Source organism: Notothenia rossii, assembly GCF_949606895.1.
Source record: "Notothenia rossii genome assembly, chromosome: 1".
In the NCBI taxonomy this organism is placed as follows: Eukaryota; Metazoa; Chordata; class Actinopteri; order Perciformes; family Nototheniidae; genus Notothenia; species Notothenia rossii.
Window position 1 is genome coordinate 58,477,218 of NC_136912.1, and position 72,089 is coordinate 58,549,306.

The following is a 72,089-nucleotide window of genomic DNA, read 5'->3' on the forward strand; positions in this document are numbered from 1 at the left end:
GTGTAAAGCTGAGTGTGATGGTGACGAAAGTGAGAATGTAGATTATTTCTACAGAGTAGCTTATGGTGTACCTAATACACTTAAAGAGGCAATGGACTCTAAGAAGTCAAAAATGTGGGCTGATGCGATGAAAGAGGAGATTAATTCTTTGACCGAGAATGAAACTTTCACTCTGACTCCACTGCCAAGAGGCAAACAAGCAGTGGGAGGTCGCTGGGTATATGCAGTGAAAGAGAGCCCAGATGGATCTGAGATTTGTAAAGCCAGATATGTTGCAAAGGGGTATAGTCAAGTTGAAGGGATTGATTATAAAGAGACCTTTTCACCAACAGCCAACATGACCTCTGTACGAGCATTAATGCAGGTGGCTGTACAGGAGGATCTTACTTTACACCAAATGGATGTGAAGACTGCTTACCTCCATGCTCCAATCGACTGTGAGGTATATATGGAGCAGCCGGAAGGTTTTGAAATCAAATCAAAAACAGGGGAACACTTAGTGTGTAAACTAAACAAGTCATTGTATGGTTTAAAACAGTCCGGACGTAACTGGAACATGTTACTGCATGATCACCTTACAGAGAACGGTTTTGTGCAAAATGATGCTGATCATTGTGTCTACAGCAGAAATACTGAGAATGAGAAAGTGATTCTGTTAGTATGGGTGGATGACTTAATCATAGCAGCGAGTGACAACACCTTACTCACTGATGTCAAAGAAATGTTGAACAAAAGTTTTAAGATGAAGGATATGGGTCCACTTAAACACTTCCTGGGTATCGATTTCAGACAGAGTGATGGAGAGATCAAAATGACTCAAAAGAGACATATAGAGAAGATGTTAGCAAAATTTGGAATGTCTGAATGCAAACCGAGATCCACCCCATGTGAGCAAAAGTTAAATTTTGACAGTGAGGGTGAAGTGATTGATTCAACAGGATACCGAGAGATAGTAGGTAGCTTGATATACATTATGACATGTACTAGACCTGACCTGAGCTGGGTGGTTAGTAAACTATCTCAATACCTAGCAGAACCAAAGCAGCAGCATTGGGCTACAGCCAAACACCTACTGAGGTACTTAAAGGGTACTATAGATCAAGAGCTACACTACCAGAAATGTGAGGAAAGCGTTCTAAAGCTGGAGGGGTACAGTGATGCTGATTGGGCAGCCGATAGGGATGATAGGAGGAGCACAACTGGATACTGTTTCAGCTTAACTGAGAATGGTCCAGTTATATCGTGGAAGAGCAGGAAACAGCCAACGGTGGCATTATCCACCTGCGAAGCTGAGTATATGGCACTAGCAGCCACTACTCAAGAGAGTATGTACCTTGTACAACTACTAAGAGGAATAGATAGTTGTAACCAGCATGTACCAGTCAAGATATATGAGGACAACCAGGGGGCGATAGCTTTATCTAAGAACCCAGTATGCAGACAGAGAAGCAAACATATTGACATAAAGTATCACTTTGTACGGTCTGCACACACAGAAGGGAAAATATGTATAGAATACTGTCCTACTGCAAACATGGTAGCGGATGTCTTTACCAAGCCAGTGACAAAGGCTAAGTTTGAGAGTTTCAAGGGATATTTGTTTGGAGAGTAATGTGAACTGGCAGATGTAAATGTTTTGAAGTCTTAAGAACACTGCCAGTATGCCAAATGTTTTATTTTTTTTTGAGTTTTGTATTTTTGGTTTTATTTACCATTATAGAGAGCTATACACATGTCTTTGAGTGGGAGTGTTGAGCATATTTAGTTATATGACAAAGCCATGTTAAGCCAATCACATTAGTTACATTTGGAACATGTGTTGCCTGCGTGCACACTGGGCACACTGGGATGCTGTTGCGAGCATGCGCACAATAAACGGTCTTGTGAACTCCGACCAAAGAGATGATGGTTGTGTGTGATTTCTCTCCGTGAATATAGCTAGCTAACCACATTGGTGACTGATATAACGTGCTGCAGAAATGTCTCACGCTACACCGTTCAACAAAAGGATACCCAAAATCTAAATATTGGATTGTTCTTTCTTAGTAAGATCCCATTTTCATTACAATTGTGGTCTTACCTTGATTTGAAGATTAAGTCCATGCTATCCTTCTGGACAACAATCTCTATTCGTTTTTTGTAAAAGTCCTCCTTATCTTCGTGTAGTTTCAAAAGTCTAGTTTGTTGTTTGTGTCTACCGTCTCTGTGTAGAATAACAGTAGCAACAAGAACCTGTGGGCTAACGTGCGCCCCCTTCAGTGCGGCAGAGGTTATGGCCGCCTCTCCTGCTGCTTTTTTCATTGCCGTTATATGATGAGACCAGCGAGCCTAAATATCATATATACGTTAAATAAGTTATTTAGAGACTATGGATGGCGAGGATACATTTAATAAAGGGGTCTAAAAACATTACATTGGTGACCTACAGTGAGATGGTAATAGGCATGAGCTTAGGGCCTGCTTTCCAGCCAGTTTCTGTGGGGTGACACATTCTGAGGTGAGGCAGAGCTCATCTGTGCCTCACCTCACCCCACAGTAACTGGCTTGAGCGCTCTCACAAAATAAGTGCCCGCGCTAAATTAGTGCCCGCGCTCCAGCAAGTTTACTGTGGGTTTACGAGAGGCAGAGCTCGTCCCTGCCTCACTTCTCATCGCTACCCATAGTTGTAGCGGAGCTCGGCAAATTTGCTGATTTTGACTTTCAAAAGCGATTGGAATCATACATTAATCACACTTACATCATATTAGTTTTTCTTTATTTGTTTTTCCGTTACATTGGAGTATGACAGGTGAGGCTCTGCCTCCCCTGCCTCCACTGACTGCACGTCGCTGGTGTGCTGTGTGCTCTGCATGTGTGCATTCCGCACATGCATTCGGGGTATTTTTCCACTGGTTAAGGTTAACAATACCGTGTAACTGTCCGTTTGAAGGGACGAAATCGTGACATCTTCACGTCTCCCAGCATGGTAAATCGTCACATGTTCACGTCTTGCCGTGATACCTGAGGCCTGTACTACGAAGCTGGTTCAACCTAACCTGGATATGTTTGAGTTAGCCGGTTGGCCTAATCCAAAACATACGCGCTCTCGCTAAACGGTACTACGACGCGGGTTATCAAGTGGATCGCTCAAGCCAGCCGTGTCCTATCTAGTTAGGTGCGCGTTCACATGAAAGGGGTGGTATTTGGAGCATTCGACCAATCAAAAACATGGAGAAGCGTACTGACAGCGCAGCGTCATACTTCCTGAATGAAAAGTCAACTTTAATATTAGTCAAATAAGAAGAAGTTAAACTTTAAACATCCATGACTTAAACACTTTATCCAGGATAAAAGCCACATAGCTGCACCTGCAAGGTGAATACAGCTGGTAAAAGAAAAAGTGTTTGAATGCGTACATTAACGGGTTTATGATATCACTGCCCCGTTTAAGACACGATCTGACTTTAATTACATTTGACTCTAGTGTTTCGTCAACTTAATGTGTTGCTTAAAATAATACTTCTGCTTACAGTAGCCTATGGGACACTGTGAGTGTTGCACAGCCAGATATGGCTCAAGAAGCTGACTCAGAAAAAGAAATATATGATACATTATGATGTGATATGCTGCGGACTGTACTTAATGTTACTTTGATCCGGTTACTTATGTTGTGGAAGATATTTAAGTAAGCTTTCTTAACGCTAATGTTATAATAGTCAGATTGCTCTGAAGATGGGAGGTGATAATCTATTAATGTTCACGTTCACACAGTCAGTTGATTTTTGCCGGCCGTCTTTCCTGCAACGGCAGTTTTTCTGTATTTCCTTTCTCCTGTAATATGACTTGATCGCTTTAAACTCCGCACACTGAGCTCTGATTGGTCAGCAGGCAGTTTTTTCACTGAGTTGAGCTCTTAGCCTGCAACCTAACCTGGTCCCGACCAGGTTAGCCGCACAGCATAAGTTACCATGACCTAGCCTGCTAAAAAGAGAACGAGCTTCTTAGGACCGAAAACCCCGAGTTTTCCCTGAAGTTAGCCGGCTAAGCAAAAATCCTGCTTCGTAGTATACCCCCCAGGCCTCGGGTTGTATTATTATTATTATTATTAAAAAAGAGATCCCTCCCTCCCGTGTCCTAACTAAAAGCCCCATATTGCTTTCTATGGTTCTAACCAGCAAGAGCTTCATTACAACTACAAAGACATAGTTAAAGAGATATATATAAAAGAGAGTATCATCAACAAAGAACAGTTCCAAAAATAATAATTGTTGTTGTCTCAATATTTTGTGTATGATTCAAAACTTTAAAGTTTGAGTAAGCCTCAACTCATTAAAAGCAAATTGCCTTTTTATGTTTAATATTATTTTTAACATAACTTTTTTTTTTTTTTTTACAGTGATGGTCCTTGTGACATTGTACTGCATATTATCCCCTCACACTATGTTCTGCCTTCCTCTATAAACTAAGACTCCACGAAGATAATCTTTTTAAACAGATGATGCTTCACTTCAAAGTTCTCCTCAAGCACCCCGAAGATAGCTTTGTGCTGAACCATCAACAGTTTCAATAAATATCACATAAGAGGAAAGGTGCAGCTTCTATTTAAGATTTTATTTAAGATTTTTCATTCATCAGGAACTGGCTTTGTTTTTCTATTACTGAATAATCATTGTAGACATACCAGATAAGCAGGCCATGGAGTAAAACTAAGTAGCAGAGGCATCGGTGGTTAGCACTGTTCAGCAAAACCTGCCAAAACAGAAGTGTGGATGCTGTGATCAGCTAATTTAACACTTCAGAACTTATGGTTTCATTCACCAAATTATTTCTGTGCTTTTAGCCACATAAACATTTAACTAAATGTTCTTCCTGTGTACAAAATCCAATTTTGAAATACCTTTTGTCTGATAAGTCCTATTTGAGGTGTGAGAGATGAGGGGGGAAACAAAGCTTGAGTCTGTAAGGTCAAATCTTTGGGTTCATAGACCCAGAGGAGGTAAATTGATTGTAGAGTGTTAGGGGAGGGGTGGGAGGTAAGCATTTAACTGCTGGCAGACTAACTCTGGCCCTGCAGGGGAGAGCAGGCAGCACATTGCTTGACATCATTTCCACGGGCCTGTGTTCCACAAGCCTCTCCTGTTCAATGGGGCAAGACCCTGTGCTTTTGTTACAATTAATCTATTAGGAGAAGTCTTTCATTCGCAGGTGATTCCATAATCCCTTGCGTGCCTCAATAACATTATTTTGATCTGAGGGAATACGGCCTACGGACATTTGCCGGATAAATTCTGTTGAAAGTGGAAGATGTTTCATCAAAAGCGATCAGCACTGGCGAGGTCCTATCAAAAGTTAACAGCATTTTTGTTGGAATAAACAATATTAAGCACACTTTATGTCCCTTGTTGTCTTGAATAAATGTGTTGTTTCTGCACCGTGTATAGTATATAGCCTGCAATAAAAACAAATGACTCTTACCCTTGGTGAAAAACATAAAAGTATTTAAAGATTGACCCCAAGGGTCTGCTTTGTCCGTGGCTGGAGGCATTATTATACCCTGGTTGTCACAAAGTACCCCCTCAGGTCATTACTCCCGGGCAGCCACGGACCCTTTGGCAGACAGAAGCTGAGCTCCATTATCTGGGACGCAGAGAGGGGCTGAACGTAGCAGAGAGAAAGGAGGGGGACGGACTGGCCGTGGATCTGAGGAAACGGAGGTGCAGCGGGAGATGGCACCGTTCTGATGTGATGTTTTCTGGGGCCTCGCCCAGGCCTGGAAGCCACCCATTTGGGACAGGTTCTAGTGGGAGCTGGCATGAGCTGGCATGAGCTGGCAAGAGCTGGCAGAGAAATACTTAACCCAATCAGGAACATAATTGCATATTTTTTCATCTGCTTTTCATTTGATGCATATATTCTCTTTAGTTAAACTGTTTCTTTCTCGCCAGTTCCAGCCCATTGGAGTGCAGCTGAGAGTGCTTTTGTTCATTATATCAAAGCAAAAGCACATTGTTAAATGCATCAGGCCAAACAAAGAAATATGTGTCAGGCCATACAGCCATCACAATGCTCACTGCATAACGTATACTAAAAACAACACATTTAGCCTTTAACATCAAAAGGATAGGGAGCGCTGTCCATTCAGAAGTACTGTGTTGGTGTTGCACTCCAGCTCATTTATTTGAAAGAAAACAATGACTTTAAAGTGTGGTTTGAAGGTGTTCATGTCCATAGGAGGCCAGTCGGACTCCCGATTGAACCACACTGACAAAGCACAATCTTTTTTAGGATATTTTATTTCCTGATAATGCATTTCACTGCTTAAGTAGCTTCCGTGCAGATATGTCACAGCCCTACATGAGGAAACACCATGTTTCTGCTTGTGCACAATAGCATTTTTTAAAGCACTTTGTAACAAAACATTAAATATAATACCTTGAATTGAATGTGTGTTAAGTTAATCTCAGTTGAACTGAGATGAAGAACATTGTAATCATGTCCTGTTAGCTGCTACATATTGTTACTGCTAGAAAGCACGCTAACATTAGCATTTAGCTGAGGACAGATCCATACACATGTTAAGCCTCTTAAGGCCCGGACACACCAAGCCGATTTTGGCCGTCGATGGGCGTAAGGCCGACGATGAGCGTTGACACGCTCTACTCAGATTGGTGCATCCCGCACCGTCGTGTCTTTTCAGCCCTGCCGAAACCTTGGCCATGTTTCGCACTGGAACACACCGCAAAGACTTCAGCCGACGGTCAAGTAGCACGCACGAACTGTGCACGTGTGAGTGGCAATAACTCTCCTTACCAGCAGGCGGCGGGAGTGTGTATTCGTCATTCAAAAGAGGCAACAACCGGAAGACAGACTGCGTGATACACCGAGAGAAGTAGAACAGACTGCGTGATATAAACAAACAACAAATAGCGTGTGCGTTCCATTTTCAGTCTACAGCGAAAAGCTCATGGGGCTTTCCCGAACCTGTGTCGAGAGCTGGAGTTAAATGAAATCTCAGTTTTGCCTTCTTAATAGTTTGTTTGGGTCCCTCACTTCCGTTTCGCTTCTCATGCACTGATTCGTTAAGCTGAACAGCCAATCAGATTGATTCCTTTGGCCGATGGCCTTTGGCCGACAGCCTACCAATTCAACATGTCGAATCGGCGACGGAAGGTGTCGGCACGGACGAAAAGACACGACGGTGCGGATCTATCGACGCCAAAAATCGGCTCGTGTGTAAGGACCTTTAGGCCTAACAGAGCTGTTAGCATGGCCTTAGACTAACACAGTAATAAGTATCTGATTGAGAATATATTTCCCCTTCCGGAAATTGATATTAACCCTAACCCTAACCCTACCCTATGATATTGTATTGATTCCCAAAAACCTAATATTATAATATGCAATGAATGTATGAACCTGCATTGCATTCTATGCAGAAGTTGAAGGCTTCAGTTTTGTAATGATTCTGCTAACAAACCAACAAGAGGGGCATTGAGGGTGCAGACCCATGCTTCACCCAAGTTTCATGGCAATCGTGTTATCACTTTGTCCACAAACCTGCTGACAAAAAGACAAACCAAAATTATAACCTCCTTGGCTGGGGTGAACATGGTCTGTCTACAGATTTCATATCACAGTTCGTAATTGTGATGTGTAACTTTAAGCTTCAGCACTAGCCGCGGGAAGTACGGGTGCTGGGGGTGCTGCAGCACCCCCTGTTGGCGAGTGGTGTACATTTGAAAAACTGAGTGACCACCTACATAAAAATGTATAAACTCCATAAAATAGTTATGATTTTACTTAAAATAAAATGTGCTGTACACATTAGCATATAATAGTCATAGTATATATTTGTATCAGTCAGTTGGCTTGAATTTATTTTCCAAATAAATAAAATCAGAGTCATCTAGGTCGTAGGTCGTGGGATAGTGACGTAATTGACGCGACACACACACTGCAGAGTGACAACTTTCTAGAATGGCGCAAAAAAGGATTTTGGATTTTTTTCTCCAACAAACAACCCAATAAAAAGAGTGGACCACCAGCTACTCCTCAGCCCACCACCTCTACAACTAGAGTAATATGACACAGAAGAGACTGACACATCTGACTTTGATGCATGTCCATAGTAACATTTTGGACAATGTGGATGTATCTGCTCTAATGAGGGTCTTCATTAGTGCCACCCCAGAGGAAGGCTACATTTAGAGTTTTGTGGAGCCCCAACACAAGGTAAGACGATATTTTCCTTTAATGCTGCTGCCGCTGTGCAGTGTTTTGCCTTGTCAATAAGTTAAAATTGAATTCATAGTTTTATTAATATTGTAAATAATATGTTCTGACTATTTGTAATGTTATGTAAGTTTGTAAGACCCATAGTTAGCATGTGGGCATGTGCAGCTTTTGCTAAGTGATGTAGGTCTGTAATGGTTTATTAAGCCTAACAGTTAAGGCGAGACAGGTGAATAGGTTTTTTTTTTTTAACTTAAAAATATCAGCTAGACATTTCTCCAGTTAATTACCTACAATAAGGCAATTGTTTCTTGTATTACAAGTTTTTCTGAATATGCAAATGAGCCAATCATTAATTAAATATGCGCATATTTTTAACACATTTCAGGAACCGAAATCTGAACTTTGGATAAAGCCAGGTTCAAAATTCTTGTTTCATTTCGTAGGGATATTAGCATCTAAGGCGTTTACAGAAGGGCTTTTGGAGATCTCTTTTGATCACTCCATAAATCAGAAAATACTGTCAACAGTCCTAAAACATCAATTTTCACCATGTTTTTAGGTATAAAATCTTATATGATACAGGCTATGAGTGACATATGAACAAACCCTTCTGTAAAAGCCTTCATAATATTGATAGGAATATAACTGGAAGGTTTGGTGTATGTAAGTGCAACTGAAGTGGAAATTTCGGACTCAGTAGGAGAAAAAACTCATTTTGAGAAAACGACCTTTAAAGATTGCAGTGTCGCGCTAGCGAAACCCTCCTGTTCTTTGAATGACAGCTTGCGCCTCGACGCACTCCGTGAAGGTATTTCATGTTCGGGGTCATTTGTTTTTTGTATAATCTTGCTTCGTGCAAGTGACAATTGTTGTTGTCTTCTCTGTGAACTTTTTTTTTGCCGTTCTTTTGCCATTTTGAGATTTACATTTTTAGCGGAAAGCTAACCAGGAAGTGTTTTAGTACACCACGTGACGCATCTGAACGAATCACGTTGTCAGAAGTTGACACCAGCCAATGAGATTTCGTTTCTTGGTTTAAAGACCCTTTTGTACTTTCACCATTGGTTGCTGATACAAAGGAAATGACCATATTTGGATTCGATGAGATTGAGTTTTGGAGCTTTCCAAAGATACTTCTGATGACATGGTGCTAACAGCGGTCGTGATACTTTATGTTACGTTAGAATGCTAACTTTTGGTGAATTTAGGAGAAATATACAGACGCAAATAGACAAACTATAGTACAAATAAACACTTAAATGTGTATGTTGTACGTTTTTCTTCCAAAAGCATGAAAGAAAACATATTATGGAATCAAAATAGCACAAGATCTCAACATTTACCAGTGCATGAAAAACGATGTTTTTGCCTGCCGTGTCTCGCCTTTAACAAACAATTTATGCGGCTCCTATCTCTGACAGGGCACCGCCTTTTTTTTTTTTTTTTTTTTAAGCGGCGCCCCTCCCCACTTTTGGCAGCACCCCCTGAGCAAAATTACTTCCCGCGGCTATGTCACTCCCTGGCTCTTCAGGCTACTACAGCAGCAGTGATTGGTTGATTGTAATTCAGAAAGAAAGTAACCACATGGAGCCAGTTCTTAAAATCATTGCTAAAACAAGTTGTTAAGCCAACAAGGTGGATCCAGTCGTGTACAGTATAGCTGTTATGGAATGTATGCAAATGTCACTGCATAAAATCTTATCTGAGGAAAAGTAGAACACTGTTGGTTTTTGTGTATTAACTCATTCATTACGTCTTTGGTTTGAAGACAGGAAGACCTTCATGTAAAGTGTTCTCCTGAATCTCTTCCCCCTCGTGCTGGGCATCACGGTGTGCGTCAATCAAACATGACAGCTATTTACACTCACCGGCTGAGATGAAAGGTTCTGGCTCCATCGCTCAGGCCCCGCTCACCTAAGAGAATGGGAAAGAAGACAGACAAAGCAGGAAAAAGGCCTGTACATTTTTATATTCTGAGCTGTCTCAGATGCTTTCCTACAGCAGGCACACCGATGTGCACGCAAACTCACAGCAGCTATGTGTGTGTGTGCAGAGTCAGAGCAGAAACACACACACACTGCTGCTAATACTGCGGCGGGCCTTTGATGTTCAAGGTGCTGTATCTGTTGTGCATGTCTGTCCTCTCAAATCATCCCCAGCACCGGGAGTAAAACATGGAAACAAAGGCAAACAACATATTCAAAAAGTGTCAAACGACACATCTGCTGTTTCATGTTAGCGGGATTACGGTGACATGGAAGAGCTTCTCTCAGCGAAGTTGCAGGACGGGCTAATTGACAGAGGCTGCCGCAGGAGGCAGAGGTTAGAGAGGCAGCGAGTCTCCATCTCTGTCCGCAACTGTCCTCCAGCCAAACTCACTTTTATTAGGCAGCGGATAAATACTTAAAGGCTTCACATTTACATTTACATTTATATATCGTCGTGACTGAATACCTTTGGTTTAAGTCCGAAGTACCAAGGAAGCAGGCCGCTTAAACAATTAAAGGGGCCATATTTGCTTACTTCAGAAAGCTCTTTATTGTTCTCATACTGCCTGTGCTGCAGCACCTCTTTTCACCCTCTGTCTGAAACCAGAGCCTAGTCTGCTCTGATTGGTTAGCTGGCCGACTCTGCTGAGATTGGACAACTGCTTTGAGATATCCCGCCCCTTAGCCCGTCACATTCAATGTGTTGGAGCGATAGCCACCAGAAGCGTGAGTGTTACGTGATGTCATTATGTAAATAAACAAAGGAGTCCAATGGAGGCGTTTCAGGTATGCCATAGTCAGTGCCATAGTCTACATTATTGGCCTGCTTGAGCTCATCACATACATTGGTATTGGCATATGTCTTCCAATGAGTAACAATAAATTGCAGCAACCATTTTTACAATAACATGGCTTTGACACCAGAAAGCAAGAGAGAAGTTGATTTTATATATATTATATATGTCTCACTACAAATCTGGGCCTAAAATTAAATAAGAGAATCACTATCTCAAATAATGATGTTCCCATCAAACACAATCCAATATCTGTCAGAGTATTATTGACATGTAATAAACCCTGAGTGTGGAATTCTTAATTTCAAGGTTACAAGTCTCTCTGTAATGCTTTACAGAAAATAATGGGATTACAAGGTTATATACACAGTAACAAATATATTTCTTAACTTATTATTTGGGGCTGGGAAGCACGTCGAGTTTCCTGCTGCAGAAATACAAATTATAATGTTGTACTTTTAAAGCCTAAAGTATAATCCGTTTTATTTATGTGATTTGGAAAGCCTGTCACTTGTGGTGGAGACTGATCCCAATGTAGGATTGAAAATATTACCACAACTTTGGGAAATGGTCAGCCAAAAATGTTCAGTGTAGATGATTTGTAGTAATCACCATGAGCATGGTCCTGTGATGGGACATGGACATTAGCACTGAGCTCTCCAGCTGTCCTGTCATCCTTACATTTACATGTCTCATTGACTTTAGAATACTTTATTTAAGAGGGCTTTCTCTGTCAGAATAAATCAATAAATAAATGTCATTTAAAAAAGAATTTTCTATCCTTTTTTGAGTTAGTATTCTCTCTGCAGCTCAGGTAGATAAAGGGCCTGGCTAGTATTGAGAAGTGGAAATGTATTAATAGTGACACTCACCTGCATGCATCGATATTACTTTTCTTCAAATAAATGCTGTTGGTTTAAAAACAATTACAATTAGTTCCCTGGTTCTAATAGCATACCCACTGACTCCACCAGTCATTCACATGGGATGGAGCTGATCACTGAGTCCCTGCTAAAGGACAGCTGTGACTTTCAGCTCCACTGATAACTGCTCAGTTCTGTGTGAAAACAACACACAGCATCCCTCTCACTGCGTGCCAGCACTGGCTTCAGAAATGATAATGTAATGTCTCTGAAAGGCGTGGAGGAAAACAACTCTGCCGGTTTCATAAATCACTTCAGAAAAATGATAATAGATGCTGAAATAAATTTGACAATTATTGGCTGAGGGGAAACTTCTCAAATAAACAGCTTTATGGTAAGTCATATCACTTGGCAGTTGATCATCATGATCACGCCTGGATTGTCCCAGAAGGTGGCATATTTATTAGTATGCAACAGATGGGGAGCATGCGTTTTTCCTTGCTATGGCTTGTGAAATTGGTCTTTTGGTAGCAGTATAAATATGATGAACTGGAGCCTATAACAGGCACTGGATGCCACACAAGGACAAAATGTCCAAATGAGCAGCAAAAGTCATGTTGTGTCTGCTTTACAACAGTGCCATCAATGATTGATCTACACCCCGCTGAGCCACTACAGGAAACAAAGTATAGAGCCTATAATTTAGTTGGAAAACAATGCATGAGACCGTGGGCTCGTGCATCCATTTCAGCACAAGCATTCCCCGGTGCAGATAGATCATTAAACTACCAGGCGCTTTGCAATATGGTGTAGTCAATGTCACTGAAAAGATGGGACAATAAAGTGAGGTAGGGGGTTGCAACAGCAGGGAGAGAGCATGGAGATGTATTAATGTCACACAGGCTTTAGCCTGCCTCCTTAAGCCCTGCAAAGAGTCACCAAAGCCAATTTCCATTATCATATTGATTGAAATAGTTCATCATAGTGTAATTTTAGGTTTATCGCCGCCCGGTTGGGAATAAGACCAAAGCATTATCCAACAAAAGCTATTGTTCCAGGGGACGTTTCGCTGTTCCGGTTCATTGATGGAGTTGATTAAGTTTAAATGAAGCAGACACTGGATAAAAGTGAGGGTATTGACCAGCGAGCGGTGCGCCACGCTTGAGAAAGCCTGATACACGCGGAAAAGCAAGATTTGCTAAATGCTCTAATCTTCAATCAAATCTAACATCAATACGGACAAAGTTTGGTAATGAGAGATTCAATGAAGCATGCAGCAGAGAGAATTAATCCCCCTCGCCTAAACTGAGTTCAACTTTGAAGCTTGCTCCTCAGGATAGATAGTTATCTAAATGCTAAATAAGAAACGTATTGTACTTTTCACAGCATACTAATCATTTGTTCATTTTGTCTCCATTATTTGTTCGCTCCACATCCCTCTTGTTGATCTGGTGATCAGATCAACCTTGGATGGTGGAGGAGAATGGAATAATGAGGTCTGGAGCTCAGCGGCAGGAAGTGTCCCGGCCTGTGGGGACGCTGCTGCTGTACTGCAGAGCTGGAGAGGGAAATGGGCAAAGAAATTAAGAAAATGTACAAGTAGTATAAACATTACTTTACACTGGTCTACAGGTTAGGCGGGAATCATTTGGAATTAAATTATATTCTGTAACTTAGGGAAGATCACATGATATTCTTTTAGCTATAGTTTTCACAGACTAGAGCAGTGGTTCCCAGCATTTTTGGCTAACAATGCTTACCAGACATATAAAAACGCATTGCAAAATGTTGGTCTTTTACCTGCCAGACAAAGTTAGAAAAAGTAGTAATTCCTGCCTCATTGGTAAATTCAGAATCTGTACATAATCTAATATTATTAACTTCAAAAGTTGAACTACTGGACTCTCTGTTTATGCATTCACGGCTACAAGTTCGCACATCGCCAGGGGCGGACTGGCCATAGGGACGTTCGGGACGAATCCCGATGGGAGGTGGGCCGGTCGGACGATGTGGGCCGGTCGGATAAGTCACTAGCAACCCAACTCCTTAGCGGTATTTACTTGCGGTACCGAGGTGGGCCGGCGGTACCAAAGTGGGCCGGTCGAGAGTCCCGGGCTGATTTGTAGTCCAAGTCCGCCCCTGCACATCGCACTTGTTTAGGTTGTAGATTGGATCGTGGATTCCAAAAGCCATACGTTGTATACTCTTTCCTATAATAATCCTATCATTATCTCCCAAATCAGCTTGTGACCCTGTGGGAGGTCTCGACCCCTATATTAGGAAACACTGAAACAGAACTGAAGGATGTATTTAGATGGCCCTTTATAATGCAGATGTCACAGGCCATGGACACTGTAGGAAGTTTAACATCACTAAGTGTACAGTATGTCACATGGGAAGATGTGATGCTGCTTCACCTCCGGATGATGTCTGCAGTGTGAAGCTTCTAATCATCCAGAGCATCCTCCATCATCTGCAGGTCCCTCAGAACTTCCTGCCCCTTACTTCGCAAACTCTCGCGGTATTTTCGGATCAGCATGCATCCACCAACACAGCGCTGAAAAAGACTAAAACGTATTTATTGTGCGCAACGCAACCCTCAACTGACCCGGCCGCTATACCTGCACAGGTTATCCCCGGGATGTATTACGTCATGATCAAATTAAGCGTCATTTGACCTTTTTAAAACTAGCCTACCTAAAATACAAACAACATTTATATAAAAAAGAGCATGAAACACAACTAGATGTTGCCTCTACGTAATAAATAAATACTATTGTATGTATTTATTTATATGGATTTAACTGTAACCTTATAACAGCAATACAATATAGAAAAATTTGTATAAATCCTTCTTTTTTTTTGTTGGAGCAACTGCTTCATAAGGGATATGATGTTTATGAATGTTAATATAAATATAAGTCACCACCAGTATTACAAACATCATCTACAATAATAACAACACATATTTTAAAACTAACCCTGTTAATAATGTTTCTTTCGAATATTCCCTATCCTCCTGTATGGTGAGGCTTGAGGAGTGGCTCCACCCGCAGAATAAAGTAAGTAGGAGCTGCATCATGTTGGGGGGGTGGGTGACATGCTGTCCCACAGAACAGGTGACACCCCCGCACTGAACAACATGCTCCACCTTGTAAGCTATTTTCTTTATAAAAGGCTTCCTGCTGGATACGCCCAAATTCACTGTGTGCCTCGACGAGACATTATGGGGGGGTTTAATATCTATTTTAGAAATAAAGAATAGCAAACCCGTCAATGTTTATCACACTATTATTCTATATTCATGCCTTGAAACGCCTAAAGAAAGCATCCCAGCGCCACCCATCGGGTCTTAAGCGGGCCAGAGTTGATTTTGTCTTAACTCCCTCTCTTTACTTCCATATGCCAGCTCATTATTTGCATTACTTTGTGCAGAGTGACGGTAAGTGTTGTCAACCTGCGCTGAGTGCACAACCCTCTGTTTTCCATTGTTGGGATGTGAGCTGTGGGAGATGAAGCCGAGCCGTGTGTTGTCAGGATCCCATCTAATCTGCATGTTTGTTTCTTAAACAGGGCATGTTCACTTATCCCCCTTCTTTCTCCTGCAAATCGACAGGAGATGAAACCCGGGAGAAGAGCAATAAAACAAACTCTGGCTCTCAGAGGCGCGCGCGCTTTGTAGCGGCGCGTGTGCCTGTTAGCGGCACATCCTGCGCCTTTTCATCTGTCAGTTACTCCCTCATGTTTTGTCATTTGCTCTGTATATTCATTTGTCGCCTGCTATTTTTTTTTCTTCAATGCCTGCGTTACACCCGCGGTTGTAATTAAATTTCTCCCTCAAATGCGACAAAGGCTTTTTTTCTTTCTGTTTTTGTTCAGGGATGTGTTTGATTGCAGATCCTGCAGACTGCGGAGCTGAAGGCGGGTAGGTGAGCTCTCTGTGACCGCAGCAGGGTGGATGGAAGCGGGGAGGAATTGCCTGCAGAATGGGGCCTTGAAGGAGGTCTGGAAGTCAGTTTAAATCCTCCCTTCACCGTGCATAAGAAGTGGAATGCATCGGCCTGCAGTGAGTCATTCTAGGAATGTTGCATCAGTAGGCCTAATAACTAAAAACATCACATAAGCTTAAAAGGTGCGCAAAACTCAAATGGATCATCTGCATTAATTGACTTTTATTTGATCGAATTAAAACCTTAATTCCCTGCTTTTAATTTATTTGTAGCCTCATTTATTCCATTATCATTGTTTCAGTGTAAGCACAGTGCTCTCAGAACGAAATGAGCAGCGCCCCCTAACGTTCTCTGGCTGACACTGCACCTCACTGCAGACTGAAGCTCCTGGGCCCAGCGGTTAGTGAACACTTCTAATCCCAGAGAGCCGTTTCACACCCCTCTAAGTGAGCACTGCAACAATCACAACCGTAAATATTCACTTCTGTGTGAATGATTGCAGGATTTAAATCCAGAGGTGGGAGAAGTACTCAGATATTGGTAAAAGTAGAAGAGTGTACTCTGTTACAAGTAAAAGTCTGCATTGCACATGTTATTCAAATGCAATAAAGTATTAGTATTAATATATAATTGAAGTACCAAAAGTAAAAGTACTCATTATGCAGATTTGTCCATTTCAGAATAATATATATGATATGTTTTGATTATAATTATTAATGCATTCATGTGTTATCAAGCTGGTAAAGGAGGATGTAATACAAATTACTTTATTCTCTGGGTAGCATGTGAATTTAATCCAGGAGGAACTGAAGTTACTAAATAAATGTAATAGAGTAAAAGTGCACGATTAACCTTTGAATTGTATACCAAGTATAGCAAATCAATCTCAAAATCATACTTAAGTACTGAGTAAATGTACTTTGTTGCTTTGCAGCACTGTTTGAATCATATCTTGAGTGCACAGTGGTGTAAAATGGGACTGAATGAGAGGGGATGGAAGTCCATGTTAAAGCAGCAGTGAAGGATCACTACAGACGCCTCCTGATTTATTTTCTTCATGTCCATTTTTTCTTTATTCCCTGAAATCCTGGCTGACTCGTCATTTCGGCTCACATTCTACATTTCTCCCCTCATCCGAATCAAACGGCTCTGTGCTCGGCCTGTCAGCCTGCAGTTTAGTGATGTAAAAAGAAAGGATAAAAAAGGAGGTCAGGCTGAGCCCGGCGGGATCAGGGCAGCTGCTCCCTGACCGGTCCCCCCAACACCTCCTGCACCCCCCAACCACCGTACACTGGCATTCAGCTGCAGAGTCATTAATAGGAAGTAATGATGTAGCCCAAGGTGCAGCATCGCCACACAACAAGCAGCATGGGCATATTGTTGGCTGCATTATGAATCTGCTATACTGTAAATGACACATCACTCAGACTGGTGATGTTTACAGTGCAGCTATTGATGCATTCTTTTTATTGTCCAAATGTTACTTACTTCAACTCAGTACAATTAATAATGTGTAGTCGATACAGATACTCTATAGATACATATCGTTCACTGTTGATATATTTACTGTTTATGAGTGTTAACTCTCAATTGTATTTCATGTGCAAGGCATTGTTAACTTTACATGCTGCTGTGACGAAATAATTCCCAGTAAATCTAATCTAATCTGAATATTTTAACCATCGTACATTCTCTATTTTATCAATATTTAGATAGGCCTACTTCAATTTTTCTTCTTTTTTTTTACTCAGAACATGCGTTTCCATGCACCATAATTGTCATGTTCACACACAATATTCCCACTTCTTCAAGGAACACACAGAAAACCCACCTGTCTCAGGTTATGATAATGTAATCGCGCCATAACGCACTTCATTGTCTGCCCAATTAGCTGAAACAATTATTACAACTTTGACTTTAATTACGTCTCAATTTGCCGCGCTGCTGTGTAACACTGCAGTGATTACAGCCCGTGGCCCCGGGCCTTCGGGGCCGCGCTGATTAGGACCTGTCAGCTGCTGCACGCGCAGGCAGCCATGCGTGATGTGCAACATGACCCGCTGTTGTTAAACCATGTCAACATATTAACCTGAATTCCCCAGTCATTATGGGCTGAATTGCCCACATAACAAAAAAAAAAGTACACATATGTGTGCGTAATTGAAAGAAATAGTGTTTTCTCAAGTCTATTAGCAGGGAGCGTGACGTCACTGAGAGTCCCAGGGCCTGTAGTTCAGACAACAGAAGATTCAATGAAAACCATGAATTGCAAACAAGCTGAAATACATGTTTATTATCAGATATTATGCTGGATTAGGAGAGTGATGCAGTACTGTTATTATGTAATGTACATTTACTGCAGGGCTGTTCTTATGTAAACAATCAGGGTACTTGTTCTCTAACTGAGTACATGCTACTTTATATTTTTTCTCCGCCAGTCTGTGCTAAGCAAATAATGTACTTACTGCACTACATCTATTTTACGTATTTAGTTACTAGTAATTTAGTAGATTAATTTGCAGTTTCTCGATATTTTTTATTGAAACACATTATAATATGTTATGTTATAGGTTAAGGTATGTCAAGTAATTCGAATAAACCCTACTTTTACCAAGTGCAACATTAAAATGATGAACACAGAAATGCGTAAAAAAATCATAAAATGTGTACAATATACTACGCTACTTGTACTTAAGTAATTAATTGGAGCACTTCTTCCACCAGTGTAACTATTAAATTGAATCTGATGAGTCATGGGATGATTACATGTAGGCCAACTGAAATAAAGAGGTTTGACAAGGCAGGCTGGTGTTTTGGGAGGGCCAAAAGGTTCATCTGAAGCACATTTGATCCTTGTCAAAATATATTGATTCATGTTCTTTCAGCAGACAGTTGATGTCTCCCTTAATTTCTGACTGGCCATCTGCAATGAGTGATGAGGGCGGACTCCTGTTCTCTGGAGGCCAACACAGAATGTCAGGGATCAACACATCAGTTATGAAATATGAAAATGATATTTTCCCATTAAATCTGAGATATGACACAACATTCTGTAACACTTTATATGAAGTAAATGTCTATATTGAATTATAATTGGGTTACAACATTGTATAAATATTGTATAAGCATTTAATATGTATAATGCTTTATATCAGCAGTAATAAAACATTACAACACATTGTATGACCTACAATGTCAAGTATCATATCACAAAATATTGCTGCTCACTTTTTCCTCTATACTAAAAGCAAACAATAAGCACTTGTAGTAACTTATAGTTTCATGAAAATGCATTATGAAAGTGATTATAATTCATTATATAAAGGTCATAATGGTGGAATAATATTACACTATGGAAAGAAATGTCAGTGAGCTTTTTGGAAATGTTGTGACACTTGACCATAGTCATTGAAAAAACCTATACAAATGTGTTATGATAGTTCACATTATGTTAGGTCATAGAAGGTGCGACCCAAACCTCCCTCACTGATCATTTCTAAAAGATGGTCAGTGATGTATACATAATGCAGAGCAGATGCTCCTATATCTCCTATATCAAATAGTTCATACTCTAGGTGCTTACAGATGAGGATTGTCCGAGTCCCGGCTGCAGACTGGGCCTTAGGTTTTTTTTATGAATTTCCCCTCAGCCACAATCAGTGCAGCCGAGTTTCCTTTGGTGTATCCAGAGGTGAATAATTTATGGGAGGATAAAAGCGTTTTTGGTAGAGAGCTAGACAGTCAGACAGGAGAAGGAGGTTGCCTGGCTGGGAATTCCCCCCCCCCTCCCCCGCCCCCAATCCCCATCTCAACCCCTCCACCCCGCCCGCCCCGTGCCGCCTGGTGGCCTCGCACGGTGCTCCTCGGACGGCTTCTTGAAGTGCAAATCTGTGTTCCAACTTGTTCCCGGTGCCTGTCAGCATGTTTTCCTCTTGTCAGCAGCAGCAGTGTGCCCGTGTCACCCCCGCTCCGCCGCTGTAACAGGATCATTGACAGACCAGTGACACTGCCCAACCACATAATGGAAACCTATTGATTTTTCTCCTTTTTCCCCCTTTTCTCACACAGTAGCAGTCTGTGGCACTTTTGGAATAGCTGGCAGAAGGACAGGTCATGATCAATGGCACTGATCTCTAGACCGCTGCTGCCAAAAACACAGCACTGACAAAAAAGTCCTGCAGTTGATGCTCACTTTCTCAGGACACAGCGATTACATGTTAAGTTCTGATGGTTTGAAATTGGGTTCCATGAGTTATTATCCGTATTCACTTTATTACACTGAAAAATCTGAAAAGTTGACTTTAATTAAATGTATTATGTCAACAGATTTCACATAGGCCTAACTTAACTAGGTTGAAAGCAATAATATTAAGTTGAACACTATATTTTGTATTTAAAGTAAATATTATTTCTTTCAACTAAACATTTAAATAAAGTCAACGGTTCAGTTTTTTCAGTGTGCAGTAGATAGCGGTCAGAAGCATTAGCATGGGAGCTAAACAGTTTTCTGCTGTGTGGACGGGGGAATAGCTAAACTTATGTTTACCCCTAAAAAAAAATCGATATCAGTAAGCTATATTTAGAATATTTTCACAGGTTTACCTTACTGTCAAAATGTCCTTTATGACAGCTGAACCCTTAATCCATGATCTTTACAAAACTGCTATGACTCCATTGACAACAATAGTCATTTCAAGTTGCAAAACAGTTGAATTTCTGGTCTACCACTGCCTTGATCAGTTGGTTAGTTTGTGTGATTGTGACACTTTGGTAAATACAAACTAACCAGAGTAACTAAATAATATAGTACTACATTTTGTTTCTCCAAATCAGGGCCATGCTAAAAGCCATCTAATACTTAAATCTGAGAAAAGTAAGAGAAAAATACAAAATACACAAAAAAATCCCTTTGACTATTCAAATTTAAAAAATCAATTTATATACTATTAGCTAACAAACAAAAATCACAAAGTAATTCAGGTGTTCCAATGTTCCTTTTTTAATCAGCTAGATCAAGCAAGTGCTACATGTGTGAATAAAATGCAGGTTTTCTGTGGTGTGCATATAGGGTTGGCGTTTGCCATTTTAATGGAGCAATCTCCAGGGAGGAGACCCCCCTTTGATACCCATGGCAGTGATAAGCATGCTTTGGCTGCCTACCATTGGACCCCCATGACAGATGGCGAGTGAGGGTCCTGCAACAACACATTTCTTTATGTCGGCCTTGTCCGCTCTCTCTTCAGCCATTGGAATAATGAAAAGCCCAATTCTGGTCATGGCTAACTCAATCTCATTATAATCTCTCCTTTTTTATTCATTCGGCCCCTTGGGATGCTGTCTGCCAGCGATGTGGCTTTCAACCTCCAGAGAGAACATCTTTTGAAACAGCTAGGAGACCTAATGAAGTCACAGAGTGCCACAATTATTTCCCAAAGAAGGAGCATTAATGTACTTCAAAATTCCCTCCGGAGAGGCATGATGACAATTGGTTTGTACAGCTTTGATCGCTGCTTTAAATACTGCCCAAGATAAACTGCAGGGTTAGCCCCCTTTGCCACTGGTAAGTAGAAAACCCAGGAGTGGCTTTCAAGCCATTGGATACATCAAATACTGCGCCTGTAACGCTAAAAAGTGGAGTTTAAAATAGCACATAGCCCTAAAAGTACTTCCTGTTGGGAATAATGGCACAACATCATACAGGAATCTGCATGTTTCACCCTGAAGAATTGCAACAAATAAAATGTGTAGTAGGCAGGGGAATAGTTCATCATGAAAGGGTCAACTCCAGAGGATGCTAAAAGCTGTGTGTGCTCTATAGGGAGAGTGGAAACATTGTATATTAATAGAACTGTAGACAGGGAAGTAGATAAAGCACAGAGTATATAACATGATAAACACTAGACAACTTATATTGTCATTGATAAAATTCTCCAGAAATTCATATTGTTTTTATTTCGCAAAGAATGTAGTTATGTTACTACCAAAGGATATCAATTTACTAAATTAGTGCCATTGGTATATTTCTTTCCCCTGCTTTATGGTGATTAAGACGTTAAAGGTTCTTTAAAGCAAACACAAACATGACGTCTGTTGCTGCCCAAATCTTAAAATATCACTTCCTGTGCAGCACATTTTGTTCCCCTTGGAAGTCGTGCAAAAAAGATTTGTGAATTAGAATGAGAATGATCTTGACATCTGGCTTTGGCTTGCTGTTCTTTGTTCTCCCTATTAGCACTAGCATGCTAACTTGCTGTTTCAAAGTACAATGATATGTTCACATCTGTCCCATGGTTGCTGCCTGATCCCGGTCCAGGCCAATACAATACGGATGTTACTTACAAACAGGCTTTGAACATCTTGGAATGCAACTAAGGTACCATCATTCCCTCATAGAAATACTATAGATTTCTGATTGTCATTATGTACAGTTTGTGTTTTAATGGACTTGCTCCTCAGCCTCAAATACATCTAGATGTTACAGAGCTGCAGCAGATTAACACCTCTTTACTTTAAATGCTTTGTTTCAACATGTGCTTCATTATGTTGCTGTATTATTCCTAACCTCACTGTTTGAATCTCTTACTTCCATCAGAATCAGAATCTTTTTTTTATCCCGCAAGACATTGGGTTTTGTGACAATAAATTCAATACCATATGATATAAATAAATAGATAAAGATCTGCTATAAACAGTATATGTTACAAAAAGGGTCGATGAAAAAACTAAGAATGAAATAAGATGGCTAGAGTCACAAACAATGTATCCTTAAGTGCTTTTATTAACAGCTAAAATGCTGAAAGAACACAAAGTAACAAGGATACAGTCCAAAATAGAAAGAAAACAAACAGGTCGAAGAAATATAACTGGTACCTCTCTGCTCTACAGCCAGTCAGACTAACTCCAAAACACTTGTGGCTAGAGGTTTATATATGTTAAGCCCCTCCCCATAGGACAATCCACTATTTATACCCTTAATTACTGTTATTCTTATCATCTACAAACATATTCAAAATGTAGTTCAAACTAATTAAACACAATAAATCAAATAGGTCAACATATTCTACATTTCTGACCACAGAAGCCTTAAACAATAACACTTGTACACTTGGAAGAAAAATGGTCAGCCGTGCCCATGCACTACATGCATGCTCCAATTGAGCACACAACATACAGCTGTATCTTTACTTTCAAATAAAACCACAAGTTAATAAATAAGAGTTGACATATCATTTATTGACATGACATGTTATTGATTTAACACAGATATAGCAGCATATAACATCGTGACTTCAGTGTTTTGTCTTTCTTTGTTTCTCGTTGGCTCTCCACATTGATATTCCAAAAAATACAGCTTATTCTCTGGAACACAATTTTCACCTGACATTGAATGCCCAACACATTTGGCCACCATTTCTTCAAATTGAGTATTTTTTTTGTCAGGCAGTTTGCTAGCGAACCACACAAGGCGAACCTTTAGTTAAACCTCTCCACAGAAACTGTAAATAATCTCTTCAATTTAACTAGAAGACATAATAAACTGTAGATCTACCCTCAAATCAGTACAGCATATCTTCTTTAAACTGTTTTCTGGATGGGCCATGCTGTAATTCCCGAATCTACATCCAACTGTTGATGTAACTTATCAAATAATTAAAAATAAATGCTTTCGTCTAACTATTTAAGAACAATTCACTTTATCTAAAAGATAACATCTGCAGTAATTGTATCAGGATCTAATACTAAACTATCAAGCCTGAGTAGATGTAGTTTATTTTATAGAAATTGTAATATCTTAACGTGTATGTAAGGAAGCACTGCATGTCTACAATTTTAGAAAGCTGGATATTCCACGAAAAATAGATAAATACATTTCATTAGTTTATTAAAGCTAAATATGTATTTTATTTAGAATTCTTCTTCTTGCATTCTAGGTGTTGGCTTTTTACTATAATAATGTGCATATCATTGGAGAAGCATGATTGAATAACAGACATTTATTTATTTTTTAACAACGTTTTCTAATATGAAAATTGAAATCCTAAAATTGTAATATTCTATGAAGTATTTATGATAATGGAGACCGACATGTGAGTTGAGTCTTTTGGCGTCGACTCACCCACTTCCTGTAGGTGCCGAAAAGAGGGTGAGAGAAGGACAAAGTGTATGACAACATGTCCTGGCAAAAGACAAAGTGATATCTTCCAGTGGCAAACCCGAACAATTCTACACATTTCAAATGATGTCATCTTTTTACCTCGCATAGCCATTTCCCTGTCTGAAAGTATGGAAGAGTCTCTGCATCCTGCAAAACAAGCACCACGTTTATGAAGAAACATATGGAGGGCAGGTTATCGAAATGCAAAAAAAGTGGCCAGTGGTTTTATAGAATATTTCAATACATTCTTAGTCATAGAAGAAAAAGAGCAACTAATTTAGGTCCACATCTTCAGGAACGCAGATCTGGATGTTGAACACTATGCTGTTAATAACGGGGACGTTTCCTTGTTAGAGTTTTCTCTTTATCAAAATATGTTATCGTGGTTACAGTATATTGAGAGGCTGTCTTCAGATGTTATGTTGCTGGTTGAAGGTTAAGCAGAACAAGCTGTCCTAACATCTTGAATGTCACTTTGATTAGGAGAGATGCTGCGTGTGATGCAGACACTGAGGTGGACTCCGACAGAGAACAGACTAATGACAGCCCTGTGTACACTGCTTAACAACACCTTGTTTTATCTCCTCTCTAAAACTAAATGAGATATGAACTTAATTAAAAAGGCTTTTTAAATCTTGCCAATATAGGACTGGCAACGCTTCTATTACATTTTGTTGTTGTGATAAAACGTTTCTAAGGAAAACAATATTGAGTAAAGTTTCTTTCTTGTAATGAGAAATGTACCTTTTCTGACCTAAATTGTCTTAAAACATATTGTATGTTGGACTGTTAGAGGAGCTTGGGACTTCAGATTTTCATTGCCATGACAATAAGACCTATGACTCTTGAATTGAATCTCGAATACAAAGTTACGATACATTCAGAAATGTTAATATTTTCTTCATTTCATAATGAATTTCTCATAAAATGCTTATGACAAGGCACTTTTCTTTATGAGAAAAGATTGCAGCTCAGCAGACTAGTTTCCATTGAAGAGATGTCTGCTGCCCATTGTTTTGTCTAACTTATCTAGCAGTCAATATAGATCAATCTTATAAGCTTTCCTAGCTAAGTATAAGGCAAAGCATAACAGTAAAATATCCTATACATACATTTGTGCTAATTTAAACAGTTATATTAATGTATCATTTTAAGTAGTCTGAGTTCACTATATATTTCTAGGACTAATCTAAAACAATTTACGGATTATACACATACAATGTGCAAATTCAGGCAACTGGAGGTTCCAGATGGGTAGAACTCTACGTTGGATCTTGGTGCTCATGGGAAGTCTGTACTTTGTGAAGACCCAAAACCTCCACCATCCCGGTCCCTGACTGAGGCACCCTGGTGTGCAGGAGGTGCCTCTGTAAATGCCTGATCCAATCCTCCTGGATAGACAGGGGGCCCTGGAAGACCAGGTCACAGAACCTGCAGAGGGAGGGGAGACCTGTCAGTTATTGTGCAATCATCTTCTCCCAGTGTGAGAAGTAAGCCATGCTTTCTCATATTACTTTATTTCTATTCAGACTATAAAGTGATCTATCCAGCAGTTACATATTCCATATGTTCATGGATTAGCCAGGGGGGGTCAGGAACATTTTCCATTATAACAAGTTAAAAAGTCTTCCCGCTGTCAGAAATGTATGTTTCCGGAAGAGGAGCGCCTTTGAAGTGCATTAGTAGAGGAGAGAACTCTAGAGAAGATTCTCTTAGTTGGTTAGTCGTCAGGCTTCTGTCAAACATCTTGGGCCTGTGAACAAAAAGAGCCAATGCTTCCATGTTCACCATGTGGGAGGGATGGGATTGTACTTCTCTGAGAGTTAGGGTTAGGTCCATCACTGTTCCCAGCATGCCTCTGGGTCACTGGTCAGGTGGAAGATCAGACAAGCAAGGACTTCCATGTAGTATACACTGTGTACACTATCTACTTACTTTGGTCTGCGTGAATTTTGACAGGGTAGCGTTTTCTTCAACCAAACTCAGATTTTGTGCACTTATCCGAAAAGGCAATCGCAAATTTTGCGACCCTTTCGCTACGTAGCCTAGTTGGTAACCAATGAGGCTACTCAACCTTTTGACCATCATGAGTTCAACTCATAATGCACTGTATTTTGCCATATCTGTTAGTGTGAACGCACTCAGAACAGCAAGTATGCTCATGGGAATACAACAAAGAACAGGCGTACTCGATGCTCTGCTGACGTTAAAGGACTGCTTAAAAAACAGAGAAACCAAAACCAAATAGCAGGATCAATGCGATACATTTGTCCATACCTGGTCCGGTAAGCGTTAGAGTGTGGAAGCTAATTTTGGCCCCTGGGTCTTTTCAATTTTTAAGGGTATCACATTGTATTGTCCCTAGATTCCAGGTCACCACTGGTTTTGGATGTAACTGAAAAGGATAGGGATGACAACTGGTCACTATTTTTAGTGTGCTGGGTTATGTATTTAATTCAAGGCCTACATATGAAATAGAGGTAGAAAGCACCCTCACTTACTCTTCCCTTAAAGAACCATGGTTAACCTTGAAATCTCTGTACCTGCAGGTGAGCGTGCATATCTCAGCATTTAAGGAGAGTAAAATCTTCTTCTTTAGCCCGGGCCTTGGCTTCTTCGGTTTATAACCATCGCCTAACAAGACAAAACAGTGGACTGCTTAATCTAAGGGCATGTATTAAGTGATCACTGACAAAAGGCATAAATAAATAATCCCAAATCCAACTATTGCATTTAATACTGATATTTACTATTCTAGTTAACATGCATTTGGGCCGATTTATCTAATGTCTGAAGCATTACTCACAAATATGAACCACTTGATTCATGTGCCCAAAACAGATATTTCATGTAAACGAGACACATTTGCTGATATTTTGCATATCTTCAAAAATGTACCTGCATCTTGAAAAAGGGCAAACCTCTTCCTGTGTGCGTAGCCTCGAAGATGACCAGAAAGCCTGGGTAAAGTGTTGTTAAACCGAATAGAAATGTCATCCGAATCACATTCATCTGAAAGATAGAACAGTGAGAAAGAAATATTCAACTCAAAGAGAGAAAGGCAAATGAGGAAACTCAAATTATGTGATTATACTATCTATTTGTTCTAGATCAGCCAAAGATAGACACTGCATTATTAAGGAGAAAAGCATTATGGGATAGTGTTTGAGTTCATGCAGTAATTTTATTATCAAACAAACTGTTATTCCCAGTGTGTGCTAAAGTCTTCTTCCACCTGCTTTCATTCTAAGCAGCTGATTTGCACTCTCCTATTTGAAAAGTGTTCCTGTTAAAGTATAACACAATCTGGTGTCTTCGGGGGGGCTATGTTCACATACACCACCTCACGAGTGTCACAGAGAATTCATAAAACATCACAGATGTGTTAGTCCTACGACAGAAATCTGGCAGAATGTGCTGTGAACCATTTCCTGTTAACGTGAACATTTGTGAAGAAGTTATCCCAAAAGATCTAATAAAATTAAAAAGTTAAAAATCTTTTTTCGCTTAAACAATGCTTAGAACTATTTCCTACCATTAGAAAAATGTCCATAAGTATTGAGCAAACAAAAATTAGGTTGATATCAATCTAACTTGCCAATGAAAATATATTATCATATTATATTAACATTAACACCGTAATTATATATTTTAGCATATGTATTTAATCAGTTTCAGTACAGAAGAAATAAAGCCATCTTTGTGAGAACATTACAGATGACACGGTAACACCATAATAACAGCAATAACCATACGATTTAGTTTAAAATAGAACTCAACAAAGAGTCCTTTCATTGTAAATCTTTATCTTTTATCTTATTTCTCTCAGAACCTGAATAAAAGTTGGATTTGGACAGACATTAAACACTGTTGTGAAAACACGGATGATGGGTTTCCAACTCCACATCAAGAGGACCTCATGATTTTTTAATATCAACTTCAAAAGCACTTTGGCAACATTCAGTGTTTTTTTTCCCACAAATCAAATGATTGTGGACTATTGTTTAACTGACCCCCACCTGCAGTTTATGTGTAATGAGATATTGAACATGTGTAATAAAATATTGATGAACATCAGAGAACTGAAAGCTCGTGTATACACAATTAATAGCAGACCCCCTTGCAATCGAACACAGATACAAATGTTTGATGTGTAGAAATCTCATATGAATTATCCAGCTGAGCATCAGTGCACTTCCAAGAAAAAGCGGGGGTTCCTGAAATGCTTCATACAGTAAATCTTGAAAGAGATTTGACCAAAAATCAACAAAACGGTTGCATAAATGCTGACATTTGTATACAATTTTAGGATTTATTTACTTCTTAACTTCCTTCACCTTTTAAAAATACACTTGCAGAGACTTGAAATGTACCTAGGATGCTTTCCAATTAAGCTAAAAGGGCCCTCTTTTTCTCAAGTGTGTCTCTCCTGTGACATGTCTCCATGTTTAATGTTCAAAAAGCTCATTATTGTTCTCATACTGCCTGTGCTGCAGCACCTCTGTTCACCCTCTGTCTGAAACCAGAGCCCAGTCTGCTCTGATTGGTTAGCTGGCCAGCTCGGTGGTGATTGGTGAACCTCTTCGAGATATCCCGCCCCAAAGCCAATCACTTACAATGTTTTGGAGCGCTAGCCAATAGCAGTGTGAGTGTTACATATAGATGTCATTATGTTACGGAAGTAATCAAAGGAGGCGTTTTAGGCACCTGGATACAGAACTGGATACAGCGTGGAGGCAGGACCCTGTTCACTTTCCTATGACAGTTGGGATTTTAACCTTTGCAGACCATTTACATGCACAAAAACAGAACACACTAATGGAAAGGGGAAACCCAACAAAGCATAATAGGGCCTCTTTAAGTTACTTTATGTACAATAGTGCTGGGCTTAAAAATACAAAACCACCCAAGTTGAAGATGTATCTTTACCGTGAACCCATTTTGGTTCCACACTGGTGATCTGGGTCTCCTCCATGTAATCTTTGGTCAGATCATAGAGCTCCCTGGTTCCATAAGCTTCCTGGTTGTGTCTCGCTGTGAGCTGCATACGTTCCTGTCTCATCTTGAGAAGACCAACTAAAGTGCTGGACGAGGCCTTGGTGTCTAGTTGTGCTTCAGCCTCTGCCTCCTGTTTTGGTACGAAGCTGTCCAACATGAGAGCGGGGCTCCTCGTTTCATGCTGGGTCTTCAGTGGGATGCCCATGTGCATCAGGACCAGACTATTGCTGCTGATTAACTTCTGAGAGACAAAGGGTGGTGGGGGTGGCTGGATCTGGAGGATGTTCTGATGTTCCCTTTTGTCCTGCAGCAGTTCATTTAAGATGGACAGTGGAGACTTGCTGGTGCTGGTTGCACTCCTACCAATTCGTTTCAGATGTCCCCTCACATGGTTGGAGAGGCCGGTCTTAGTATCAAACCACCCGCAGCACAGCGGACATGTGTGCTCTCCTTTGGTTTCTGGCTTCACAGCTGCAAGATCAGATGACATTTGTCAGAAAATAGCAACACAACATGATATGTTGATGATAAATCGCTTATTAATGCACATGCCCACTAGAGTCTCACATATCCAAAAGTAAATTCGAAGTGGTTCTAATATTTCTGTTTATCATAACAAAATCCTATGACTGTGAAAACAACGTGACAGTGTGAAAGCGGTTGCTCATTGCATCTTAATAAGACTTTTATGGAGCTTTATAGTCAGTTTTAGCTGATTGTTAGCTGTTTAGCTGTACAGTAAGAAAGCTTTTTTATAAACTAGTCGTGATTGACCTGCTCAGCACGAAATGGTACACTAACTGTTAGAAACTAACTGGTGAACAAAGTGGAACATTCAGCAGATTAAGATCCGGATATATACATTGTACAGAAATATAAACGCAACACTTTAGCTTTTGCTCCCATTTTTCATGAGCTGAAATCAAAGATCTAAGTCTTTTTCTATGAACACAACATTTTTCTTGTTTAATACTTTCTGTACTTCTAAAATAAAGACATTGGAGGATCTGAGTAACTTGTAGGGTTATACAATGAAAGGCAGTCACTGATGTACAGTATGTCAGGGACAGGCTATGTAAAGCCTCGTAAATCTTTAAAAGTGCTTTAAAATAAATTCTGAAAGACCTGTAACCAGTGCAGTGATGCCAGCACAGGGGAAATGTGATCCCTTTTTGGGAGTTTGTTAAAATCCTGGCCGCAGCATTCTGATAATGCACAGCCCCGTGTTGCAAGGAAAACATCCCAGTTCTCGCATGGCCTGCATATTTAACTGACATTTCACCCATTGAGCATGTATGGAATGCTCTAGATCGGCGTAAACAACAGCATATTCAAGTTCCTGCCAATATCCATCAACTTCGCACAGCCATTGAAGAGGAGTGGACCAACATTCCACAGACCACAATCAACAACCTGATCAACTATTGTGACCAGGCACACCTGTGCAATAATCATGATGTCTAATCAGAATCTTGATATGCCACACCTGTCAGGTGGATGGATTATCTCGGCAAAGGGGACGTTTTTTCAAATTTGTGAATTTCAAGTCTTGAATTTTCAACCTTTCATAATATCTTTACATGCCAAAAGCAGCATTTTGAGGTTAGGGTTGTAAATAACAAGAAAGATTTTAAGGTAGCATGTGCGAGGCTGCTTTAAGCTTAATGCTGCAAGTATGCATTCAGATGCCCACAATGACATTTCTAACACATAATGTTCATCATGTTCACCATATTAGCTTAACATATTACCGGTAGTTACAATTCAGGACGGAAGTGAATGTTCTGTACCAAATCTCATGGCAAACTAAACAAAGGATGTCCAGACATTTCACTTAAAAACATGTGTTGTGTTGAGTTGTCGCCGTTACCTTTTCTAATTTTCCTCATGGCACAGGGGATCCTTCTGCGTATCCGTGGCTGATGGTCGTGCAGTGCCACCTGCTCTGGTGAAATCATGTGTCGAGCGTTATAGCTCAAGCCGACTCGGTGCAGGTGCCCTCGCACGTGATTGGACAGGCCCACCCCGGACTCGAACATGGCGGGGCAGTACGGACAGGGCTTGTGTTCCACCCCCGGTGAGGGTAAAACATCAACGCTGTCACTTACAGACATGCAAGGCGACTCTGGGGAATCATCACACACTGTGCTTTCAATGTACTCCTCTTTGATTACCAGCTGCTCTATGTCACTACAGTCGTCATCTCCATCCTCTTCATTCTTGTACACATACAGGCTTTGGTCTTTGGCTGAGAACCTCTGCCTCTTTGTGAAATACCTCCGAGCATACGGGTTCCTCACATTCTGGCTTTCTAAGAAGCTGCCTGTAGCTGCACTGCTGTCATCACTGGAGTTCTCCCTGCCCTCACAGCCTTTCTCTAACTCCTTATCTGCTGCACACCGTTTCCTGAGCCTCTGGCCAAGCTTTGCCGATATATTACCGTTCATGTTGTCAATAGTGCTATGCAAGGGTGTTGACATTTTTCTTATTGACAGAGAATTTTGGTTTGCTCGCGGTTGTAAACTCACGTTTTTGGGGTGGTTCTCGCCATCCTGACAGAACATCTGGTCTAATTTAAGATTTCTGGCTGATGGTAAAAAATCAGCAGTCGCAGGACGGTTTGCCTGCTTTGAGCTGCCAAAAGCCTCGCAGTCATTGTTTTCAGAGTCTTTTTTCACATAGGTGAGATCAGTTGCCACATCTACATTTTGCTGTAGGAGTAGTTTTCCATGCCTGTCGACCCTCCACAAAGACGGCAAAATCATGTTTTTAGAGCAGCACTGAAGCTGAGGAGGATTTACAGTTTTGTCGCTGGACTTTTGAATGTAAATGCCCTCTGTTGTACTGGAGCGGTTGGGAAAATGGGCCGTTTCTCCGAGAGTCAAGAGATTTGGTTTAGACATGGCGATTTTGGGCTTGTTTGCAACCTTTTTATAATCGCCATAGTTTGAATGCAGGTGCTTCAGCTCAGAACATCTTTCAATTATTATTTTGTTTCTGCTTGTGAAAAAACTCATTCTACGCTGAACATGGTCCACTTCCTGTGCATCATCATTATGAGTCATTTTCCTGTACTTAGGCTGGTGTGTGTCGAGGTGTGCGACATGTATGTGTGCTTCAAGTGCCTGCTGTGTCAGAGTAATGTAGTTACACTCCTCACAGAAGTAATAGTGCTTCAGATTATCATGCGTTCTGGCATGCTGGACAGAGATCTTAGGGCAATTACAGCCGAACACACACCGAGGGCACTGCACTTTGGTGCCCCGGTCTGTGGATTCTGTGTTTTTGAGACCTTTGATTTCCTTCATACGTTTTTCCAGTCGGTCTTGGTGAATAATGATGTGCCTCATGAGGGAGTTGCTATCACAGAACAAACGCCCACATTCCCTGCATATAAAAGGCTGAGAGACAACCTCACTCTTCACCTGATTATGCTTGCCTAAATGATACATCATATGTCTATGGAAATGTCTTTTTTCCTTGAAATTAACATTGCATAGCGTGCATGAAAAGAAAAGTGTCTCTTGTTCCACTTGTTCTTTCTTCAGCTGTTCCACTTTTGAACTGAAATTGTCTTCATCTTCAGGGTCATTTCCCTCATTACAGCCTTCCTGCGCTGTGCTATAAATATGGCGTTTGGAGTCTGAAGCTGTGCTTGTAGAACTGCCTCTGAGTGGCACGCTGGAATATCTAATATCAGATTGAGTACACGAAGAATCGTCTTTGTTGGCAGTGTCAACATTTCCCAAATCATTGCCACTGGTGAAACAGAAGCGTCTGTATGTGTGATTTAAGCTGTTGTTAACCTTTTCCAGAGAGCCTGACATGCTTTTTACATGTGTATTGTGCTTGCTGTCCCTCTGGTGCATCACTTTGGTCTCCAGCCTTCTGTCATTGTGTGAGAAGCACTCTCTCTCTGAATCCCATCTGATTACTTTAGCGTCGTCATAATCATCCAAGGAGCTTTCTGACCATTCTACGTCCCGTCGAGATCTTGTTTTCATTGTCTGTTTTGTCAAAGGTTGGCTAATGTGCATTTCCTCGCCGCTGTCTGCACCTGACAGCGTGGAACAGGCCAGTTTGGACTCATTCTCCTCCGAGTGAGACGATGGCGTGTTGACACCTGGCTGTGTGGCCGGGGTTTTTTCGACGGGCCCCGCTGTGTTCTTCCAAGCGTCTGATTGAAGCTCACTAGGTGGTGGTAACACCTCGGGGCTCGTGTCCTTCTCCGCTTGCCACGCGGCATCCAGGACATTGTTGGATAAAATAGTGCCTTTGTTCAGGACACAGTGTACCTCTGACGTGGGGTGTGAACCAGGTCCATTAACAAGTGCTCCTGAAGGCAATGAATTGCCTGCATGGGGAACAGCAGGGACACTGCTGTATACAAATGGATTCGGCTGGGTTCCATTTAAAGGGTTTTCGTGTTCATCTGAGGACAGACCTGCAGCATTGTTCTTCAGGGACAATGTGTGACACTGTAATGGCTCCAGAGTACGACCTGGGCTGTCACACACCGACTCCACGTCTTCGTCCTCTTGTGCATTTGGCTTCAGATCTGACATAGTGGCAATACTTTCTGAAATATAAAAGAAAATTATTAAATGAACTCTTTATTTCTAATCATTACAAGCAAGCTCAGTTAAGCAAACAACGTCTTATGATAACAAATAATATTATTCTTCATTGGTTGAGCTCCTTGCATGTAAGAAATGCAACACAAGTGGTTTACAACAAGGGAACAATGGACATAAAAAAATACATAAAAACAGGGATAGAATGCCAGGTTAAAGGAAAATACAATGGGAATAAAACCAACTTGATAATAATAGTGAAAATAAAATTAAGATGAAATAGAATACTTAGACTGAACAACATAAACCTACTGAATAATAATAATAATAATACATATAAATAAAAAGTTAAATACATAACAAATCTGTACCCAGCATGCACATCAATACAAACGGCAGCAACACTAAAGTTCTACCAGCATAATACTCATTTTATTTTGGTATTCAACCATCCGAAGATAGTTTGAAGAAAAAACAAAGCACATACAAATTACAAAACTAAACACTGTTGCACAACACATAAAGTAGTTCACTTTTCTCATGCATGCTGATCATTTGGCTCAGTTAAAAAAGTATTTTCCTCCATAAAATGAGAGTGGTTTTATTCCGTGCTGCATTATGATTTTCCAACACCCTCTTTCGCCACTTCTATTCACAACAAACCCCGCTGTTAGCCCTGAATACCCTGGCGAGGATGCTTAATTATGTGAGGGTTCCTCTGGGACGCAACCTTCCTGCGTCTCCACCTCGAGTTCTCAGTCGTCTGCTAAAATGGACCAATTTCCATGGGAACAAAGTACACCTCCGATGAGATCATATTGCGTCTTATCACTCTGTGATAGTGCCAACACGGAGCCCAGCATGAGACTGTTGTTACTTGAATCCTGACAAATTGGCAGGCACAAAATCTGTTTAAAACACAAACAAAGACCCGCACAAAGAAGACATATGCCTTCGCAATCAGGGTTGGGAGGGTTACTTTAAATATGTAATCTGTTACAATAACTAGTTACATGTAATCAGTAACCTAATCTATGTATCAAAATATAAATGTTATGTAACCTGATTACTTCCTGTTACTTTTGATTATAAATAACAATAAGGTGATTTTTACGTTAAGTGTGTGTAACAATGTAACCTTAGAAAAGAAGAAGAAACCAAGATATTAACAGTAATAGTAAAAAAAAAAATGCTGTTTAAGCTTAATACATGAGTCAAAAGCAAGCTGCATTTTTTGTTTAATAAATCAGGTGTTCCCCCACTGCATTAAGATATAAATGTATTTAAAATAAAGAAGAATTAAGAAAATTAATTCAGCACTTCTACCTGTAATATATATATCAACCTTTATTTCAAAAAGTACTGTAATACTTTAATCGTGCTAGTAATATCAATTTGTTATGTAACAGTAATCTGATTACTTATTTTTATGTTATTGTAATCAAATACAGTTACCTTTTTTTATATCCTGATTACATAAACTCATTACATGTAAACTGTATTTCCCCAACCCTGTTTCTTCCCTAATTATACTATGAACTATTCAATTGGTTATTAAATAGGATCATATTAAGGATTAAATTAAACATGTGTATGCTACATCTTATAACAGATTACAGCCTGCAGTCCAGAGCTGATTTATTTCTAAACGTATGCTCTGTGGATTTGACATCCAGGGTGGCTATCTCTATAGGAAGCTGTGTTGCTAACGAAGTGATAAATTCAGTGTTAATGAGTGGCTTCACTGTTACCACCTCAGAGGTAAAACCTTCCGAGCTCCATATTCTCCCCATCTGTTGTGGTGTAAGAGGTTGGAGGGGAGAACAGACGCTCTCCATTTAAAACCGACTTCACTATTACCCCCAAACGGCAGGGTGGCAAAACCATCAAAATATCTTGGTTGGAATTGTGTAAGCCTCATTAGCAGCCAAGTCACACAACCCGCGTCTATATATAACGAACGCGGGTTCAACAGAAATGTAATTTTTATGAATTCATTTGCCTCTATTTACTTCATTTAGTCAATGTTAAAAGGCTGACTTTGCCTTGCCTGGAGATATTTACAGGGATTATGAGCTTTAATGCCGTTAAGCTGTATGCACAGATCAATCTGCGATGAGCCGTGCTAACCTTGCCTGCTACGTTCCCCAAACACTCGCCTCCTTTTCAGTTTGGTAAATTAGATTTATGGGCGCCTCATCATCATTGGGTTCTGTTAGACAATAGAAAACAAACAATCATTAACAGCATTCGCACTAATATCAACATTTTCAGCCTTTTCCACACATGATGGGAAACTTTCAACTTTTTCAAAATATGTTATACTTTTTGAAATATTCAGCTTTTTAAACTCTTTTTTTTTAAATATGTAACTCAATGGGAGGAACCTTCAAATCCTCTTTTACCTACACCATGCGCCAAATGCTACTCCTTCCTCATACTTTCAGCCAGAGACTCCATTCCAACTTTAAAATGATCACAAGACCTTCAGCTATAAAATGTGTACTTCAGATTTTTCATATCTTTTACACTTTGAGATATTTAACTTAGTTTGGAGCTTGGTAAAGACGCCTTTTTCAGATTTTAACATTAGTGTGTATTGCGCATCTCGTTAAGGCTTAGAGTGCGTGATGTCACAGCTAGAGTTGAGGACAGCTTGAAATTTGCCTAACATTTTTTTTTTTTTAACTGCCATAATTCCCAAGCCCTACACTCCTGGGACATAATTGTATGCTTCAATTGTAGGAAAACAACTCTTAGCTTGAAACATTTAAAAAATGAAGCAAAAAAATGAAACAAAATGCCTCTTGAGGGCATGAAGTGACAAAAACTTTAAACATGTCTCCATTAAGGCCCAATGTAAATTAAGCCTGATCTGTCCTCAGAGCAGCAGCTGCACACCTTTAGTAAATCTGCCAAAAATGCCACATTATTGACCCGAAAGTACACAAACAGCAGACTCAGATGCTCGTCGGGGTCCTGAGATGCTGCACGCGTTGAAATTTTACCAATATTAGCTACCGTTTTTAAACTATAGTTAGAAATGTAAGAGCTTTATTTCTCATTCAGAACAATGGAAAGGCTCTCCTTTCACAGCTCATCTCCATGGAAACCTTTGATCTCTGGGCTCACCTACACAGATGTTTGATAACGTCCTCACCATAAGATAAGATGGTACTTTATTGATCCCAATTTGGGAAATTGTTTTTGTTGCAGCAGCATAAAATACAAGGCATTTTACAATAAAACAAAATTAGAGATAAACAAGAATAGAAAGAAAAGAAAATAGAAATGGTAACCTTTGATCTTTGGGCTTACACCTGTTTGTAAACATTCATTCACTACTACTTACATTTAGTTGTGTATACCTTTTTTTAAACCTTTTCCTTTAAATATGAAGCTTCTTCACAATTGTTCCTACTCTTCCAGTTTAACATTTCACTTTCATTCAACAAAGTCATTGCAATGCATTTGAGCTGTAACAATTTCTATTCAAATCATTTCACTTTTCTCCGCTAACTTCATCAACACACTAAAAGCAGCTACAGAGACCATTCAACTAATACAATATTCAGCTAAATTCAGCAACAAATTTACAGTTTACAGCATTCACACGCATTTTCAGCAGGAAATGTATTTTGACTTAGTTAACTTTGTAAGCCTATGTTTATCATGCAGTCTTAATATACACTGAAAGGCAATTATCAGGTACAACTGTAAAGTGAGATCCAATCACAGGTCTGACGTCCTCTGCCTGCCCAGTTCTACCTTAACTTAGGTTAGAATGTTTCATTTTTCTGGGTTTATTGTCAGGATGTTGTATCAGATTCAATTTTATATGTGCACATGATAATCACAAGGCTCAGAACAATAAAAGCTTTTATTTGTACCAAAATAAAAATGGCTTCAAGTTAGTGAGTTAAAATGATGGTGACTCACTAACTGATGTGAGAACATGGCACTGATGGCACACAGTGGCAGGGATCAGTGCCATGTTCTCACATCAGGACGGATTTGAGTCTGGCTCACAACCTCGGCGCGTGTCAAACTATATTCTCTTTCATCCTGCACTCATTCTTTTCCGTACATTTAATGAAAATGACATATACATTGACAGTCAAAGATAGTGCCCAAATTAATTATTGTAGTGCATTTGCTATGTGTAAGTACAAAGTAGTAAGTAATGATCAGTCAACAATGTACTTCTATCTAGATGAATGTGAAGCCTTTCTATCTGACCTGTTAGTGTCAGTGTCATTTTGTTGTCTTCTGCATTTTTAAGAATCCTCTTTGAATGGCAGTAGAGTCTTTATGGTAGTGTTAAGGGTTCCCTGGCTCTTATATGTCAAGATGGCCTTGAGCAAGGCCTCTCAAAACGTGACACCCTAATACAAATATTTATAAAAATAGTTTGAGATGAGGACAGTGACAATCAGGGGTTAGTCAACTAGAAAGATTAGCCAACAGGAAGAAGAAGCATCAGTTGAGGATGAGCAGGATTAATGAATATTGGGTAACAAATACAAGTAATAACTTGAAATAAATAAATAAATGGAAATGGTTTAATTGAACTTAAAGACTGGAAACCAAAAAAAGTCAGTTAATTACTTTACAATCTTTTTAATTAGAGAAACCAATGGATGCCATGATAATGGGCAATGGAACTAAATATAATCTGTGTGGTATGCAGCTTTGGACAGCAGTTTAACAGGCAACTGCTGTCAAAAGGCTCAAGTATAAGAAGTTGAATGTACCTGTTATTTAAATATACATTGTGTAGATTTATTTGATATGGTTGTGTTCTTTGGGTATGCAGAAGAGCATGGAGAACAGAAACAGCAATAGAACATTTGATGCAATGGCTCTACTGAAAGACAGTCAACTGACAGAGAAAGAATCCAACATCATTCGAGTCACTTATCAGGAAATAATACCAAACATTTAGAAGTAATAGCTCGTTAGATCTTAGTATTTGTATCTTTTTTTCTCTTGTATATGATTGTATGTGCAATTCTTTTTTGGACTATTGATTGAACAAAACCATGAAGACAAAGTCATCTTGGGCTGGAGAAAATTGTAATGTGCATTTTAAACAAAATCTTGACATTTTATAAAATAAAATAATTAGAAAATGATCTGCTTATTAATTCATAGGGATAATTATTGTTAGCAGCATCTCAAGGAAACGTCCTGACATCCACTAAAAATGCTAAAAGTAAAAGATATTTACGTTGAGACGTTTATTTTAAACTTAGAACACAATTCAGTGCAAACAAGTGAAATAACCCAAACTTCCTGGTCTACTGAGGACAACACACACACTGAAGAGAGTTTGGCGCTGTAGGCTTGTAGAGGCTGTGAATGTCTAAGCAAATTCCTTCTTCCTGTTCAACTGAAGACCCGGGCTGGCAGCACAGTGGAGACGGCGCTAAAAACCAACTGGGACCAGTCAGCCAAACCATTTCAACTGCTGGAGCTGTCTGTACGAATCAACAGCCAGCCTCATACTCCTCTGCCATCGCCTCCGCTGCATAGACGTCTAAACAAGGGGAGCCACGCTCCCTCAAGTACTGCACTACACAACTTCCTGGGCTAATGGGATCTATTGATTTATTTGACACAGTGTGAATTTATGAAGCTGCCTCTTAAGTGTGAAGGTATCAAAGAGTGGCTCAAAAACAAACAGACAGAGATTCAGCTTGACACTCCGGTAATCCCAAGGTGAGTGTGTTCTCTCGGAGAAGGTGCCACAGTAAACACAACATCTACTTTCCTAGCCCTGCCGTTCTATTCTCAGTACCAAGAAAAGTAGGCAGAAATTAGCAAGACGCCACAAATCTCCCTTTCTTGAAAGTGACTTTTTTCTTTTTTTAGCAGCAAAATTATAAACCCCAATTTGGAGTATTCATGAAACACCCTAAATTTAGTAAATTAGCACAGGAGAAAATAAAGAGAGCGGCTTCACACCATGTCTTTGTCTGGATTACGCACTCTTTTATCCCACTGAATTCTTGTCACCCAAAGGTCATTTCCATAATAATGGTCTTCTTTCTCCCTAATGGGATTTTGGCTGTGATTATGTATGCCAGCATCTTGTGCAGACACTATCAGCCCTGTCATCCTGAATTGCACAAATGTAATTACACAAAGCCTTTGATAACTAAACAATGTAATTTACTGCTTGAGTGAAAATATATACCGTGTTATACGACTCAAATTAGACTCTAAAGGACAATATAGGAGTACCATAGGAGGTGTGTTGCAAATAAAATGATCTTCTTTGTAATAAAGACAATAAAGAATACCGAGTGTTCATTCAAATGACTTAGAAAAAGATAAGTTAAAGGAGCAGCTCCATATTTTTGGAAGTATTCAAATGATACTTCATTGTCAAATGTCTAATGCATACAAATCATTTTGTTAACAATCGGCTGTGGAGGGAATATATGTTTTTAATTCAAACAGATTTGGGCTAGCTGCTTCCCCATTTCCAATTTGAGCTTAGGTTAGATAGGCTAACTAGCTGCTAGCTTAGCATCATTTCTAAATAATGCTTCAGAGTTACAACTTTTCAGTGGTTTTAAAACAGTTTCGATTTACTTCGGATGCCAAAGATAAGCAGAGTAGACCATCAGAGATAATATGTGTTATTTCTATAAAATTATTATTATGGCTGTCCAATATGGCTTGTCAGATTGCCTGCAATATCAGAACGATTTACAGCATGACCGGAAGATCTGATCATCACACTTTTACAGATAACTTTTTAGAAACAGCAGTACATTAAAGGACATTTTCTTTGTAGAGTTTTCTTTCTCAATCATATGTATTCACGTAGCTATAACACAAACTGTATTACAGTTGTTAATCTTACAAAGTCGCTAATAAAAACATTTACTCATTGCTATGCATGCCAAAAACAGATTTGTTAAACAAAGAAAAATACTATTAAAATGAAGCACTTTGTACTTGCTTCCGAAACAAATGCATGTGCAGTCAGATCAAGACCTTTACAACTTGAGGCAGTACTTCACAAGGGGTCCAAAATCAACACAAAATGAAAGTCCCTTGTAGTTGTTCTAGCAAATACAATGGAAAAATGATAAGTAATAATGTCTTGCACAATCCGTGGTGTGTGAAAGGTATCTGCAGCTACATAATAAAAAGTATAAAAACTGTTAGAGAAGTGCATTAGAAACAATCCTGTTCTTTGTCCGAGATCCTGCACGAGTAAAGCTGTGTTGAGGAGCCCCCCCGATCCTGCCCGCAAAACAAACTTCTCCGTGCCCCCCTCGTCCTAGAGAAGGGGAATGAGTGAAATGGCTGTGATGGTAGATTTACTGATGAAAAAAGGTGAAGCGAGAACATTGGGAGTGATAAAAGGGGACAGGGAGCGAGTGACAGTTGGGTTAAGACAGAAGTCATGTTCAATAGCAGGTAGAAACATCAAACGGGGAGTTCACAGGAAACCCATGCAACCTTGTCTTGAAGGAGGATTTTCTGTTGTGTGGAGTAGATTATATCTGTTCAAGCTGCTGACACAGCCTCATTTGCTGCCCGTAGTGTTGGAGGGGGATTAAACGATATAAACTTTAAAGCTTTAAACAATACCTTTCAAAATTAAATGGATTAAGGGAGGGATGTCTGATGGGGATTTCCCAAGGCTTTGTTAGTTTTAAACTCTACTCCTTTTAAAGAGGGTAAGAAGAAGAAGAAAAAACAGCAGTTAGAAATGTCTCAGGCATGTGACCGTTTTAATGAGGCTGCTCTCACGTTGAGGAGGGCAGTGGAGCAGATGGCTCTCATAAACATCATATCTGCTCTGTTTAGATACATGACTTCTCAACCCCCCGACACTGAGAGGAAAACAAACCCGAGCACCACCACAAGCACTACCCACTTGCCCGCTTTTGGCAAGCTGTGCCGGCTCGTCGAAATGGCACATTTCCATTTCTTGCATTACTCCTTCATAACAATATGCATGAGCTGCGCAATGGATATACATAAACTCTAATCTGTTATAAGCAGGGTCTGGGAGTAACAGATTACATGTAACGGGATTGCATAATCAGGATACAAAAAAAGCAAGCTGTATTCCCGAACAGTAACATTAATCGGAATCAAGTTTATTACCCGGTAAAAATAAAAAATGTAGCACAATGAATATATCACAATGTATGAACATGGATGTAATCAGATTACCGGTAGATTCTTTAAAAATGTGGAATACCATGTTAAAATATATTAAAAAAATTAAGAGATATATTAAAATGTTAACTGCCTGAATTTGCCATTGCCTGAATTTTTTTTTCATTTAATTTTTTTTTTTTTTAATACTTAATAATAACTTAATAATTATCTTATTGATATTTCTTTATTTTTGTATTGTTTTGCATTATATTTTTTGTGTTTATATATTTATTTTCTTCTATTTTTAAGAAACAATTTCCCAACTTACGATAAAGTATCTATCTATAATTTATTATTCAGGTAATCCAACAGTAATGGAAAGTAATCAGGTTACATTACTTTATATTTTGTTACTTAGATTACGTTACTGATAACAGTTTTTTTAATGTAACTTGTTATTGTAAAAAAAATTTTTTTTATAGTAACCCTCCCAACCCTCTTAGTATGTAGAGGGGCTGCAGCGCTGGGTATTTTGCTTTAGTGGCAGATATGTTGACTTTTATTAAATGTTATTATTACCATATAACTGAGAGCACACAGACACGAACCAAGACAGAAGTTGTTGCTATGATTAGGCAGATGCTTACCTCTCCGGTTGAGATGGGGGGAAAAAAATGAAATATATTTATATCAAACTTTGTTGCCGCAGACATGTGACCATTCAGATGAAAGGGAGTCGGTGTCAAACTGCTCTCTAAATTGAGGACGGGCTCCATGTTGCTGAGCAGACATCAGTGAGCTTGAATTTGAAGGCATGTCAAGTATCGCAGGTATTAGTATGAAATCTCTCATTATCTTTCTTTAAAACATAATATGAGTGCACCGCTGCGGGGACGGGGAGCAGCGGCCCCGTAGTCACTAATGGCAACCAAAGTGTAGTCATCTAGATCTCTATTATTAGACCTGGAGAACATCTCTTAACAGCAACTGGATCAAGTGTGTCGTCTGCAGCCTGTGATGGGGTTTATAGAGCTAGAAGTGGCTCAAATAAGCACCGCATGGGGTCAAAGAGATGACATGAATAGCAGAACAAAGAAGCAGCCAGCCTCTGACGAGAAAACGCCCAAAACTGCGCCTGTCAAAAAGTCACAAGGAATTCAGAGGGGCAACGAAAGCCTATTTATCTAACTCTATCAGGGAAAACGGACAGCCTGAGCGCAGCGGCCTTGACAGCAGTGGGATTCCCTTGTCATATCCCAAGGTCCACACACACACACACACACACACACACATAAACACACAGACGCGTGTAAGGCGATTATTCAGTGCCGCTTGTCAATTGTACCTTTTCAACCCGGATCAATGCGTGGTCTTGCACCGGGGGCCTGTATCAGCGCCAGTCATTAACATGTGAGTGGCACTCTATCAGCCCCAGATCCTAATAAATCAAAGGGTCGGCCACAGAAGAAAAGAGGCTAATATTTCCTCAATAACCCCAGAGGGACACCATGGAGAGATGCAAATTGCCTCCCAGGAGACCCCGGGGGATGTGAAGGAGAAACTCGCTGGGAGGCAAAGGGAAGCTAATGAGTATAATGCTAAATGTATACAAGGAGAGGGAGAAATCTCTCTCTATTCATACCAATTAATACAATCTTATCAATGGAGGTGTACTGTAGAAGGAGGGCCCACGTCTAACCCCGTGCCCTCCTCCCCACTTCCACCGAGCAAGCGTCTGTATTATTCAGGACGGGCCGGGCTGCGGTCATTAGCCCTGTGGGAGGCTGGGCCAGGCCTGGGGAGTTAAGGAGATTTTAAAAACCACTCACTCCTCACATCAAAACAAATCGGGGCAAATCAAAGGGGCTCAAAAATGTCCCTTCTTGAAGGGGCGAGGGAAGAGACCCGCCATTGTTATGAAAGGCTTCTTTCTGTGGCGTCAAAGAGCAAACGCATGAACAAGATAACGTTAGCTATAGCTTCATTCATCATGCTGCATTTAAGGAAATAATGATTAGCGATGATTAGAAAGTCGTGACATGAACTAATATAGATGCATGGTAGTGTTAAATGTCTAAGCATAATAAGTAGAAAATGATGGCATCAATATATTCAGTTAATTAAATTGAGCTTTACTGTGACATTCTAGCTTTCAATAGTTTTTCTCATTAACAGGTTAACAGGATGTTCTCCCAGTTTCTTGATATAAAAATAAAACCTGTTTTATTTTTTGTATTGCAGATTAAACCTGAATAAATAAAACCAACAAACACACACTGTGAAAATAATTCCCCCAAAATGTATTTTCCAAAACAGAAATCACTTAATGGGGGCAAAATGTTTTCCAACCAAAAGCTGATGTTTCATGAACCTTTTTTAAATCAAGTTATTTGGTTGTGGTAATAATGTTGGTATTTTATTATCCCCTTGAACTACAATCTGATACAATCTGATCTGTAATTGTATAAATGTATGGTCTTTTGAAGAAGCAGCAGACACTTCAATGGTAAAATAATTGGTGTGGCACTAAATCCTCCCCAGTACCAAATATCACCGACAGGCAAGAAGACGTGATGACTCATGATGTGATGACTTGTGCAGAACATAAGTTTCATTGCAATGATAAGAGACTGACACTTTCCTTTAAAAATGTAATAAGACAGAACGCAAGGATACATTAACTGGGTATTTTTGCCATGCTCCACAGCGCCCCTAGTGGTCAGTAACTCCACAGAGGACCTTTAAGTTACCTCTGAATCGATACTGCCATACATTCAAAGGAAATCGAAGAGGTTTGTATTTTAAGGAAGCATTTGAACTTCCTGAAAAGGGCAAACAAATGCTTCAAAAGCATAAAAAGAAGGAAAAAATGCCTCAATCTATCATTTTGAAGGTCATTTATCAAGGTGGAGAAATATACCTGACAGCAGGCGGATTTGTCTTCTGGAGATCACGGAGGGGACTCAAATGAAGGTTAATCACTATATAACTTTCTGCATGTCTAATCCTACACTCCAGATTTCATTGAGCATAGCTGTAAAAGCCCTCCGTCAGCATAATTATGCCTAACCTGTGCCCCGCATGCTCAAATCTTTCAAATATCACAGCCAACTCTGAGAATAAGTGGGACATTAATGAGGAAAGTGCTGAGCTCAACCTTAGAGCAGTACCACAGAAAGGGTTAGCCGCCTCTCAGCTCATGTTCAACGGAAGCTCTCTAATCCAAACCCTCAAACACAGAGCTGTTTGGACCTATGAGATGTTAAATACTGACTTCACATTCTTGCAGACTTTGGTTTATCTTGATCAGGCCTAAAATATAGCAAAAATATATTTCTAGGTAATCAAGATGTAATCATCAGGTTAGTGAAATGCAAAAAACACAACCTATATTTATCATAATAATACCTTAGAATATTCTGTATATTAACATGACTCTTTTTATCTTTGATTTACTTTCAGGTTACACTTAATTACAAAATGTAATTTTTTCGTATTATAAGCTATTCTTTGTTTTCATGCATCATTCCTTTGATTCAATTTAATGTGATTACACACTGCACACTAGCTGATGTTGCTTGTCCTTGTATCATCCCCTTGAGCGAGGGCTGAGCACATCAGTGATCATATTCTGCCCCTTAGTGGAGGAAACGGTCCATAACCCGAGTGAAACAGGATAATTGGAGGCTTGATCTGCAGAGGCTGGATTGTGGACATCTGCAGCTCCCGACTTACTGCTTCATTCAGCCTTGGACAAAAAGCAATCTCACCTGCCGGCTTCTTAAATTTAAGTAACGGAAATCTGTCTTTCCTTTCAAACAAAACCTTCTCCAAGAAAGAGTAACTCCCATGGCCCTTTAAAAAACACACTGCCACTCAATGTACATGTAAATCCAGGATTGTGAACATGAAAAACATCCCAAACTAGAAACTAAAAAAGAATGGAAATCCAAGTTTGGATTAAAATAACCTGGCTTCAAAAGCTTCTAGCTTGAGGGTTTTTATATAAATCAGACTGCACCGGAGAATCAAAACGAGAGAATGAACCCTGATCTCTACAAATTCATCCAAAAATATGTTTCTGCAAATCCCTCTCAGTAGGGCTGCCATCACATTAAGACAGGGAAAAACTGCCTTATAACTCCATCCTACTGCAGCAGCAGTGAATGTTCACCATTACGTTTCAGTAAGAGGATTTTAAGTCCATGTATTTGCACATACAGTACATGTGTAAAACAAATGTGTAATAAATCCTATTGGCAACAAGGGTCCTGGTCCTCCCTAACACAACATATGGATTCAAAATGTCATGATTTGGGGATGCAGAGCGGTTTATACAGGCTTTTCGAAACCAAATGTTTGTAAAAGTGAAGTTTTCTAAAGGTTAATTATGGTCATACATGCCATTCAATTCTGTTTGCTCTTTCTTATGTTGCGTTCACACCGGACACGATGCGAATATTCGCTTCGCTCTAATCGCTCCTATCGCATCGTTCTAAACGCTCGAGATTCACCGTGGCTGCCAGCTGTGTTTAATCGCGTCATTCAAACAAGACGCGCTGGAGAGGGAGCTACAACTACAACAAAATGAACATATTTTACCGTGATTAAATTGTAATACACGTTTCTAAATGATGCCGAAGTAACAACATACTGATACCGGTTAATAAAAACCATGAATTAATGCCTGACAAGTCTGCAGAAAAACCTTTTAAAATGCTTGTTTTCTGAATGAAGATCTGAGACCTGTACTACGAAGCTGGTTCAACCTAACCTGGATATGTTTGAGTTAACCGGTTGGCCTAATCCAAAACATACGAGCTCTCGCTAAACTGTACTACGACGCGGGTTATCAAGTGGATCGCTCAAGCCAGCCGTGTCCTATCTAGTTTGGTGCGCGTTCACATGAAAGGGGTGGTATCTGGAGCATTCGACCAATCACAAACATGGAGAAGCATACTGACAGCGCAGCGTCATACTTCCTGAATGAAAAGTCAACTATAATATTAGACATATGAAGAAGTTAAACTTTAAACATCCATGACTTAAACACTTTATCCAGGATAAAAGCCACATAGCAAGGTGAATACAGCTGGTAACAGAAAAAGTGTTTGAATGCGTAGGCTACATTAACAGGTTTATGATATCACGAGTGGATCTGACTTTAATTACATTTGTCTCAAGTGTTTCGTCAACTTAATGTGTTGCTTAAAATAATACTTCTGCATACAGTATGTGAAACTGTAAGTGTTGCACGGCCAGATACGGCTCAGCTGACTCAGATAAGGAAATATGATACATTATGATGTGATATGCCGCGGACTGTACTTAATGTTGCTGGTTACTTATGTTGTGGCAGATATTTAAGTAAGCTTTCTTAACGCTAATGTTATAATAGTCAGATTGCTTTGAAGATGGGAGGTGATATTCTATTAATGTTCACAAACTTCACGTTCACACAGTGATTTTTGCCGCCATCTTTCTTGCAACGGCAGTTTTTCTGTATTTCTTTTATCCTGTAATATGACTTGATCACTTTAAACTCCGCACACTGAGCTCTGATTGGTCAGCAGGCAGTGCTTTCACTGAGTTGAGCTCTTAGCCTGCAACCTAACCTTGTCCCGACCAGGGGGGTATACTACGAAGCAGGATTTTCGTTTAGCAAGATAACTTCTGGGATTTCCGGTACTACGAAGCTGGTTCACTTTTTTAGCGGGCTAGATCTCCATCGTGACTTATCCTGGAACCTAGTCTGTGCTCCGAAGCAGGATAGGTTCCAGGATAAGAGATCAACTCAGTGAAAGCACCACGCCTGCTGACCAATCAGAGCTCAGTGTGCGGAGGAAATACAGTTTAAACTTCCGTTGCAGGAAATTCGGCCGGCCAAAATCACCGACTGTGTGAACGTGAAAATGAATAGAATATCACCTCCCATCTTCAGAGCAATCGGACTATTATAACTATTATTATACTATTATGTTAAGAAAGCTTAATTAAATATCTGCCACAACATAAGTAACCGAATCAAAGTAACATTACGTAGCCTACAGTCCGCGGCACTGTGAGTGCAGACGTCGATGTGTCCCATTATCATTCATATCACATCATAACGTATCATATTTCCTTATCTGAATCAGCTGAGCCGTATCTGGCCGTGCAACACTCACATTGTCACATGTACAGGACTGTCTCAGAAAATTAGAATATTGTGATAAAGTTCTTTATTTTCTGTAATGCAATTAAAAAAACAAAAATGTCATACATTCTGGATTCATTACAAATCAACTGAAATATTGCAAGCCTTTTATTATTTTAATATTGCTGATTATGGCATACAGCTTAAGAAAACTCAAAAATCCTATCTCAAAAAATTAGAATAGTTCCTCAGACCAAGTAAAAAAAAAAGATTTATAACAGCAAAACACAATCAAACATTTGAAAATGTCCATTAATGCACTCAGTACTTGGTTGGGAATCCTTTTGCACGGATTACTGCATCAATGCGGCGTGGCATGGAGGCAATCAGCCTGTGGCATTGCTGAGGTGTTATGGATGCCCAGGAGGCTTCAATAGCGGCCTTTAGCTCATTAGCATTGTTGGGTCTGGTGTCTTTCAGCTTCTTCTTCACAATACCCCACATATTCTCTATGGGGTTCAGGTCAGGGGAATTTGCAGGCCAATCGAGGACAGTAATGCCATGGTCAGTACACCAGTTACTGGTGGTTTTGGCACTGTGGGCAGGTGCCAGATCATGCTGGAAAATGAATTCCTCATCTCCATAGAGCTTTTCAGCAGACGGAAGCATGTAGTGCTCTAAAATCTCTTGGTACACAGCTGCATTTACTCTGGGCTTGATGAAACACAGTGGACCAACACCAGCAGCTGACATGGCTCCCCAAACCATCGCTGACTGTGGGAACTTCACACTGGATTTCAAGCAACTTGGATTTTGCTCCTCTCCAGCCTTTCTCCAGACTCTGGCGCCTTGACTTCCAAATGAAATAAAAAACTTGCTTTCGTCTGAAAAGAGGACTTTGGACCACTGTGCAACTGTCCAGTGCTTCTTTTCCTTAGCCCAAGTCAGACGCCTCTTCCGTTGTCTTGAGTTCAGAAGTGGCTTGACCATGGGAATACGGCTATTGTAGCCCATTTCCCGGACACGTCTGTGAACAGTGACTTTTGATACCTGGACTCCAGCTTCAGTCCACTGTCTTTGAAGCTCCCCCAAATTCTGGAAGCGACTCTTCTTCACAATGCTGTTAAGGCTGCGGTCATCTCTCTTGGTTGTGCAGCGTTTCCTGCCACATTTCCCCCTTCCAACAGACTTTTTGTGGATGTGCTTTGAAACTGCACTCTGTGAACAGCTTGCTCTTTGAGAAATTTCTTTTTGTGTCTTACCCTCCTGATGGAGGGTGTCAATGACGGTCCTCTGGACAGCAGTCAGATCAGCAGTCTTCCCCATACTTGTGATTTAGTTTACTGAACCAAGCTGAGTGTTTTTCAAGGCTCAGGAAACCCTTGCAGGTGTTTCGAGTTAATTAGACGATTCAAGTGATTCGTTGAACACCCTACTAGTATACTTTTTCATGATATTCTAATATTTAGAGATAGGATATTTGAGTTTTCTTAAGCTGTATGCCATAATCAGCAATATTAAAATAATAAAAGGCTTGCAATATTTCAGTTGATTTGTAATGAATCTAGAATGTATGACATTTTTGTTTTTTTAATTGCATTACAGAAAATAAAGAACTTTATCACAATATTCTAATTTTCTGAGACAGTCCTGTATACTGTATGCAGAAGTATTATTTTAAGCAACACATTAAGTTGACGAAACACTCGAGTCAAATGTAATTAAAGTCAGATCCACTCGTGTCTTAGACGGGGCAGTGATATGATAAACCTGTTAATGTACGCATTCAAACACTTTTTCTTTTACCAGCTGTATTCACCTTGCAGGTGCAGCTATGTGGCTTTTATCATGGATAAAGTATTTAAGTCATGGATGTTTACATTTTAACTTCTTCATATTTGACAAATATTATAGTTGACTTTTCATTCAGGAAGTATGACGCTGCGCTGTCAGTACGCTTCTCCATGTTTGTGACTGGTCGAATGCTCCAGATACCACCCCTTTTATGTGAACGCGCACCTAACTAGAGGACACGGCTGGCTTGAGCAAACCAGTTGATAGCCAGCGTTGTAGGACAGTTTAGCAAGAGCGGCTTTGTTTTGGATTAAGTCAACCGGATAACTCAAAACATATCTAGGATAGGTTGAACTAGATTCGTAGTATACCCCCCAGGTTAGCCGCACAGCATAAGTTACCATGGAGATCTAGCCTGCTAAAAAGAGAACCAGCTTTGTAGGACCGGAAACCCCGAGTTTTTACTGAAGTTAGCCTGTTAAACTCAAATCCTGCTTCGTAGTACAGGCCTCGGGTCGACCAGGCTAAGTTAACGTTGTATATGCTCATTCCACACTCACAACAACGGCCTACAGACAGAAATAAACCAGCGACTGTATTCGCCATGACACAGACAGTCAGTGGTTTATACTTGTTTAACTTTTGTCCAGTTTCTTAAAAGATATGAGGAGCAGTGAGCTCAGAGTGCTAACTGCTAACAGCTAACGGCTGATGTTTTCTGGTTGAACGTCAGTGACGGCAGGCTGAGATCCTCACCGCTGATTGGCTACCGCGAGATCGCGTCACGTGAATATGACACTCGAGTTGAAAAAATTGAACTCGAGCATTTGTCGCTTCAACCCTTCAATCGCCTCAAATCGCTCCACGGAACTCACGTCCACCGCTTCATGCTTGCCGTCGGAGCGAATTCGCGTCGTCCGCGTCTCTGCATTGACTTTACATGTAATCGCGCCGCCCCCAAACATCGCATCGCGTCCGGTGTGAACACAGCATTAAGCCGTCACAGCAGGACATAAACAGCAGTCTCCTGAGGGAAAGTCTTCGTCTAACTGATGTTTAACCACCTCAACGTCTAACCACCTCAAACTCCTCTGTACGTAAACTTACGTGGACTTTGCAGAGAAATGTAGGTTCTGTAAGAATTTTGCATAATAATGTTAAATGTGTCTCATCGCACTAATGGATATGATACATGAACCCTTGATTAAAATGCACATTTATTTTATCATTTTAAGTACGATTTGGTAAGTAGCAGTTATTAAGTGCCATTACCAAAACTTTTGTCATCTTCTCCCAGTCAGAGTTCCCTCATTGTTCATAGTTAAAAAGTGTTTTACCCCGGAGCTGAATTATCTGGAATTATCCCCCTCCTACCCAAAACAAACGGCCCCAGCAAATAAAAATGAAAGAACACTTAATAGTGCAGTTTCAATGTAAACATCTGTATTTCTTTAACTGAAGTAAACTTTAGCTTGTTTCTCAGATAACCTCAGAGAGGCCGGTGATTACATATTTATGGATAAATAGAACCAAGATCAAAGAAGTTTAGATAATCCGTCTTAAAACTGGAAAAAAAGTTGAATAATGTCCCCTTCTGGCAGAGAACCAAGACGCTGAAGCATTTTCACAGCTATACAATGACATTACAGATGAATAAATGGAACCCTGATTAACATTTGAGATTTCACTATGTCTGAATGTAGTTAAAAACAATGGGGACAGTGAACGTTAGCAACTAAAAAACATATTTAACACTGGTCTCGTAGTTATAAAAAATGGTAATGCGGTAGTGCTTCCGTTTATGATTGGTGGTACAAACTTAACTCCTCCTCTTCAAAACAAATGGACCCGGGAAATAAAACTTTTAAAAATACTTAATAAATCAGTTTCATGTTAAAAATGATGTTTCCTCAATGCGGTTGGCCAGACACTAACTTTTGCTCGGCCTGTTTTTCTGATATCTTAAATTCCAGACATCATAAAATCCTTATATGAATAAAAAAACTTGATCAAAATCTGTATTAAAACTGGATTAAAATGATGTCGCCATGAAAGCTAACCATATGAAAGCCCCATTGAAACCGATGTTTTACTCTAGGTTTGAACATAAAAAAGTATATGGTTTGATGCAATAATGCAACTCAACAACATGTATTACACCGGTCTAGTCGTTTTTAGACATTTTAACGCAGACAAGTTACAAATAATACCTTTCATGATTAAATTACTATGGTACACATTCATCATGGTGACAATTTCCACATCAAAATAGGGACTTACATTTTTAGGATTGAACAAAGACTGGAGTAAACACTGGTTGGGTTTCACACCGGAGAATAATCAACAGCCAGCTTGTCACTCCCTACAACCTGCCAAGTGTAGGAGTGGAAGCACTGACACATGTAACTGACATCTCAGATTTAATTTGACTGCTAATCACACCCAGCTACAGTTTGAGAGCATTTCACACGTCGGAGCTACAGTTTCAGGTGTTAAGCCGGTAAGGAGACATACTACTGTGCCTCTGAATGCTAACACCTCTTCAGAGACGGTCACATTTTTGCTTTATGCTCTGCCATTGTGATTATAATGATGATAATACTAACAAGAACATTAGACTCCACAGACACACACATTTTTCTTTCTTTTCAATTAAAAAGCAATCAACACTCATTTTGAGTTTTCCCCGCTCAAATACTTTTAATTTCAGATCAATGGCTATTTGAATAAACATATGTCGCTCCACAGGAGGTCACCCTGTTGTGATTCCCGTCTCAATCATAAAGCTGATAATAAGAGACGATATTCTACTAACACCTGTGTTTGTCAAATTAGAGAAAGTGGATCTCAATAATGAGGCAGAATATTTAACAAGTTACATTGAAAGAAATAAGAAAAGTAATGTACTTACCAGTGAATGTTGAAGCACAGACTCCCCCTCATGGCTCCTGGAAAACTCATCTGTAACAGAGAACATGTTCTCAAACTTTAAACTGCTCACAACAGAGAACTGAAAAACATCTCAGCTTCAGTAAGATTTTGTGATCACATCTGACACACCCTGCCTAAGGAAATCTGTCCCTCCAAATGCAGACTCTGTATTAAGGTCCAAAAATAAAAGCTTGATTTTTGTTCTTGCTAAATAAATCCACACAAGTACATGAAAACATGATTATGGCAGCGTCACATAAGCGTTGTGATGATCAGAAGATCAATTGTGTTACAGGATCTTTTGTGTTCCTGTGTTTGTGTCTCCAAAAACCCAAAGGGTTAAGCAACAAATACTCAGATTATATGTTAATCATTTATTAAAAACAAATTCCTCCCTTTTTGTGGTTTAAGAAAGGAAACATAATCAACAGACTAAACAATTAAAACAATGATTGGGCACAGCCTTGGTGTTGCCACAGTATTTTACAGGATAATTGTTAGCCTAAATGTGAAGAAAAAGTCAGCACCATCAGCAAAGTTAGGGACAGCCCATTATGTTTCCTGATTATTCTTCAACTTAAAGCTCAATTTGAACATTAAATTAGGAAAATGGTTTGCCAAGGGTATTTAATTAACTTAAAATGTTTTCAATACAGAAACTGAAGCTAAGAGGATATGTTAATCGATTTCCCGCAAAACAATAATCAACAACCATTTTGAGAACGTTACATCAAAAGCAAAGCGTATGGATTTACGGAATACCTGGCGTTAAGAAAAAACAAGCATTTACTAAATAACCATGGTGTCTGGGAAATTGTGTTGGATGCAACTTTAACTATTTTCTAATGATTAAACATGAAAATAAAAGATAACACTTATATTCAGCCAAATGGGAACAGGCATATATATTATGAGTGAAAACAGAACAGCTATATGTTCATCACCAAGAGAAAACAACTTTGATATAAATTCATTTCCATGCAGAGGTTTAATGAGTCTTTCAGTGATTCAGACGGTGTGATTCTATGGATATCCGCCCTTATTTCCTCGCCTTTGATATAATTCTGCAGACCTCAATGTTCTTGGTAGATCTACCTGATTACTAAAATATCTCCCCTCTGCAGCTGTTCCTCAGCTGAGTTGCTAATTCAGGCCAGTGTTCTCACATTTAAATAGTCCCCGGTGTCTTCAGTTATAGCAGTGTAAGCAGCCGGGCAGACCAGCAGAGAACACAGAACTGTTTGCTATGCTGAGCATTCATGGACTTTAAGCATCTTGGTTAAAATATTTGACCTTGTCAAGTGACATTTAATCAATTTGTGGATAAAATGCCTCGACCGTCTGATTTATTTAGTTGAGCAGTAGAACCTACACCAGGCTGATAAGCTGCCATTGACTTCCTCCTATAGCCACGTAAGCTCTTCTTATAGACACCTGCAGGGAGTCATGGACTCACTTATGTAGGTCTACGCTTTGATTTGATAAAACCTCTATTCCTGATCTGATTACCGAGATATGAGTAATGCAACTATGCTTGTTATCTCTGCTGGCAATTAGTTGGTTCAATGATTGATGAAAATCACAAATTGCAAAAGATAAAGATGGGAGACTGAAATGTTTGGATAGAAGGACGGACGGACGGATGGATGGACAGATTGATGGATGGATGGATCATGGATGTATGAAGCGCCATTCAAAATGAAACTCTTACCAATAACTGCTGATATGTATTCACTATCACCATCCTAGGGCATCAACATGGACATGAACATGAGTTCCAACTTACCGGTACTTAATATATAAATCGTTTTTATAGTTTACAAGCACAACTGCATTTTTGAAGTAGTTTTCTTTTTCAAAATTCAAAGATTCATAGATCCAAGGTTCAAAAGCATGTCAGTGTTTCCCACAGATCTAAAATATACTTGGGGGGGTGGTGGTAGCGGGAGCGGGGGGGCGTGGTCGCTTGTTAACAGACCCTTCACGCAATGGCAGAGCGAACAGGTACAGGCAGGGCCCATAATGATAGCCCTATAGTTTAAATCTACTACCCACACGTAAACATATGGAAATGGGTTACTATTTTAAAAAAAATGGTAAATGTATTTAGGAACCTATCAATGTGATTTTAAGTGGGGGTGGACTCAAATCCTCTTGGGGGATCCGGGGGCTAGCACCCCCGGTAAAAAAAAAAGTTAAATGTTGGAGTGAAATGCATCAATCTGGTGCACTTTGAGGGGGAAATAAAGAGACTAGATCTATGGAAACACCTATATGAAACAGAACTGTATACATTTCAATAATCATAAAATCATGGCCAAAACCAATAACATCCCATTTCCAATACGAAAAACACTGAAACTTGTTTATTTATTTATTTTTGGTTCATTTATAGTTGTGAGTGTGTCTGTGCTCCTGAATCAGCCTCTCCTCTCCCCCCTCTCCTATTTGAGGCAGCAGCAAAGACTAGTTTTAGCTCTCAACAAGTTTTAAAAGTGTATCTTGCCTTTTTTCACCTAGTTAACTTTTTATTTATTTATTCATGCATATTTGACTAATCACTACCCTCTCAAATGGAAATATGTCTTTACATAAATGGTGAACAAACCGTTTGAGACCCACTAAGAACTTACACTAACAATCTAAACACTCAGAGAGTCCTTTACCTCACCTGAGCTGAGGTTATCCCGAGCTTGAATGACACACAGAGACCAATCAAGGGCTTTGATTTATGATCTGTATGACAGTGGCCATGTTGGCAGGCCACATCATAGACAGCCAGTCACCCTGTGTGAGGCAGGCCACATCATGTAGACGGCCAGTCACCCTGTGTGAGGCAGGCCACTTAACAGGCCAGGCCATCGAGAAACCCCCCGGTCCTCCCGATGGCCAGTCTGGGATTGGGTACTGGAGGCGTAGAGTGAGGGATCATTATCCACAAGTCACGGACAAAAAAAACAAAAAAACCTAAACAGGTCGCGAAATATACTTGGGCGGCCGTTACTATACCTGGGCGGCCCGCCCAAGTATAGTCTATGTGTGGGAAACCCTGCATGTACAGTAGTTACAATGTAGAAATGGCAATGATAAAGTCCCAAGCTCCTCCAACATTGCAACAGTTATATAGGACATAAAACAACAAAACAAATACAAATACTTTGTGATCAGGTTGACTAATTGCATGACCTATTGACCTGTCAGTAAACCATGCCAGTGTTGTCTTTTGCTATGGAAATGGAGGTCATTAGTGAGGAAAGCCATCCTGAGCAAACAATCCGGACACCAAAGTACATAGGAGCATTGTGCGGAAGTATTTTAGTTTCACAACTCAGATGGCAAAATAACTAACAAAGATAAGGCTTTGGTCAACTTTGTACAAAGCAGTGGTCTGACTACAATGACAACACATCTGCAGTCTCACCCGCTAGCTTGCCAGCAAAGTGAGGTAGCAGAGGCACCATAGACCAGCGGAGCAACGACAACCTTATCTGTTTGCCTAACATTCTGCTCTGAGAAAATGACTGTGGGCGTACCTGTGTTTTAACTTGACAACAGTTCTACCAGATGCTCTCTGGCTGTTTCGTTACTGGTAAGGCTAAAATATTTTAACAAGCTATCAATCGAAAAGTCTTCCATGTGTTAATTAAAAACGATCAACGTGTTATTTCTGCAACTGCAGAGAAACAAGTTTTGTTCATGTTTGAAATGCTTTTTCTCTGTTGCTTGCAGGCTTGACATTGCTATCATAAACAGCAGCTTCGTGTGAAGGGACATGCTTGGGCTTTTGATAATTTAGTCGCTTTGACCTGCAATACATTTTTTTTAAATAAATCTAAAGAATTACACCAATGTTGCGACAAATCTGTCTGGTTAAACCTATAGCCATCCCTCATTCACTATAGCCTACTCCCTGTGCATAGACTCACTGATTAACTTTATAATTACAGTGAACTTTCTGATCAAACCTATTTGCATCATTACTGAACGTTATATTAGGCTTTTACACAAAATAATGTTTTTATTCTATAAAATACAACACACATTGCATTGTGGGAGTTGTTGTGGAAAGTCGAAAAATAGATAGGAGAAAGTGTACATCTGTGATGAATCTGTGAGGGTATTCCACACACAAAGAAAAGGGAGGAAGGTAAATATTGTCTTTATTTTTATGCTTGCTTGGTCTACTTATCATTTAAGAACTTCAATATGTATGTTTTGAATCAAGGCTGCTTACATGAGCTTAGGTGCTGTCATGTTTTGCTGTAGCTCTGCAGTAATAATGTTGGCAATGCTATCTCAACTTGACATGCAGTTTGCTTTGCCACTGACCTTACTTTTTTGTAATTTCCATACAACTACATCACTCTGTTTCTATAGGGCCATTTATAGTCAGAGATTTAAAACTTGATACACCCAGTTTATCATGCAGCTCTACATCAATGCTTTGCATATCCTACAAAAATATCAAAGTAACAACCAAGTTTATCTCGTTTGACTCCAAAGAAACCCGGCTTGTGTCCACAAACTGTTTGTCCTTTAGTACAAACTGAAACAACTTAGCTAGATAGCAAAGAGCTGGCTCTGTTAGCACTTAGCAGTGACTTTATTTTTGACAGGCTCTGCGACAGTCAGCTAGCTGCTCTGCCCACAGGCTGAGCCTCAGAGACACAACTGAAACAGCGGCATATTGGAGAAACACTTTGTGTAGCAATATCGAACAGATAGAAGTTGAGGTAAACTAGCTCCCAGGTGTTGGTCACTGCAGTGTTTGAATGCCTTCACATCGACCCACGACAGAGACAGCGACACACGGCAGACTAATGACCGTACTTGAATACAATGTATCCCCGCGCACATCAGAAGTTCCGAAAGGCTGTATCACCTACCTCAGGACGAAGACGGCTGTCCTCAGGTTTGTCATTGCACCTGACCCAGTTACTTGGCTCTCCACTCTGTTACACTGTCGCCATTTTGCTTTAAAATCACGCAGGTTGCACTCTGGTCCAGAGGAGAGGGATGTTCAGCAGGAGGTAGAGGGAAAACGTCACCCAAACTGCTCACTCCGAAAAAGCTTCATGTCCACTTTAGTTTCCCGACATTCAAACTTAAAACAGCTCACCATAATGACGTTACTACTTAACTAAAGCGACACATGGCAGCGGCGCCATATTTTGAAAATGGTTGGGAACAGATGTGACAACACAATTTATTTGAGTCAGTTTCATGACCTTGAAATGCATCCTGATATCAAATCAATTTAGCCTACAACCTACGTTTTCGTTCAGAGATACACAGACTTATAATGGACTCACTATCAAATGAGATATAAAATAGGAATATTTTATATATAATAATTGTGTAAATTACTTATTCTCAACCAGGGCTAGCATACTTGCATCCCAGGGGGTGGGCTACTTTTGCAGTTGACATGGAATATTTGGGATGAGCTCAACTGCATTCAAGCTAAATTGAAAAAACTAATTGAATAAATACAGAAAAAAATCACAAATTATTGGCAAGGGTTAAAAATAGCTAAAAGTAGTTGATAAATGGTTAGATAATTAGATAGCCAAAAAGTGTGAGTTGGTAAGATAATCTTTGCTAAACTTAAAGGCTTAATGTCTGAAATAGCTAACATGTATGCATTAATTGTTGACTGAGTTAGCTAAAAGTAATGGATACATAGTTGAATTTACCACTCTGAGCTCGTCTTTTTATGAATGAGAATGTGACCACATTCTCAATATTGCCATTCAATGTTATGAGAAAGTATTTTCACAATATTCACTTTTATTTCATTAATGAAGGGTAAACTGCTTTCAAATGAACATGTTGGAAACACGGAGGGTGATATTGTTGAATAGTCTTGACACTCTTCATTTGAAATGGCTGTGTCTGTCGTAACTGTGTCATCCACAGTGTAACTTGGACAGAAGGGATTACATGTGTCTTCTGTGACCATTAACTGAATTTCAAAATGGTTGTATAACTGGTTAAAAAAGAAAGAATGTGTGACTGTTGTATATTTAATGTTGAACTGCTCTTGTACAAGAAAAGCAGTGAGCTTTAACCCTCGTTTAAATTGTCGGATAATGATGCAGAATGCATGCTGGAAATACATTATTAATACTGTCACACGTTTTTTTTCTTTCTGGCCCAAGTGTGATTTTCATGATTCCGCAGAAGACCATCAGACCATTTAAACCTCATCAGTCATTAAAAATGCAGTATCATGTTTAGTAGAACAGGTGTTATTTATTACAATTATTTCTTTTTTACTTTAAACTTCAATGCAGGTTTTTATTTATTTGTACCTGCTGTTCATTGATAACATAACTTTTGCCATAATCAATATGTAAAACATTTTGTAAATGTATTTTTTTCTGATTACCGTGAAGGAAACAAATTATCAATTTTTTTTTTAATGTTGACATATGTGTCATTGAACTATGCAGGAACCCAAGCTTTAAGCATGGTTCACTTTATATCTGATTGTCCCAGCGATACATTGCATTGCGCTATATTGTCCCTTTAAATTGGCCATAACTTTGCTTTAGGTCCACATATGCATTATATGCTTCTACAGAGATATATCCTGTATCCAATGACGTAAAAGCAAATATCCAAACACATGTATTTATTGTTTATAATAGTACAGAACATCTTTGCTCTGTGCTTTGAGGAAACAGTGTGTGGTGTCTGGAGTGGTTGATTGGATTGCTAATTATCATATTCATAAACATATGAAACATTGATTGGATTAAGCAAACAACTAACAAATCTTTGAATGTACATTGCTCCAGTGACTGCTATTATCAACAAGAAGTAGTCTGCAGACAACAAAAATGTATCCAGATCGGTTGAATATTTATAGAGTGGGCAAAAATATGACTTATTTATTTTAGCTAAATTATTTAATGTGTAGAATGCAGATCATTAATATTGATATATTGAGAAACTGTAAGACATAAATATTTGTGCATACATATTTATCTACTCCATGCCAGTGTGCATTAGCTCTGGGTTTAGCTGCTTATTCAACAGAGATGTGTTTCGTTCAAGGCTATTTCCAAGTCACTTACTGTATTTGTGCTTGCCTCTCTGTGATCTGAGGTTATCAGCGTACCCACCCATACAGCAAACAACACAAAGTGATTCCGAGGAGTGCGTTTTCTTTTTGTGTGAGATATAGGGATTGACACAAGCCTTCTGTTTTCAGAGCATGAAGTAATTATTTTAATGGCCTGCCAACTGTGCACTCCAAAGTTTGATTTTGCTCTGCAAAATGAGAGCAAAAAAAAAAAGATCTCTAACAATTTATTATGCTGTTTGTGCCTCGCTTCACTAGTTATCGTCTGCAATTTATTTCCTACCTTGGGGTACTGCAAGCCATTTTTCTCCATTTTCAGTGGCTCACTTTTTTTTTCTTGATCCTGCATGCTGCTGACTAAACTCCTGCCTCCAGCCATGGTGTTGGAACATCACAGAAAACTACATCATTATACTGAAGCTAGTTAACAAAGAGAGGCAGAGAACCAGTTTAAATCACCGGGGCACATGACAGTGTGAGGAATTACTGAGTTCACTATCTCAGACGCAGCTATTCATAGCCCGTCTCTCTTCTGTAGCTCAGGTGAAATGACTCTCTAATGAAGACTGCAGACCTCGGTTTGATTCAAGGTCACCACCTGACCACTCATTTATATTTGAAACTCACATGTTCTATAATATATTATGTTTAACTCCAAACATGAGTCCCATATCTGTATCAGATGCTTGCAAGTGAGGATCTTTTCCCATTATTTCACATGTATTAATACATTATTAAGACCTGCTTCCCCTGCTGTGACAGGTCATAAGGTCTGTCCGGCTGGCTACTTTCTGTAAAAACATGATTTATCTGTGACTTAAAAGATGAGAGAAATGTCCCTCTTAGCTTTCTGGAGTGCCATATAAAAACCTTATATTACAGGTAAATGTCCATTGTTTAAAATGTTAGTCAAAGGAATGCTTCATCCCCAAAATGATCATTTGTATATCAAATACTCACCTGGTGTTACCTTGAATTATTTTAGTTAATCGAGGTTGCACAGGTGCACAAAATGTTTCTCCAGAGGCCTCAGAAAAGACAGATTTATGAAAAAAGAATGATCATAATTAAGACAGCAAAGGCATAAATATCCTGACTTATGGTATATGGTGTGTCTTTTTGTCTGGTAAATGCCTTCCAGACTCCATAGACCCAGTATGTTGCACAAATTCATCTAAATATCAGTGATGCAATCATCCTTAGACTTGACAAAGCATAGACATTAATATTGAGCAGTTATACGCTCCCCATTTGATCGTGTGTAAAATCAGTGCCTACACCATGAACCTACCACTTTAACAACAACTATAAACTCAACACACATTTACTACACATGGGCATTACAAGTTAAACATTGAAACTTTAACATAAATCATGTACGTTTACGATAATGATGAAAGTATCCATGCAGTACTGTAGATTTACCACAAGGTGGCAGAGGGCAGCTTACTGTGTCCATACCTAGTATGTCTTTTGAAATGAGTCTTATTAACTACCATTAAATCACTGCTCACAAATTGTATTTTGATATGCAAAACGCTTCTTAAACGCATATTATATGCTGTTTTAATCCTTAATATCAGTAAATATGGCATATTAAGGCTTTTAATAATATTCTTAAGAGATTATCAGGCACTAGCTGGCTGTGTGCTTATGCAGGGTTTCAGCATTATCAAATATTAATTTTTCTAAACTTGCTCTTTTAAGAGGACTTCTTTGATGTTGATGTAATTTTTCATCAGCTAAGCAGATCTCACACTGGTATCTTTTGGAAAGCAGTGGGCCATGATTCATTGATGAACCATGGAGCGCCGATACTCACATCCTAATGCTTGTGCAAGATCTTAAGCACTGCTTTGTGGTGGGATGGACGGAACAGAGTGGTATGGTGCTGGGCTGCTGGCCTCACACTGATTTAAAGGGCTAAGTAGAGGGCGAGGAAAACTAATCTGTCAACTTAGTATTCATTTAAAATGCTTAGAAATCAACCAAAGAAGAGGTTTAAAAATGGTATATGAGGACTCCACAGACAGCTAAACAGCTAAAGGTCAAAGTCACTGACAACAAAAACGGTTTTTGTCCCCACTATGAAATAAACAAGCACCACTTTGATGCCATGCATGTTTTTTTGGCAGAGAAAGAAAAAACAAGAAGAATGTTACTGAAGCAATTATGACAAAACAGAAAGTTTAAGGTTATCATTATTAAATTATTCATTTCTGACAATGTCGGCCCTCAGAGTTTGGGAATTGATCTCTCTGTAAACACACTTAAGCAAGTGAGATTGACATAAATTGGGGAGACGAAGCCCTCTTTTGAGCACTCTGCATTCTCTTTCATGTTCCTCACTGGGGGGGCTGAACACTGCTAATAAAAAGTGGGAAGACCTTGGGCGAGTAACACGGGCTGATTAGTTTTGTACACTGGAGACGAGCAGTGCTTTGGAGTCTGCTATGATATTTGTTTTATTCTCGCAAGGAAGAGAAATAAAGAGAATGCTTAAAGTTTTCACCAATGTGTTTGTTCTCTTCAAAGCGCACAGAGATCTTGTGAGTCAGATGTTGTGTGTGCACCCTCATTATTTCAATGAGCACATTTCGCCTCCTCCATAAAGAGAATAGAGGATGACCCTGGCTCTGTTGTTAAGTTAATTCTTTTGCACCAAAAGAAAATAATAATAGATGCTGGTGTGGGTAACAGTGAGGTCACACTGGGACCCCCTATCCGCCTTGTTATCCGGGACTAGATGAGGATCTGGCCCCTTTGGAACACACTAGTCTGCTTGAATTAGATATAGCAAGAAAAACAAGGCCTTCTGTAAAGTTCCTCACTAATGGGATAATTGATTGACAGACTGTGAGCTTTGATGCAGCTGATTTATTTACTGTTGCACTCGCATGCTGCAAAGCTTTCAATTTAATCGAGAAACAATGGGGTATAAGGGGCAGCAGTGCCATAGGGGGTGTGAAGTGATGGGACCGTTTTAATGATCCCCCCACCAGAGAAATTAGATCCATTGAGTCTGTTTGCTCTGTGATCTCACTGTAGAAGTACATAGTCATCATCTTGTCTGTGTAAATCTCCTCCCAGTTGGATATATATGGTGGCATCCAGCTGCTGCTCCGTGTCAATTTCAATATCAAAGATGAATTATTTTGTTTTGCAGACAGTACTGGAGGAGTTTCACTTGTTTTTGCAGAGTATGATGTACTTTTTCTGCTCAGCCGCCTCGGCCAGTGTTTCCCAACACTTTGGCATGCCGAGCTGGGAAGCTTCCTGTACATCCAGCTGCTGTAATAAACGTGCTACAGCACTGTGGATTGTACTGAACTGCAGAGGAATGCAGACTTTGGCTCCGGTTGGCAGTCTGTCTGTATCCATCTGCACAAGTGTCTGTCTGTGCAGGACAGCTATATATTTACTGCAGGTGCATCTCAAAGCTTAGAAGCTCACACTGTGTGCATTATTCTAATTTGAGAGTATTTTCTTGATGAATCGATTTGTAATTCTGTCTATAAGATTTCAGGAAATGTGGATCGGTGTTTTACAAAGCGCAAGATGAGATGAATTGTCTGTCATACAGGAATAATAAACAAGATTAAAAAAATACATTTGGAAAGCTGGAATCATAACATTTGAATACATAACATTACTTAATGGTTGACAACCAATTGAATGAGTCAGCTGTGCATGAATCCAAAGTTTACAAACACAGTGTAGGAAGAAATGCGTTTCCTTATTTTCTATCTAAAATGTGGAAGTAAGATGTTATATCCACCGAGACGTCTTTGTTTCAAGTTTTATGTTAAATTCAATTTGGCTTCAAGATCTGTTCTTATACTTAATGTGTGATACATACAGCAGCTGAAGTACCGAGAATTGGTGGTCAGCCAAATGTATTTTTATTATACAATGATTCAATGAAATTTGAGAAGAGGCCACCTGACCACCTACCTTCCACAGAAACGTAATCCCTACCCAGGATTACGATGAAAACAACAAATTCAAAATAACTGATAAGTGAATGAAAGAGCGATACTTCCCAGCTAAACACTCACCCTGACCAAACCGAGGAAGCTGTTCACCTCTTTCGACTTTAAACAAAGCTACACATCTAAAATACGAGTCAGACACAGACAATGAATGAATTACTTTTCAAGATCTTGGATGAGCCCCCACATTTCCTGATACTGTTGGGGAAGTAACAAAATCATTACAAATAACCCAGGGGAAAAAGAAAGCAAGAGAACTGGATTGCATAACTAAAATATGTTGTTTATCGATTATAAAATGAAAGGGCTCACCATTCAATCACAAGACAACTTTTGAAAAGATGTACAGCAGCACCGGTGATACTGAATACATTTAGTTACAATGGGGCACAACACTAACACTTTTGCAAGAGAAAACTATTCACACATCTGACACATGAAAGGTGCTGCAGCTTTACACAGGTGGGGGGGGGATATACAAGCACACACACACACCACAGGATGTGACAGCCAGCCATGGAAAATATGCTTATACCCAATATGCACACTATTAGTTGTCAGTGGATTTATTGCTCATGGATATGTTGATATATAAAACATTATTGTGTATGATTGCTCACAGAATGGGGCAGCTGAGTTTTTCTTTCATCCTGCTGTAAATTCTAATGGAATTTTGTTTCCACTAGAGGGTGCTGCAGATGAGCACATTCCTCTCAGTGACTCCCTCTGCTGCCATCCATTTGATAAGCAATAACATAAGAGGAGCTGAGGAGCGTGGAGCCTTAACTAATGCTGCATTAACTTTCTATTATAAATCTTACAAGTATTATATGTAGACAGTGTATAATATAAAATAACTTATTCATTATTAAAGTATCTCTGTGCATGTGGCATCTTGACCTAACAATCAACATCGGCCCCTCTATTGTTTCCCCGACTCAGACTGCAAGGAATCTGGGTGTGATCCTAGATAACAAACTGTCCTTCACTGCAAACATCGCTGCTACAACCCGCTGCTGCAGATACACTCTTTACAACATCAGGAGGATACATCCCCAGCTGTCCCAGAAAGCGACGCAGGTTCTGGTCCAGGCTCTCGTCATCTCACGCCTAGACTACTGCAACTCCCTCCTGGCTGGTCTACCTGCATGTGCCATCCGACCTCTGCAGCTCATCCAGAATGCAGCAGCTCGTCTGCTCTTCAACCTTCCTAAATGTTCCCACACCACGCCGCTCCTCCGCTCCCTTCACTGGCTTCCAGTAACTGCTAGAATCCACTTCAAGACACTGGTACTTGCGTACCATGCTGCGAATGGATCTGGCCCTTCCTACATCCAGGACATGGTTAAACCGTACACCCCAGCACGTGCACTCCGCTCTGCATCAGCCAAACAGCTCGCTGCACCCTCGCTGCGAGGGGGACCCAAGTCCCCATCAGCAAAAACACGTGGGTTTACTATCCTAGCTCCAAAATGGTGGAATGAGCTCCCCATTGACATCGGGGGCCTCATTTATAAAGGGATATACGCTCAAAAAATGGCGTACGGCAGTTTCTACGCAATGTTTGCGATTTATAAAATACTAACTTGACGGGAAAACGTGCGGTCCTCAACGCAAACTCTAACCCATGCGTACGCACTAAGCACAAAAACGGGAGAGACGAGAAACTGCGACACCGTTGGCAGAAGGAAGAATGGAGAGAAATATGTGGAAATAATACCATAAATAAAATGTTACCTCTCATTTATCATATATGAAGGATTCATTTTCAAACATTGATTAAAGCCAATCTTAAAATGATTTAACAAACGCCTGTTTGAGACTCCTCAGTTCACACAAAAACATAACTGGGAGAAATAAATAAATACGGATATGTTATTTAAAACCACCTCGAATATGTTGTGTTAATGTTATGAAATGTTTTCTCATAAATGATGCGGTAAGCAGGAGGACAGAATTACGTCTAAACTGACGCCGTTTTGCATTTCTATAGGTTGTTCTCCGGAGGGATTCCCCGATCATTTCTTACAGTTTCTCATCAAGGGGGTGTCTCCTGTCCCCGGTACAAACACACTGCCTGAGGAAGGCTATATCTTTTGTCATTAACCTTTTTCGGACCACTTATTCATTTATTTTGGTGGCGATCCGACCTCCATGCTGCTACTCTGGTTCAAACTGCAACCACCAAACAATATGATTTATCTCGACCTCCCCAAAATAACCATAATCTGACACGGTGTGAGATGTCTTTTTTAGCTGTTCTGTCGTCATTTCCTGCGATCTTCTCCATGCAGTCAGTCAAAATGAATGAATGAATGGGCGTTTCTTTGACTATTTATAGGCAAACCTGGGCGTTACGTGAAGCCCGCAAAAGCTGCACCGCATTTCGAGTTGGTTGTGATTTATAAAGGGAAACAGGCGTAAGAAGTGCCGTAGGCACTTTCCTCGCCGGTACGCAATGTTTGGTGAATCGGAAAGTGGCGGTAAATGTATGGACCTATTTTTCGGATTTCTACTACGTAAGCAACCTTCCCACGTCAATCCTACGCACGGCGTTATACATGAGGCCCCAGGACAGTAGAAAGCTTACACATCTTCCGGCGCAGACTGAAAACTCAACTCTTTCGACTCTACTTCGAGCGATAGAATTACTAACAAATAACAAAGCACTCATATACTAATAAAGGACTGGCTTATCTAAAGCCAGTTGAGTAGCACTTGAAATGTTTTAGCTCTATGAAACCTGATGTACTTATATGATTCTGTTTTCTTCAAGTTTGTATCTTCCTGGTCGAATGTACTTATTGTAAGTTGCTTTGGATAAAAGCATCAGCTAAATGCAATGTATTGTGTGTGCAAATCTGTTGGCTCAATGCTTGCACATATACATGCTTTATGTCATACTGTATGTGCATCTGGCAAGCATATGTGTGTGCAACTACAAAGTTGTGTGTCGTGTGTGTGTGCGTGCGTGCGTGCGTGCGTGTGTGGACACCTCTGATAAAACAGTGTTCTAGTGTAACTGCACTGACCTCAGCTCATCGTCCTGAAAGAGGAACATGATGGTGTCTGTGTTATCTCATCTCACACTTTGTGCCAGAGCTGAGAGTGAGATCATTTTTACAGTTTCACCTCCTGACTTTTCTCTGGCACACACTGACACATGTTGTACACAAACTTGGAGCCCTGGTTGCTGCTTATTCTGAAAAAGTCTCCACGACAAAGTCAGAGCTACACTCCACTCATCACCTTTTATTAGCTGAGGATTTGGAGCTCTGGGAAAGCTTGGCCCTGGACTCGAGTCTCAGTGAAGTTCTATCTGCTGCCTCTGTCCCCCCGCCATCCCAGATATTACGCAATGTGAGCTCAGCTAATGTTGCACAACCCTCTCTGCTGGTTCCCATCCAACACAAACCCTCTATGCTAATGAACACATCTTAGTAGAAACTATACTTTGTGCCATTTGTAATCCTAGGGAGGTTTCTCTCAACACAAATGATGGCTTCACTGCCCTCCTATAATGAACACATTTAAATGATCAATGAACAGGACTTGTATATATTTGTGTTGGAACCTGATCCAAGCTCCTCTGTGACCTTGCATTGTGCTGTTGGAAAGTGATCACCGGCTGTGGTCTTATTAAGAATTATGAGATCGTCTAAAGCGTTGAGTGATGACACGCCTCTTATTGGAGGAACACCGAGCTCAAGCGACTGATGGAAATGCTGGTTCAGAGCCAGGACTCAGTGAAAAGGACTCCATCTCCCAGCTGGCTTAAGGAGCATCTGCATGAAGCAGCAGGAGAAATATATACTGCACAAGCGAGTAGTATCCCAGTTATGTGCTGCACATGTAAATATCTTATTCTGGTTTTAGAAATCTTTTCAGGCTTTTATTTTATGGTACCCTAAAATGATGTGCTCTTTGGCCATGGAAGTCTGTTGTCTACAGTAGTAAGCTAGTTAGCTGGACGTGCTAACAATTAGACTGGCATGGAAACATAACATCTCCAAACTCTTTCTCCAGTGGTTACCGGACACTGAAACATGCACTCATAAACCGGAGTAGGAGTTATTCGTAGTTTTTCTAATGTACCGATTAGCTTCTATTTATGCATATAAGGAGGTTTTTGCATCTGTTGTGTGTTAATGGGTGTGTATATAAGGGCTTTTAATTGGACATATGTGCTTTAATATGGGCTGCAATTGTACTCATGTGTTTCTGTCTGTGTTTATGTGCTTTTGCAGTATGTGTATGCAGATGAAAATGTGCCTATATACATGTAGCTAAATCTGGCACATTTACATGATGGACTCACATGCCCAGGTTTTGTGCACTGTACATTGTCCATTCTTAAATAAAAAAAAAAAAAAATACAACAAAGTACTTGGTTATATTTAGGAAAAGATCATGGTTTGGGTTGAAATGAACCCTATCTGTTAGAAAGCCCTGAAGGCAAACTCCATTTGGTGCTAACAATTATAGCTTACATTACAGCAAATATGTGCAGATTCATATCAGCATGTAGTGTCTCTACTGGGACATGTCGCCATGCTTTAATGTTCAAAAAGCTCTTTATTTTTCTCATACTGCCTGTGCTGCAGCACCTCTTTTCACCCTCTGTCTGAAACCAGAGCCCAGTCTGCTCTGATTTGGTTAGCTTGCCGGCTCTGTTGTGATTGGTTAACCGCTTAGAGATGTCCCGCCCCCTTAGCCTATCACGTACAATGTGTTGGAGTGCTAGCCAGAAGAAGCATAGTTTTAGATAGTGATATTATCATGTTACGCAAGTAACCAAAGGAGCCCAATGGCGGCATTTAAGGCAGGGGGGGTGTGGGAGAGAAGCTCCCTTTGGAGGGAGCACATTGATTATCACCTTGGCAGACCATTTGCATGCACGTATACCTATATAAATTAACACACTACAGGAAAGGAAAAACCCCAAAAAGCATAAAAGGGCCTCTCCTTTTAAAAAGCAAGTGGATGACAGCTTGTCTGAGTCGACAAACAGGGTCCATTTTCAAATACAGGGGCCAAGCTAGGGCCACATGCAATTTAAAGGGTGCAAACTATATTAGGCACTGAATGTCACACACCAAATACTTCGGTACAACAATGAAAAAAAGAATAAGAATACTCTCTCAGTGTTAACGTACATTTTATTTATCACTGCCCCTGAATTATTACAATTTCCACTCTGTGGATATTGAGTGAAAAATGTCAGTAAATATTTGCCTCAGTAAGGGTAGACAGGCCTGATATTAAGGGGGCGCTGCCTCAGAGCCGCAGACGTCCACAGCCACCCTTTGGCCCGGAGACAATGCCTGCAGAGTGTGCACTCCACACATCTGGATCCCTGAGCTGTTTCTTCTTCTGCTGTCCTTGCGCTAAGGTTATTAACATTAATCTGCAAGGCAACATCTGTGAGCCCCTCTTACTCTCTGCACATTTGGACTCCCTCTCCCCTTTATGATTTGCTGCCTGCTCACTGGGCTTACACCAGGCGGCCAAGTATCTGCAGGCTGCAGATGGTCTCTCTGCTCAGTGGGGGGGGCAGGTGGCTCCAGACAGCAGGTACACCACAGCTTCCAGGAGAGGGGCAGTCTGGGATGTTCAAAGATCGCAACAGGTAGCAGACGCCACATATACAAAAACAGAAACCCAAAACGCTTCTGCAGTGAATTTAGTTTAGCAATCCTTCCCAATACAAAGTGATGGAACTACATTTACTCAAGTACTGTACTTAAGTAAAATGTTGGGGTACTATTATTTTCCTAGTATTTCCATGTAATGCTACTTTAGACTTCTACCCTACAAGTTCAACATTTGTATTTGTATTTGACATGATTAGTTACTACTTACTTTGCAGGTTCATATCATTAATAACACAAAGTAAATAAACTAAATAATGATGATATTGTAGTGCCGAGAGATAGGGAGTCAGAGGCGGTGCAAGGAAGGTGCAAAATGATAATTTATTCAAGAGCTGCAAAGGACATGTTGTCGGGTTGCAGCCCGGGTCGACAAGAGAAAGAGCCAGGACGGCACACAATATATATAGGGAACTATAACATAGGTCTGTGTGGTAACAAAACCCCAACTGTAGTTCCTAGATTGAATTCTGGAATATAGTGGTCACCACACAAGCCCCCCCAGAATTCAAACATGGCAAAATAAACCCTTGTGCCCGTGGAGGAAGCACCACAGGGGCCGAGGAGGAAAAAAACGCTGCCCGGCCGCAGGCGAAGGCACGGCGGCGGCGGGCATGAAATCTCCGGAAGGACGGAGTGGAATCCCAGGAAGGCAGGAGCAGTCACCCCGGGAGGAAGGAGCGCAACCCGGCCGCAGGCAGACGCACAACGGCGGCGGGCACAAAGTCCTCGGCAGGCGTCGAGGTATCCCCGGAAGAGAGGAGCAGACTCCCCCGGGCGGAAGGAGCGCAACCCGGCCGCAGGCAGACGCGCAGTGGCGGCGGGCAAGAAGTCCTCAGCAGGCGCAGGAGAGGCCAGACAGGGTCCCGGAGCGCGCCACCCATGGGCCGATGGAGCATGGGCAACGTCCGGAACTGTCGAGGCAAGAGGGGGTCCAGGAGTGCGCCACCCAGGCGCCGATGAAAACGTGAGTGGCGTCTGGATATCCCCGGAAGGCAGGAGAGGCCAGACAGGCTCCAAAACGCGCCACCCACGAGCCGATGGCAGCATGGGCGACGTCCAAAACCGTCGAGGCGAGACGGGGTCCAGGAGTGCACCACCCAGGCACCGATGGAAACTTGAGTGGCGTCTGGAACCACCGTCGAGGTAGTAAAAAAGGTGAGAGTGTCCACACCAGGTCAGCCGGCTGGTCGAACCTTCTCTCCGGCACCAGAAAAAAACCCTCAAAAGGTCGAAAGCCGTTAGCTGTGGCCGTTAGCAGCTAGCTGTTAGCCGCTAGCTGGTAGCCATCGGTAGCTGCTAGCCATAGCCGTTAGCTAGGGAGGTTAGCTGCTAGTCGTCGAAGCCCCACGTGGTTAGCCGCTAGTCGCCGTAGGCTAGCGCAGCCTGGACGTGCAGCCACCCGATTGCTACCCCATGAGGTAGCAATCGGTTTGCTGGTCGACCAAGCAGGTCGTGCACGGTCTCCCTGTAGCTGGAAGGCCGATGCAGAAATGGCTAGCAACATCCCCAGCCATTCCGCGGGGCATGCACCGAGCCTCTAGTCCACGTGCCGGTGACATCCACGGACGTCTCCAATCATCCCCTGCATTTCGAGAAAGAAACTTGAGTTCCTGTGTAGTGCCGAGAGATAGGGAGTCAGAGGCGGTGCAAGGAAGGTGCAAAATGATAATTTATTCAAGAGCTGCCAAGGACATGTTGTCGGGTCGCAGCCCGGGTCGACAAGACAACAATATATATAGGGAACTATAACATGTCCGTGTGGGAACAAAACCCCAACTGTAGTTCCTAGATTGAATTCTGGAATATAGTGGTCAACACAATATATTATTAAAGACTAAGATAGCAGTTTCATTAAAGCTAGCTCCACCTTTACCCTCTGCAACATCAAAATAATGAACTCATGAATGCATCATTCATTGTTTTCAAGTGATAAAATATATATGATCCGAAATTGCCATTCTGCACATTGAGTACTTCTACTTTTGGTACTTGAAGCAGGGCCGCCCCTCCCTACAGGCCAATCACGTAGGCTGCATGGGGCCCCTACTTGCGCAGGGGGCCCCGCCCAGAGGGCCTCAGCTGCTGTGCGCAGTTCTCCACGCAGTTCTCCGCGCACCCCCCACTGACACGCGAGAGTGAGAGGTGACAAGGGGAGCACATCTGTAACCCGACATCGTTGCAATGAATCGACATCCGACCAATCACGGCTTTGATACGAGATGTCGGTGAAAAGACAGTCCGGCGCAAGCAAGAGGGAAAAAAAAAAAAACATGAAGAAACTAGAGCATCACTCGAAGGTGGGTTATTGTATGAGTCAAATGTACAACTTGCGAATGTTATACAAGTCAAATTGCCCATTGCCATATTAAAACATCAGAAGCAATTCACGACATGAAGGCAGTCTCTGCATAGCATATAAGCTAATGGAGATGCAGTTATTTCCAGCATTCTTTATTTAACATTCGTTCAAGTATGTTATGCCTTTTATCTGCTAATGTACAGGAGGAAGAGTGAGAAACTGTGTGTCTACTTGGCTTACATAACAGTTAAAGTTTACAGCCTAAAAAACATGGAGCATATTTTCCCCTTTTTTTCATTTTTATGTCAATTTGCACATTTCATGGTGATGCTCAGCCTCTCCCCTTAAAGGAAGGCTCCAGTCATTAGATAGTTAATAAAAACTTCAGCATTTAGTGAAACATTATGTTTAAACCATACCCTGAAGAAATCAGCGATATTCCCCGGTAAATAATGATGATTGACATATCAACTAAAGACATTTTATTTGGTTAGGAAGTTCTGGATTAAAGATTGAATTGACTTTAT

The 72,089-nt window shown here is 40.3% G+C and overlaps 1 protein-coding gene across 6 annotated transcripts; it reads right to left on the bottom strand.

The window, feature by feature from the left end:
- Positions 1-23,788: 23,788 nt before the first annotated feature.
- On the bottom strand, positions 23,789-57,683 carry znf644b (zinc finger protein 644b). 6 transcript variants are annotated; one of them, XR_013803246.1, is made up of 9 exons: positions 57,414-57,682; positions 52,508-52,557; positions 30,833-33,541; positions 28,894-29,433; positions 26,863-26,976; positions 26,508-26,598; positions 25,183-25,395; positions 24,064-24,111; positions 23,789-23,932 (listed from the first exon to the last, which is right to left on the bottom strand). XR_013803246.1 is itself a non-coding variant. In XM_079654240.1 (8 exons), the coding sequence occupies exons 4-8, from the start codon at positions 33,525-33,527 to the stop codon at positions 25,227-25,229; spliced, it is 3,609 nt and encodes a 1,202-aa protein (XP_079510366.1). In that variant the 5' UTR covers positions 33,528-33,541; positions 35,667-35,748; positions 52,508-52,557; positions 57,414-57,683; the 3' UTR covers positions 23,789-25,226. The 6 variants fall into 6 exon arrangements, 4 of the variants coding, with proteins under 4 accessions (XP_079510366.1, XP_079510367.1, XP_079510365.1 ...); XM_079654240.1 differs by adding an exon at positions 35,667-35,748 and having other exon boundaries at positions 23,789-25,395; positions 57,414-57,683; XM_079654241.1 differs by adding an exon at positions 51,877-51,965 and having other exon boundaries at positions 23,789-25,395; positions 57,414-57,683.
- Between the last annotated feature and the right edge of the window lie 14,406 nt (positions 57,684-72,089).

Coding starts and splice junctions, on each gene's coding strand:
- znf644b (XM_079654240.1), bottom strand. CDS start 33,527: ATGTCAGATCTGAAGCCAAATGCACAAGAGGACGAAGACGTGGAGTCG. Junction 29,434..30,832: donor CATGAGGAAAATTAGAAAAG/GTAACGGCGACA, acceptor CTGATCTTGCAG/CTGTGAAGCCAGAAACCAAA. Junction 26,977..28,893: donor GGAACCAAAATGGGTTCACG/GTAAAGATACAT, acceptor TCTATCTTTCAG/ATGAATGTGATTCGGATGAC.